Source organism: Ochotona princeps, chromosome 12 (genome assembly GCF_030435755.1).
Source record: "Ochotona princeps isolate mOchPri1 chromosome 12, mOchPri1.hap1, whole genome shotgun sequence".
NCBI lineage: Eukaryota > Metazoa > Chordata > Mammalia > Lagomorpha > Ochotonidae > Ochotona > Ochotona princeps.
This window is the reverse complement of record NC_080843.1, coordinates 54096125-54168213: the sequence shown is the minus strand read 5'-3', so window position 1 is coordinate 54168213 and position 72089 is coordinate 54096125. Positions and strand designations below refer to the sequence as shown.

The 72089-nt window shown below is 35.5% G+C and overlaps 1 protein-coding gene across 4 annotated transcripts; it reads right to left on the bottom strand.

Moving 5' to 3' along the window:
- Nucleotides 1-38529: 38529 nt before the first annotated feature.
- POSTN (periostin) lies at nt 38530-70562 on the bottom strand. Of its 4 annotated transcripts, XM_004577514.4 has the most exons (23): nt 70381-70562; nt 68816-68914; nt 65521-65585; nt 63987-64144; nt 62726-62890; nt 61760-61906; nt 61127-61268; nt 59752-59964; nt 59077-59211; nt 57930-58078; nt 56815-56951; nt 56276-56406; nt 54871-55001; nt 54665-54767; nt 54491-54558; nt 53692-53737; nt 49616-49696; nt 46659-46748; nt 45264-45353; nt 44666-44743; nt 44224-44307; nt 40271-40312; nt 38530-39290 (listed from the first exon to the last, which is right to left on the bottom strand). In XM_004577514.4, exons 1-23 carry the CDS (start codon nt 70512-70514, stop codon nt 39253-39255), a joined length of 2526 nt encoding a protein of 841 aa, XP_004577571.2. In that variant the 5' UTR covers nt 70515-70562; the 3' UTR covers nt 38530-39252. The 4 variants fall into 4 exon arrangements, with proteins under 4 accessions (XP_004577571.2, XP_004577572.3, XP_004577573.2 ...); XM_004577515.4 differs by lacking the exon at nt 49616-49696 and having other exon boundaries at nt 70381-70561; XM_004577516.4 differs by lacking the exon at nt 44224-44307 and having other exon boundaries at nt 38531-39290; nt 70381-70560.
- Nucleotides 70563-72089: the final 1527 nt, after the last annotated feature.

Sequence of the window (72089 nt, the reverse complement as noted above, 5' to 3'; positions counted from 1 at the left end):
GTCAAAGGAGAAATTTTAATGTTCACAGCTGCAAGCATTTCTACCCTTGTTAACTAAAGAACATGTGCCAATTGCATAAAACAAATTCCTTTAAAGGAATTCATTCCTCGAGGATTACTGTTTATCTTTTAAGGACAAAGGTATTGTTAATGGTTACACACGATTTTCTTATTACCTTGTCATTTTAAGTTCAGGCATTGAAAATGAAGAAAAATTTAAATTTGTTGTGGATCTTATTTTTTTTCTCAAAGTTCAAATTATCTTCCAACTTAAGTTAAAGCTATAGTTAACACAGAAGAAATTCTTGCTAACACTTGACTTTTAGGTAATCAAATATTTTACAAAAGAAATCCTGTCCATCACTGGACTCCCATGTAAAATATTTATGGTGATAATAAAAAATAGCAATAACTTATATAGAGTACAGCTTGCCTTTTCTTCGTCTATTTAGTATTAGGTATAACATGTTTAATATTTCTAATACTATAGACATGTTAAAAATTTTACTTAAAATTATGTATTTATTCTGATTCATTAAAATGGATTGCAATTAAGTAACATTGTGTTGGAAATTACAAAATCAAAATAAAAAAGGAATAAATTTAAAATTTTGATTTTAGATGAAATTTATTATTAATTCTATACATCTGTGGGGTATGTATTATATTAAAGTATATTTATCATGGATAATTACTAGAATCAGGGTGATCAATGTTTCTGCTTTGACAATTAAGCATTTTTTAGAGCCTTGGAATCTTTTTTCCTCTATTATCTTACAAAATATACGATAGGTTACTGTTGAACAGTTCTGTCAATCCAACATGTGTATTGTCAACCCAGTAAGCTATGCAACACCAGCTACTAATCTCTTCATTATAGTTCTGCTATGGTGCTCATTATACAAATTGCCACCTTTCTCAAAAAATTGGCTGACTATACACATCTAGGTCCTTCAATCTGTTCCACTGATCCACATGATGATTTTTAAAATTATATTTAGTTATTAGTTTTAGAGGTAGAATGATGTGCAGGCTTGCAAGCACACACAGAAACATATACTAAGGGATATCCCATCCTCTGCTTCGCTTCCTAAATGACTATCAAAGGCAAGAGCTGACCAAGCTGAATCCGGAAGATGGCAACTCCATCTGGGTTTCCTACATGTATGACAGGAGCTCAAGCACTCGAAACATCATCCACTACTTTTAGATGTGTTAGCAAGAAGCTGGTTTGGAAGTGGAATAGTGCAAGCATCACTCCGTTGTGCTATGTGGATAGCACAAGCAACTGTCATGACACCTTCAACCTACATGCCGATTTTTACGCCATCTCTAATTACTATAGTTCTATATTGTGCTTTTGAGTAAGGCAATGTGATGCCTTCTGCTTTATTTTTGTTATTCAAGAGCAGTGGCTATTCTAGTTCTTTTGTGAAGGCATGTGCCAAAACATTTGGGCCATCTTCTGCTTTCCCCCTGCCGTGAGCAGGGAGAGGGATTGCTGGAGCAGCTGGGACATTGATGCCCATGTGGGAAGCTGTCGTCGCAGGCAGCAGGTGTACTTGCTGCAATGCTGGCCCCAATGTTTATTTTTAACATTCTCTGATAAACAATAACTAACAAGGAACACCAAAAAACTTGTTTAAAAAAGAAGCCAACATCTTATGGTTTGTTTTTGTTATAACCTTTTTCTGTATTCCTGTAGAATAGTGGTCTTTCTACTTTTTCTTACTGAACATTATGATTAGTGGTGCAGTAACTTGTGATTATAAAGTACACTGATAGTATATTATTTAAAAAAAATTAAAGGTCGAGGGAAGGACAGAGGGAGATAAGTGTGACTATTTTCTTAGGATTGTTTCTGTGAAAAACATTAAATTAATAAAAGATTTTTTAAAAAATAAAAAATCTTTTTATTTTTGTAGCTAATATAGTGAAATTTCTATTTCACATTTGCTATAAAATCATTAAAATGTATATAAAATTAAAATGTGCATAAAATGTTATTTCTTTTACGTTGATTCTAATTTTGTGTCCTACAGTTTTACAAAATCGGTTTTTATCAATTCAAATTGTTTTCTGGTGGAATATTTAGATTTTTCCATGTGCAAATCATGTCTTCTGCACATCTTGGTATTTAGATTTCTTCATTCCCAATCTGGGCATTCTGTATTTTTTTGTCTTCCATATTTCATTTGCTAATACTCCCATTTCTATATTAGATACGAGTAGTGAAAATTGACATATTTATCTTTTTACAGATCTGACGTGAAATGCTTTCAGCTTTTCCCCATTCAGTGTGTTACTGTCTGCGGGTTTGTCATGATTGGCCTTTATTTTTGAGGCAGGTTTCTTCTATAGTTAATTTGTTGTTTTTTTAATCGGAAGGAATGTTTTATTTTAACAATTTACTTTTTGTGTCAATGAAGTGATTATATAGCTTTATTCTTTACTACATTGGTGTGAATTAATGTATTTCTTAATCTACAGTGCTGGGATTCAGTTTGTTTGACAATGGTGTATGATAAAAGACTACTGCAATGATTAAATACCATGCCATGGGTGTGGCTCATAAGCAGTATTTGAAACTTCTCTGGTATCATTATTGCTGCTTCTATGTGAGTTATATCATTGTAAAATATTCTTTGCCTGATTCCCACTTCTGTTGACGCTAATAAAACAGTGAAATAGAGGGTGAGTGAATGTGTAAGTATATTTAATTTGATTCAGTGAAAACACATGCTCATTGTAATAACTAAACAAATGCAAGTTTGATCTGTTAAAACTAGCATGAAGGCAAGAGAACAATTACTGATGTATAAAAAATGTCATTTGGGTGGGGCTGGTGTGAAGGAGTAGCACACTAATCCTCTATCAAGATGCTGGTATCCCATACAGGCTTGTGTCCTGCTTCTCTAGTTCAGATCCAGCTCCCTGCTTCTGACATAGGAAAGCAGCAGAGACTTCCTCATGTGGAAGACTGCAGTAAGTCCTTGGCTCTGGCCTCAGATCAGCTCAGCTTCTGCTGTGGTGATTGACGGAGTGAAACAGAGAATGGAGGATGTTTCTTCCTCTCTGTAACCCTCCCTTTTAACAAAGATGTCCATCAGAAGAGGAATGGGTTAAGAAAGCATGGCACATCTACCTTGTGGAATATTATACAGCTGTTAAAAAGAATGAAATTATACCACTTGCAACAAAATGGTCCCAACTGGAAACCATTATGCATGGTGAAGTAAGTAGTTCTAAAAGGACAAATACCTTATGTTCTTTCTGATACAAGGCAACTTTCACACAAAATGAAAAACAGCTAAACTTATACGTAAACAAGTACATGCACATTTTCTCATAGATGAACTGTATAATGGAGACTAGCATACCAGGAAGTGAAAATACATTGCAGTATGTATCCCTACTCTTGAGGAAAAAAAAAAGGACTCCCAATGAAAAGTTGAGAGTGTGATACTGGCTTTTCTGCCTTTACCCATACTTACAACGACATGATATACTTAAATAGTAGAATGCTAAATGTTTAACTGTTAATAAAGGACTATGCTATTGTGAGAATATGGGGGATATTATAGAGAGGGGGAAATGGTAAAAGAGGAAGGGAAATGGGAGGGGAAATTGCTATACCTACAAAATTGCATCTTGGAAAATAATAACAATAAAAATATAAAATAAAACTTAAAAAAATAAAAAAATTCATTTTTTTCTCAGGAGTGATTCATTTTGAAATCTGAATAATTATAAAAAGGTAAATAATTAATTAGAACAATGGTCTGCAGTTCTTTTGAAAATTAGCTTTACACTGTATAGGAATAGAAATATAAACTAACAAAAATGTAAAGGAGCCTACATACTTGCCAATTACTATAATTACTGACATATATATATATATATCATAATTCCAGATATATGTAAATAAAGTGAATATTAACATCGTCCCATTTTTAAAATTTTCTTTTGTATTTTAATTACTTCTCTCTGCTTTTAATATAAACTTAAATTAAAACAAAACCTTAAGAATTATTTTTTAAAAAGTAATTCTGTGTAGATGGAAAGCTCTGGGGATATGTTGTATCAGAAAGCTCTGGGGAAAAACAAAGGAATGTGAAGAAAAAAAATTTGTGGTCAGAGAAGATAAATTAGATACATGAATGTTTATATAAAAAGAATAAGCATATGAGTCGAGGAATGTTTTACTTTCAATAAAAATAAGAACTCTCTAGAAACTTCTGGCAAAAGACTTAACTTTGGAGAAAGAAAGTAGTGGGCTAAACAGTAGCAATGCACTTAGCATTTAAAAGAAAAAAAATTTGTGGAAATAGGGGGCCTTATTTTAAAATATCAATGACTTGTGGTAGGTATGACAGCTCAACTAGCTAATCCTCCACCTGCCAATGCTGACATCCCATACGGGTGCTGTTGGTGTCCCTGTTAATCCACTACTCAACCAGCTAGCTTCCAGCTTGTGCCCTGGGAAAGTTGTGGAGGACGGTGAAGAGCCTTGGAACACTGTGATCACATTGGGGATTTGATTTTTAAATAATCTCTTGATTCCTGGCTCCTGACTTCAGACAGGGTCAGCTATGGTCATGGCGGCCACTGGGGGAGCAAATTGGCAGATAGAAATCTCTCCTGTCTATCTTTTTCTCTGTAAATCTGCAAATTTTTAAAAATAAAAATTTTTATTTTTGATAAAAATATTAAAACTTTAAAAAATTCAAAGACTTCACTGAATGATGTGTTAGATTTTCTTTTTTCCATTAAGGTTTATGATTTGTTGTTCATTGTTCATATATCATCTGGGGTGCCTTCCATTTACACCTCCGACTAACGCTCCTGTCTTGTTCTCAGTTCGTTGTAGTTCTGCTGTCCCCAGACTAAGAAGGCTGAGACCATGGTGAGGCAGACATTCGGAAAACAGTGGTGCTGTGAGCAGCCCTTGGATGGAAAACCAGCAGCCTAAACTGGCATGCCTTTTGTGCTCAGCCACCTATTTTGGTCATCTTTGCCAAAAAGGGAATTTATTTTTGAGTCCTTAAGTACCTGTGTAACTTTTTGATTCTTAAAGCATCTGTTTGTTTTGTGCATTGTTAGAGATAGCAATTGGAGAGAACAGTGATACTGCTCTTGAGTGAGTTAAGATATCTGCACAATCACATTAATTATTATTAATTATCAGGGGATGCTGCATAGATGAATCAAGATGAGGTTGAGCTATAATCAAGAGGTGGAAAATATCCTTAGTACACACAATTATGATATACTATGTCCAGAATGTATATAGTTACAGTCACTATAAACCCCAAAGCACAGATAATAGTGAAGTATAGCAAATATATATAACTCTTCTTTGCTACAAAATACAGTTTTCAAAATTAAATTAGGCACTTGGCTCTAAATCCAGTTTCAGTCCCTGTCCTCTCAACTTGCATATTGCTACTGACTGGGGCATAGTGATTGTGTAGCTGTTGTTTATCTTCCATGTCCAAAGTAGATTAAATTGTCAAGATTGTCAAGTCACTGACTTCAGAAGCAAAATGATAGAGGCATATTTGGACATTGCTAAACTAAGAATATTCTTTTTAATAAAAATGGAGAAGATATCTAAAAAAGATTATGGTAACTAGTTAGCCACAATTGAATACATAAACTAGAATCCTGTTTAAGCATTTGTGAACTCAAATTAAAATTTCAAGAATGTCAAGCTAGTGTTTCCTTCCTATCATACATTTAGTTTTTTAAAAATTCTTTAGTTTTAAAAAAGATAAAACATATGGACTGCATCTCAGTCTGCTGTACAGATTTAGAAGGCTAATTGTTTTTAACACAGCAGAGATTTTTCCTCCATTATATTTTTCAGTGTTATTATGGTCCAATTATTTTACTTTCCTCATGATAACTATTCTATCAGAGTTACAGCTCTAACAGAGGTTTACTGAAATCTTTTATTCATTTTGTCCGTTATTGATTCTATGCAACTGGCCCACTCATTTGGAGTGTTTCCAATTTACCTTTGCTCTGTCAAATTTTCACATTAAAATACAAGCTTAGCTCAAATCAGATACTTAATATTGGTTGAATAAATTTAGTCATTTAAAATTTCAAATGATCCATTGACCTTTAAGAATGTATAGAAATTAAACAACATAACTAACTCTTACTGAAGATATTTGAATACTAATTCTGAGTACCTAAAACTATTCTAAGTCTCATTGTAGTTTTCTTTCCTCTTATAGATATAGGAAAAATCACTAGACCAAGTACCTTCCCAAATTAGAAGCAAAAAATAGCATTCAAGTAAGAAGATTCATGCTGAGGAATCTTCACTAAAGAAAAACCTTCACTAAAGAGAAGGAAAGCCAATGAAATTTAACATCCCTAGGACTTAGAGGGATAACTTACTTTAGACTTTTAATGTGTGAGAATTCATTTAGAAATATTCTGATTTTCCCTTCTTTTACTTTGACATTTTTTCATAATGATATCAGTGTGGAAGATAAAAGATAATTTAGTTGGATGTGAAGATAAAAAACTGTTAAGTTTTATAACTCAACAGTAGAATTCAGTTTCTTACCACTTAATCTTGATGCTAATGGTTTGTTTCTATGTTTGTAGTTTGCTATGTGTATGCTAACAAAAAATTTCTAACCTCACTTAGGAAAGAAAATTTCTTGTATTCTTCTTCAGAAAAAAAAACACTGGAAATATCAGTATGCCCTGACATATGAATCATTGCAGTCTGCAAGGTGAAATTTAGGGAAAAATTATTTACCCAACTCACATGAGACAATTTTGCCAGCTTAAAAATTATACCCCACACAGTGTCTGAATCAAAAAATATGGAAAGTACAAATTATGTTCAACAAGGATATTTTTAAAGGCATAAAGCTCTATTGTAGTATTAACTTTATTAAAAATGATATTTTACAGTTCAGGTACAAAGAAACTGAATATTTAATAATTTTCTTTGGGTTACTTAATAATTTAGTGAAACTTCTGTACTTTCATCTAAAGCCATAAAGGCGGTGACTGTGGATGCCTTGGAAAAGTTGGAGACTCTCCGTACTTTAATTTACTCTGCAATTAGGTTTGATTGCTGGATGTAAATGCTTGATAAAAGGACTGAGCCAAGAAGAAAGAATAAGCAGATGGAAAGCCCTGGTAACCAAGAAGAAATCTCAACACAAACATTGCAAGGCAGTAGGAATAACTGCATCACAATTTGTTACAGGGCCAGAAATCCTCCGAGAATCGTTAGTTCAGAATCCTTGAGAAGGAGATGTTTCCTCTGCTGACTGGTATGCATGACTCTAGTATAATCCTGAACACATGTGATCCATGTGGGTGGACCTGGGATTATGAAGGGCAACTGGTACCATGTGATAGAGCAAGCGTTTTCTCAACAGGAACTGAAGTTTTTATGATACAACCATGGGGTTTAGTTGTAAGTGTTGAACTGTACTACCAGGGTAAAAACTAACTCAAAGTTTGATGAATGAACTTTTTTAACTATTGAGGTACAGATTTATGAAATTCATGGAAATTTCATACTTGAAATGTAAAGTTGAGATTGCTAACACCTACTCCAAATGACTTTAAGCCAGACCTGGCTGTGAATCACATTTATGAGTTTGATTTCCTAAGTCCCTTGACAGTTTGTGTTACAATTTTGAACCATGTTGCATAGGATCTGGGATTCCCCCAACTCATCCAAAAAGCCCTCCCCCCATATTGAATTCCTCCATATTGTTGCAGTAGTACAGTTCATATTCAGTCATGATTCCTTCATTGCAGACATGAACCATGCATACAGTCCAGCATCTTATTGTCCAGATGAATTAAGGAGTTTCATCGGGAGACCATCCCTAGTCTGCCAAGTAGAGCTGGCAGAATATCATCCCCTGCAATGAAAAGCCACTACCAGCTTCAACAATTTACAACATCATGAAGTTAATTGACATGGTGTTGAGTGAGCAATATGTTAGAAAATGCAAGTTCTTAACCACATCCTGTGACTACTTCATTGACATTTCAATTTTAGTTTATACACAACCGTCTGCTATATACCTTAAAAGAGTTATAGGTTACTATTCAGCTGCTTCGTGTCTATTTTCATTTTTATATTTAGCAGCTTATAGTATTCAAGCATGATTTCTACTGAACTTCGCGAATTTTAGGCTAGTCCTAACAGGCTTATAATTCAAACATGCCAAATATTAACAATTGAGGAGCCGAATAGTTTTAGGAGGGGTGTGCAGAGAAATCTTAATACCTTAATGAGGAGTAACTAATCTTTGTGTCCTACCCCGTAAGGTATATGGGGGTCCAAGCTGACTGTTTCTTGTCTGTTCTAATCTTTCCTTACTGGTCTAATCTTTCCTTTTGGCGGGGCGGGGGGGAGGTGCTCCGGAGAGACCCTGATGGTCATTGCAAGAGAGGGTGGGGAGCCAAAGTTGGAACTAAGTAAGGAACGGAGAAAGCTCCTCTCCTACCTCCCGAAAGAGGTTTACTGTTCTTCTGTTTCTGCAGACCACTCAGGACTCCTGGCTGTTGTTCCGATGACATTAGATCCTGTGAGGAAGGATCTAAGCATCTTCCATCCCATGTTGGAGCTCCGATAGGGAATGGATGACCTCAGAGTTCACGGCCTATGAGGGCATTCCAATTCCCCGTGGTCTCCTTGGCCGTTGGGATGTAGTCCTTGGTGCCCATACTGAAAGTCCTTGGTGATGGACTTATGACTGTTTATGAGGAACTATGTTGTTGTAATGATATGGGAGAACTTCATGGGGGATGGGGAAGGACAGGGAATTGTATCATAAAAATGATGACAATAATAATAATAAACTGATGCGATTCCAAGAAAAAAATAAATAAGAATAGAAGTAAAAAGTTTAAAAAATTTTGAACCATGTTGAAGGAGAATGGAGTTTCAATGGTTTTCTTATTTTAGACAATTTGTAAATGTATGTTTCCTTCAATCAGATTAAATAACATAGGAACTAGGTGTATGTGCCTTAGATACTGGTACTTTCAATGACCTTTGTAACAGTCCTGCCTGGTTTGTGACCCTGCCACGTCAGCTAACTAGACTGTGAAAATTGTTTTCCACCATTCTAAAGCTAGGATTCAATTTTGCAAAGTTCACAGAGCTGTAATACTTGAGCTTTCTTAATGAAAGAAAATTAGGAACAGGGCCTTTAAAGATCTGAACAAATGAGCAGTCTGGAGCTTAAATTTCACTCACTTTGCAATAAATATGCCTCATTTTGGGATTTGGCACTTTCTCTTGATTTTTCATTTACAATGAAGTTGGAATGAATCTTTTAATGCACAGACATTCACTTCATTTTGAAGTTTTGAATAATTTGTTTGGCTTTCAAGAAAATACTGAACTGTGGCTGTTCTTTATACAACGCTATTTACTTCATTAATACAAAATGTATTTTCTGTCACTATTTCTATTACTCCAGGAGCAAAATAGGAACAATGTAACATTTTGAATGTATTTTAAATGAAATTGTTTGGAATATGTGAGAATAACACATAACTCAAAATAATAGATCAAAACATGTTCACAAATGGGGTATATGAATTAATGCCAATTTCAGCATAAGGGCTGCCTGTGTGATGGTGATTATAGCATAGTTACTGATTCCAGAGATGTTCAAATCTACAGCTACATGTATCTGAGAATTTATGGAATAATAATTCTCTTTGTGTTGCATTTGAAGTTTGATTTTTCTATTGAACATTTTAAATTTTGTTAAAATTTGAGGCTTCTTATATTTTAAAAATATTTATTTATTTATTTAAAGGCAGAGGGAGGGACTGAAAAAGAGAGACAGGCACTTCTCTTGAACTGGTTCACTCTAAAATGCCCACAACAGGCAAGGCTTTGTCAGACCATAATGCAGAAACCCAGAAGGCAGTCTCGATCAGCCACGTGTGGAAGGGACTTAAATACGTGAGCCACCATCTGTTGCTTTTTTCAATGAGCACTATTAGGAAATTAGAATTGGGAGAGAGTTCAGATTGGAACTCTGATATGGAATGTTGGTGCTCCAGTTTCTTGACCTCTCACCAAACACTAGTCCTGGGCATTTTGACATTTTAATAATTATATTTTTAGATTTATTAAATTGTAACTTACATCACATAGATGTCACTTATGTAGGTTTTGATTTAATGCTTTCTGGGCACTTAACAAGCTGGTGAAGCCATACCATAATCTAATTTTGAACCATTTTTCTTGCCCACCAAAAAAGAAGCCCTTATCCTCATTAGCAGTTGCTCTACATTCCTCAAACTCTCCTCAACTATATGAAAACTGTAACAATGGTTTTCACTTAAATGTCTTAATTTAATTTTGATGTATAGTTATTTAATTTTTACCTCTGCTTGTTTTATGGTATGTTGCTTCTTTTATTTATTTGTTTTTTGAGTATCTTTAGCTACTTGAGGATCTAATCTGTCCAGATGCTGTTTCGAATTGCAAGCTTTGTGTTTTCTCATTGTTTATTCTTCTGGCTGTCTTAGCATTTGCGTTCATCACATGTTTTGGTTTTGGGTGCATGTAGGACTATCACGTGCCACAGTCTGTTCTTCTCTTTTGCCTTTCTCTTTGAACCCAATCCTCACATCTCTGTTGGTTTTAAAACTTCCCTTAGAATTTTCCAGTTTACTCTCCCAGCTGGAAGCGATAACAGTGTTGCCGACTCGGTTGGGTTGGCTCTGTTCCTGGTTGTGAGGTCACCTCTGCTTGCTCTAATTTATGTGTATAGATGCATTTATTCGAGGGATAAGCTGAAAATGTGGCTTAACTCTTTCTGATGAAGAAGGACACTTCAATTCAGGCCCTAGTGTCAAGCTTCAGGTTTAATTCTGCTTTTCCAGAAAATCTAAATGTGCCAGTTTGTTTTCAGACCTGGAATTGAGCTCAGTGTCTTTAGCTGCAGCCCCGTTTGTCACTGTAAATTTCCATTTGATTTTTGGGTTTGGCTAATTTTAAAGTCTATGTAATTGCTTTTGCATGCTATTTATTATTGTCAAAGGTGTTGTGTCTCGTGTTGTGTGTATATATGTGTGCAGAGTGGTGCTTGAATCTGTAACTTGAAGCAAGAAATTAAAACACCATTGTACCCAAAAATGGAAGAGTAGAAGCTATCATAAAACTCTTGAGCTACAGGCATCTGTCTGATGGTCTGTGAAGTGTGTTAGAACTGTGATATCTTTGATATGCTTAAAGAACAATGCCTTTGGTCTTAAAGTCTAGATTTTGATTTTTCAGATTGTTGAAACATAAAGATCAAGTAAAACTTATTACAGAGTCTTTATTATACAGACACTATAATTCCATTTTGAAAAAGTGTATCAGTAGTACACATTAAAGAGTAAGAATACAGGGTTCAGAAGTTTAACTGAGAACTAGCTTATGTAATATGAGTATTTGAACATTTGGAAAAAGTAGTACTAATGAAATTATCAAGCTGAATAACAAGAAAAATGTGTAAGTTACGAAGTTACTTGCAAGCCTGCAGATGAGTATGTGACGGCACTTTCTCCAAATTGCCATGTGATTTCAAGGTTGCTTAATGTTTTACCCATTCTTCCTGAAAAATGAGTCTAAATTTCCTTAAGAAAAAGTACTTGCAGGTTTGAGAAACTGAAAAATAGATACATATGAGATATCAGGTTTTGGTGTCCAATCTATTTCATTAGTTCATAAGACTTTGAAATCTTTCATATTTGGAATACATATAAAACAATCCTATCCATCTACAGTACCCTGCCAAAAATGAACTGTTAGCATAATCCTGACCAAGTTATCATGTTACAGGGCCCAGTGTAAAAGAAGCTCCTGATTCCAGGCTTTAGACATCTAGCTGTTGATGTCATTTGGGTAATGAAGCAGTAGACGGAAGATCTTTCTGTATCTCCTTCTCTACGTAAAATCTGCCTTTCCAATAAAAATAAATACATCTAAGAAAAAAGTTTCCATGTTACTCTTTAACTTGTATATTTTGCTTCTCAGTTCCTAGATGTGAAAATTACTGAATACATAGCATTTCATACTTGACATACACTTGTATCTTTCAGAGGTCCAAGTCAACCTTGAGCTAGAGATGGGCTTTAGAATGTTTTGTGATTTTGGTTTTGAATTTTTTTGTTTTCTAGGTAAGTAGGATCAAGTACCAAAGACATGATAATTTGTTCATCAATATACAAAAGCTGAAACTCAAACATCTTTGAATAAACTTTCTGTAAGCATTCCCTCCCATTAACTCCACTGTTTCCAATGGCTGCCATATTCCTTTTTTAAAATTTAAAATTTTATTTTTAGCATTGTTTATACAGTTGTAACAATGTAGTTATAATGTTTATATAGTTATATGGGCCTCTGATTACCTGGGAAAGGCCAGGCATGGAGCAAGGTAGCTGGATCAAATATTTCAGTCCTTTTTCTTTTTCTTTTTTCTCCGGTGTACAGAGAGGGTAAAGGGGAAGGGACTGCTCTTTGCTGTCAAACTATCACCGAATGATCATTTGGTATGGTCATTTAGTGATGGCTTAGATACCCTGATTGGAGAAAGAATGTTTGAAGGGTGTTACCCAGAGTACCTGAACTGTTATTGGCTTTACTGAGTCCAGGGATGAAAAAAATCTTTCCAAGGTCTGTTGACTGACCCAGACCACCTTAGGGTATTCTGCAGACCAGATACTGTGTCAAACCTTGGCCAGAATTGTCCAACCTACTCCGCTTTCCATTCTCTAATGAGGCACTCAACCTCCTCTTCTAGCCTGAATAATTCTGCTGCCATATCTCCTGTGTGCATCTGGACATGCTGGGTATGTAAAACAAATATTAATGACTATAAAGTGAAACATACACTTTAAAACAATAGTAATAGGAAGCTTTAACCACCTATTTTCATCAATAGACAAATAAATTACACAAAAGGTCAACAAAGAAACAGGAGAACTTATGTATGCATTTGACCAATGGATCAAATTTATGTCAACAGAAGATTTTATTCCACAAATGCAAAATACACATTCTTTTCATCAACACTTTACTGGTTTTCAGAACAGACCATATGATAGGCCATAAAACAGAATCTACACAAATCTACCAAAATTGAAATCAAGTCATCTATGTTTTTTGACCAGCAATGGAATAAAATTGGAAATTAAGAAACTAAGGAGCTCTAGAACATATGTCAATACATGGAGACTGAATAATGTGTTAATTAATAAGTGTGTCATACAGAAAATTCAAAGGGAATTTTTAAAAAGCATAGAAACTAATGAAGAAAACAATATAACTTATCTGAATTTATAGGATACAACAAAATATTAAGAGGCGAGTTGACAGTAATTAATGAATACATCAAGAAATTGCAATGGCAGCAAATTAATGATCTAAAAATGCATCTCAAAAATCTGGAAAAGCAGACCAAATTAAGTCCCAAATTATTAGGAGGAAAGAAGTAATAAAATCTATGTAGGAAATAAACAAAAACTGAAAACAAACAAAAAAACTCTGCAAAAGTTAGTTGAAGACCTTGTCTTTTGAACAAAAATATGAAATTATTTTCTATCTTCATTTTTGAATGATATTGTTTCTGTCTAGGCAAATTCAGTTTTGTTTTCTGTCTTCTAGCTCACACAATTTCTCAGGCGAATGTTTTAGCAATTCTTGTCATTATTTATTTAAGCTAATTTTGTTTGTATGGTTTTAACTAATGTAAAGTTTTTTCATTGCTCTTGGTTTCCAACAATTGAATTGTATTCTAGCATGGATATTTTGTGTTTATTTCGCATTGTGGCTCATTGAGTTTATTTGAACTATATCTTCAGTGGTTTTGGAAAAATTAGGACAATTATGGGTACAATTGTTTATCAAAGTATTTTTTACCTTCTTTTTTACATTTCTGACATACACAAAAATCTTCAAAATATTTATAAGAAGGGAAAAATTACTGTATTTCATATATATATTTGCTTTAAAGAGAAAAATGCCTCCATCACTCTCTCCCTGTTTTTCTTGGTTTCCATATGTAAGAGAGACTACACAGTACTTGTCTTTCTGTGTCTGGTGTATTTCACTTAATATGACACTGTACAGTTACATCCATTTTATTGTAAATTACTGGGTTTTGTCTTTTTTATGACAAGACTTTGTGAATGGATACCACGTTGGTTTTAGTCTATTAATCTGATGTTGAACACTTTGACTCAACCTACAGCTTGGATTTGTGAGCAGTTAATGAGCAGTAACACGATAGGGCAATATCTCCTTAAAAGAATTGCTTGGGTTCTTTTGGATATATATCCAATGGAGGGCTTTCTGAGTCACATGATAACTGCATCTTTTTCTTAATTGCTGTTGCGAATATTTCCAATATTACATTGAATTTCAGTGGAGAAAGTGGACATCTTTGTCTTGTTCCAAATCTGAGGGGAAATGCTTTCTGATTTTTTCCACTCAGTATATTTGTTGCGGTTTTGTTCTAAATGGTCTTTACCATTTTGTGGCGCACTTTTCCTACACTTCATTTCTCGGGAGGTGATTGTTTTGTTTTGCATTGCGGCATGAAGAGATATTTAATGTTATCAACTCTTCTCTGCCTGTGCTGGGATGATTTCAGTACATGCAGAAATATCGTGGTTTTTGTTCTTTATTCTTTTTTTTTAAGATTTTATTATTATTGGAAAGCCAGATATACAGAGAGGAGGAGAGACAGAGAGGAAGATCGCCCCTGATGTTTCACTCACCGAGTGAGCCGCAACAGGCTGGTGCTGCGCCAATCCGAAGCCAAGATCCAGGAACTTCTTCCAGGTCTCCCACACGGGTGCAGGGTCCCAAAGCTTTGGGCGGTCCTCGACTGCTTTCCCAGGCCACAAGCAGGGAGGTGGATGGGAAGTGGTGCTGCCGGGATTAGAACCGGCGCCCATATGGGATCCCGGAGCTTTCAAGGCGAGGACTGTAGCCGCTAGGCCACAGCTGCCGGGCCCAGAGACCAATATTCTTGATAAGCATAGGTGCAAATGCTATTCTTAACAAACCTAATAAAATATTACATTAAAAAGATCATACATGATCAAATTGCATTTATTCCAATAATGCAAGAGTGGTTCAACACTACCAAGTCAATACAAATCACAAATTACATCAAAAGAATAAAGAACAGGGCTATGCTTATCAAGAATATTGGTCTCTGGGCCCGGCAGCTGTGGCCTAGCGGCTACAGTCCTCTCCTTGAAAGCTCCGGGATCCCATATGGACGCCGGTTCAAATCCCGGCAGCTCCACTTCCCATCCAGCTCCCTGCTTGTGGCCTGGGAAAGCAGTCGAGGACGGCCCAATGCATTGGGACACTGCACCCGTGTGGGAGACCCGGAAGAGGTTCCAGGTTCCCAGCATCGGATCGGCGCGCATCGGCCCGTTGCGGCTCACTTGGGGGTGAATCATTGGATGGAAGATCTTCCTCTCTGTCTCTCCTCCTCTCTGCATATCTGGCTGTAATAAAAAATGAATAAATCTTAAAAAAAAGAAGAATATTGGTCTGAAATTTCTCTTTTGTATTATCTTTGGTTTTGATATGTTAATTTGATTTCATAAAAAGAATTTGAAGGAATTTTATTTTTTTTCTGTATTTTGAATAGTTAATTTTTTTATGAATGTTTTATATATTTATTTGAAAATCCATCAGCATATGGACTTTTCTTTGAAGGGAGAACTTCAATTTCAACTTTATTCTCATTAGTCTACCATGTTTAGTATTCATTTGTGATATAATCTTGGTAAATTGTATGTGTTCAGGAATTTTCCATTTCTCTGAGCGTGTATAGTGGGTCATAGGAATTTTCTTTATAAAAGCATATATTTGTTTGAAAAACAGAATTACAAAGAGATATAAGGTCACACACATGCACAGAGAGATAGAGAGGAAGAGGGAGAGAGACTGAAAAACATAGATATCTTCCATCTGCTGGCTCATTTTCCCAAATAGACACAACAACCAGTTCAGGGTGATATAATTACAGTATAATTATAATCAAAATTTGTTACTCATACAGTGCTGACATCATCTTCATAATTAAGTTTTTCCAGTGTGCTCATTTAAAACTGTCAGTGGTATTTTCTGTCATCTTAGTAGAAAATAGCAATTTCTTCATATTATTTCAATATATATATATACATTTTTCCTTATTTTATTTTTAATATTAGGATACAGTTTCATAGACTCTGGGATTTCCCTTACACCTTCATAGATACATAGTTATTTTTTAAGAGAGTGCAAAAACCTGAGAAGAATTACCAGGGATAGGAACAAATACTTTTGAGCTGTAAGGTCAATCTTTATATTTTATACAGTGTTCATTAACTCTACAATACCATGTTTTTATCTCTTTCATGTGTGGAAGTTAACATATACAAAGAAAGCATAAAATATATAGATGTCATATTGTTTGGTTTATAGCTATAACTATTGTTCTCACTGATTTTTACCATTTATTTATTAACATGCCCCTTTTTCTTCACTTCGTGATTCTTATATTCCATGTTACATGCCAGTATTATCCCTGTTTTAAAGAAAAATGGCACATGTGTGTATGTATGTAGTGTTTGAAGGAAAGGTTAAAATGATCAAATATTTAAAAATAAATCAATATAATAACCTAGTTGGAAAACAGGGAAGCAGGATACTTTATACTTAAGACTACAAGAATCAAACTGAATCTGTAAATATGTCTTTGAAACATTTACACATTATTTCCTAATTAAATTTATTTTCATTTTGCCACGTTACCACTCAAGGTTACAAGCCTTTTATAGAGCAATTTTGTTTGATTTATTCTTTCGTGTTTTCCCAATACATGCTAATTAGTGCCTGTGATCAATGCTTCATGGTATAGATGTGATAGAATCAAGAATGTGCAAAGGCAGCGCACTATATTAATACAGGCAATTGGATTCACAACAGGTTTCTGTTTTATTCCCAAGTGATGTTAGGGTTAATCTCCTAGCTAGTTTTTAATCCAATTCCATGCATAGTGTGTTACAGGAACAAAGATGATAAGGTCCCATGGACTATGATCTATATCATTCAATGGTGAAAACTCCAACTTTCTAGTCTGTTGATGGCTGTTGTACTTTGTAAAAGATGATCAAGCTCAGGTATAATAAATCAAATGGTGTTTTGTTTACTATGTCTGAATTATTTATGTATAATCTAAAAAGATTCAATAAAAGATAAATTGCCTAATGGGAGCACACAATAAAAGGGTTGTTTCCAACTTGCTTGAGCATTTTTTTGACATTTATCTGATTTCTCATTTCATTCTTAGCTCTCTTTGTATCAATTCACAGCACCTTTAATTTTTATTTTATTTTTCATCTAGCACTGCTAACTCTCAGGCTCAACACATTTTCTTTCTGCTTCTGTCTTACTCTATTTTATGCAATAAATTCTTGACCTTCCTCCTGGTTGTTATGAGCGGTTGGAGAAAGTCACCAAGTTTTGGTAGTTTCTAGTGTACATATGAAAGGACTTCAAAAATTCATGGTACATGTAATTTTTAAAAACTCATAGGTCTGGTGTGGTGGTTTGTAGGCTAATCCTTGACCCTGTGGTGCTGGCACTTCATATGGCTCCCACTTCATGACCCAGCTGTTCCACTTCTGATCTAGCTCTCTGCTCATGGCCTGGAAAAGCAGCAGAGGATGGTCCATGTCCTTGAGACCCTGCACCCATGTGAGAGCCCCAGAAGAAGTTCATGCTCCTAGCTTCTGATCTGATCAGCTTTGGCAGTTGTGGCCATTTGGAGAGTGAACTAGCAGTTGAAAGGTCTTTTTCTATCTCTCCTTCTCACTCTGTAAAATCTCCTTTCCACATAAAAATAAAAATATTGTTTAAAAATATAAATTCATTTTATACAAAGAATTGAAAGTGTGCATAACTTTTTATAATTTGAATTTTCCATGAAAATTTCGAATAGCTCACAAAGGTTCTCCATGTTGGAAACTGAACTCTAAAGGCAGCCACATGTGGTGATGTTCTTCCATAACTGGCATGTAAGAATCTTAAATTGTGATGTTATGTATTTCATAAAATATAATTAAATATTGAGAACATTAGAAAATCACAATTATTGTGAGCCTCTCTTGGAAATAACGTAATTTGATTAAAAGTTTCAATATTCACATAATTTGGAGGAAAGATTTTCTATTTCTAAATGAGATATAGCGGTTAACGGCAGACTTGTTTTCATTAAAACAAATAAATGTATATCAATTATATCCACCATATTCCACAGACACTTTGGGAAGTTAGCATGAGAGAAAATGATGTTCCAGAGAGTACAGAACTTTCTGTGCTCAAGTTTTTCCAACCCCAACACCTCAACCCTGCTCTCCAGATCATTTGCTGATTTTGTGGGAAAGCTAATGACTGGGCTTTGCCTTGACCAAAAGTTTCTATTAGAAAGAGAGGAAGCTAAAACTAGCAATTATAGTTGGTTGTGTGCAGCTAGAATGGCAATATGGAAACTCTTATCCACGGGACATTTGCTGACTACTGGTCTCCGTGGAAGTAGGGGAATTAGAAGTAGCCTTCCAAAAAGGCCGAGTAAAATATCTAGCAATTTTATATGAATTGTAAAACCAGCTCTACCAACGGGCAGAATGGAGGACAGACTCCACTTTGAGTCTTTTGCCACAATTTGAAGCCAGATTGATAACAAATAGGGAGACTGGATTGAAAATCTTTGATATTCAGAACTCAGTCTTCTGTGGTTTCAACATCAAGATTGGTGAGAGAAACACTCGCCAGGTTCTCTAAAGCAAAGGAGGTAGGAATAGAAGAATATGGCTCAGAGCGGGATCTAAATAGTCTTTCATGCCATCCAGTTTATTGCCAGGCCTAGTTGATAAAATCAGTATCTAATCACTGCCACATGAAGGAAAAGGGTAACACATCGTCGGGAGTCTCCGAGACTCTTCTGTAGGCAGCTATTGGTGTTAGGCTAAGCATTTAAGCATGCTCATCACTGGAAAGAAATGACTATCAATGGAGAAAAAAAAAACCAGTAACTCACAGTAACAGACAATCACAACATGGTAGTTAGCATTTGAAGAGTTTGAAATACATGATTAACACATTCAAGAAAGCAGTTTTACAAAGTAAGTGAAAGTATTAAAAACGCATGATGGGGCCCGGCGCCGTAGCCTAGTGGCTAAAGTCCTCGCCTTGAACGCCCCGGGATTGATTCCATATGGGGGCCTGTTCTAATCCCAGCAGCTCCACTTCCCATCCAGCTCCCTGCTTGTGGCCTGGGAAAGCAGTCGAGGACGGCGCAAAGCCTTGGGACCCTGCACCCGTGTGGGAGACCTGGAAGAAGTTCCTGGATCTTGGCTTCGGATCGACACAGCACCATTGCAGTCACTTGGGGAGTGAAACATGGGATAGAAGATCTTCCTCTCTGTCTCTCCTCCTCTCTGTATATGTGACTTTATAATAAAAATAAAATAAATCTTTTTTTAGAAAGCATGATGGAGTTGCATAAGAATAAGTCAAATTGATATTCTACAATGGAAAAATATGTTAAAGATGATAACTTACATGGTTAAGTATACCAGAAAATAGAATGCTCAAGAAGATAAGCTGATTCCATCTGAATTGAAGCACAAAGCAAACAAACAAAAAAGTGATAGAAAACAGTCAACAGAACACAAGTATTATACATGCAGTCTTGTGATGGGCCTGTAATTGAAATTCAGAAAAAATAATACAGCAAAGTGTGAATAATATTGAAGGGTTAATGCTCAAGAATTTTCCAAACCACCAAGAGATATCTGTCTACATATTCAAAAGCTCGGAAAATGCAAAGGAAGCTAAATAAAAATAAAATTGCCTTTGACATGGGACAAGGGATTTGCTGAAAACCAGAACAAATCTTTTGTTAGATTCCATTACTTCAGTTTATTTTAAATTATGTATTTTTAAACTTTATTAATATGAGAACAATAGATTTCATTAATTTCATAGACACAATTCTAACAAGATAACCAGACTCCCTTCCCTCTCTGCTTTCATCAATTCTCCCTCCCTTCTTCTTTTTCATTTGATTTTTATAATAGCATACCTTCATTTTACTTTATAATTAGCAGTGTAAAGCAACACTAGCCATAATGTTCATTAAGTAATTACGTTCATAAAGTAAATATAAATGCATTGTTGCACAGGAATGCAAATAAGAGCTGAAAACAATCAATAAATCAAAAGAGTCTCATACATTTTTTTAAAAGATTTATTCAGTTTATTACAAAGCCAGATATACACAGAGGAGGAGAGACAGAGAGGAAGATCTTCCGTCCAATGATTCACTCCCCAAGTGAGCCGCAACGGCCGATGCGCGCCGATCCGAAGCCGGGAACCCGGAAACTCTTCCAGGTCTCCCACACGGGTGCAGGGTCCCAAAGCTTTGGGCCGTCCTCAACTGCTTTCCCAGGCCACAAGCAGGGAGCTGGATGGGAAGTGGAGCTGCTGGGATTAGAACCGGCGCCCAAATGGGATCCCGGGGCATTCAAGGCGAGGACTTTAGCCGCTAGGCCACGCCGCCGGGCCCTCTCATACATTTTTATATTGCACATTAACTATCATATGTCAGAGGTAACATGATTTTTTGTCTTTGTGGAACTGGCTTATTTCACAAGCATTAAGATCTGCAGTTGTATCCACTTTGTTGCAAAAGTCAGGATTTGGTTAATATCTCAAGGTGAAGTATCCCATCCAGTAGTATCCCATTGCGTGGGTCCCTGTGTACAATTGGAACCACAGAGTTTTGATAAGGAGAAGAAAAAAAGAGAGGGAGGTCTTCCGCGTGTTGGCTCATTCCCCAAATGGCTGCCATGACCAGAGCTGAGCTGAACTGAGCTGAAACCAGAGCGTGGTGTTACTGCTAGGTCTCTAACATAGTGCAGGGCCTAAAAACTTGAGCCATCCCCCTGCTGCCTTCCCAGGCCATAAGCCGGGAGCTGTGTCAGAAGTGGACCTGTGTTGATGTGGAATGATAGTGCTGTAGGTGCAGATTCAGTGTATTTTACCAAAGTGCTGGAGCCCCATTGTACATACATTTTAAAAGCAGTCATAACAAAAGATAATTTTTATCCTCAAAGAAACAAAAATGCTAAGTTTTGAACTGAAATAGTGTACACTAGAAAATAATACAGTGACATATTTAGTTGCTGAGAGGGAATAATTGCCAAAACAGAATTTCAAGCTATCAGGATATCTTTTGAAAATAAGGGTAAAATTAAAATGTTTCTAGACAAACAAAAGCGGAGAGAATATAACATTATTCAGCCTGGTCAGAAGAAATAGTAAAGTGGAATTTTTTTTCACATGGAAAAAAAGAAAGTTAAAAACTAGGAAGAGTTTTGGGGATGAAGAACAACATAGAATAAACACCCTGGTAAACGCAAATGGACATTGGTAGTACAAAAGAATTACTGTTACATGGAAATTACACATACAATTTAACTGCTTGACAACTATAATGCAAAAGGGAAAATGTAGCTTACAAGTTGGAAGACCTTTTCAAGATTGAGAAGTTGGCAACTGCCTTTGCCATTATCCCTGGGATAATGCTAAGCCTCTGTTATTATTTTCTGACATTCTGTCCCACGCCGATCTCACTTAATCCTGTGAAAACAGATCAACTTGTTTTCTATTCATAAAGATGGTGTTGGCTTTGTCATTTCAGCAGATTACAAAAATATCTGGTTTTCTTCAGAAATTGGACATGGAAAAGATGCATTTTTTTTTAAACTGAAATAACTTATGGCATGCCTGTATTTTGTAAACTCTTAGCAGATTGACCTCATTTTCAAGCCAGACGTTTCCCTAACTGGTGTTGGGCCTTGTGATGTACTTACCACACTCTTCACCTTTTGTTTTTCTCATCTGTGTATTAATTACCAACACACTGGTGACTGCTTATAGAGCCTTTCATATGTTCTCAGGTCTGGCTTGAGTAGGTTACTCTAAGACCCCTGAAGTTGGAGGCATTAATGTTGAACCCTGTGCAGGTGGCAATGAGTGATGCTTAGATTATCTTAAGCCTAGGGCAAGACCTCAAAATATAATTTTTTAAATGATGGCTCATGAAACTTTGTGGATATTACAAAACAATGTGGCCGATAATTTTTCCCCCAGAGAACTGGGAAAGAGATGAAACAGAGTCAAGATGTTGCTCTTGTATATTAAAAAATTAAAATTTGAAAACATTTTACATTTTGCCATTGCAGTGAGTCACATTTCTTCTACTTTTGTCTATTCTTGTTTCTTATACTTTAAATACTAAACACACAGAAAAGCAAATTCAGTTTTGAGTGTTTAATTACTCCAACAGTCCATTTTATTTTATCATGCTAAGTATTTTCCATGATTTTTAGCAGAAAAAATATCAGGCTGTTTAGAAACTTAATTTCAAAATTTGGGAGTTTATTTAAATTGTCCAAAGGACAATTACTGTATAATATTTTGGGAATGTAAATTTTATCTGAATGTCAACTACAGTTAAGCATGTGCCGTTTGTTTTTCTTGCTCAGGTTTTGTAATTTGATTGAATGTTTTTATTATAGTTTAATAAATGTTTGCTTTATTAAAAAAATAAAAAAATAAAATAAAATAAAATAAATTGTCCAAAGGAAGATCTTGTCATCCTCATATGACCATGGCCCTGAATAAAATAATATAATAAGCTTATAAAAAAGAAAGAAGGGAATACCACATATATGAAACAAGTATTTAAAATGTATATGTGATCGAAAGAAAATTATTTTATGAATTTATTTTGATAATTTTTGATTATTTTTCCTTTTGAACAATGGAAAAATGTTTCCCACATATGTTTTCTTCCCGCATATATGCAAATTACATTCCTGGAGGGGAACTTCACTTGTTGATTATGAAATGATGTAATCTAACTGGTGGTGACTGAGAGTTCTTTGTCTTGAACGTGACCAATAAGACACGACCTTTTTGGGAAAGGACAGACATTGTGTCCTTCAATTCATTCTTCATTTAGCTCAGAACAAGAAGTAAATATGTGGTTATGAGTAGACCGTGAGATGCAAGCAGGCTTAGGCAGGATGATGAAAGGCAAGGGCATGCAAGCGGAGTGGCTTCAAGGATAAGTCACGTCCTAAGTGGAAAGGCAGGAAGAATGAAAATCAATTTGCTTCATTCAAAACAGAAGAATAGATCTGGGGCTGTTGTATTAGCTTATCCGGCTAGTCCTCTAACTGCAGTATCAGTATCCTACATGGCCATTGGTTCATGTCCAAGCTGCTCCACTTCAAATCCATGTCTTTGCTTATGGCCTGGACAAGCAGCAGAGGACAGGCCAAGTCCTTAGACCCCTGCACCCATGTAGTAGACCCAGAGAGAATCCTGGCTCCGGAGCTTTTACATTGGTCAGGCCCAGCACTGCTTGTTGCAGCTATTTGAAGAATGAACCAGAGGATGGTGTCTTTGTCTCTGTTTTTTTCCTCTATGTATCTCCCTTTCTCTCTATTTCAAGTAAAATAAACAAATCTTAAAAAAAAAACTTAATGAAGATGTATGTATGAAGAGGTGAGATGCAGCAAGGACGATTGCGGGGTACAGTGGCACAGTTTGAGAGGAGAACTAGCATTCAATATTTTACTACAGGGCAGGGTTACCACAATTTTTATGAATAGCAGCTGCCCACGTTGCCTTGTACCTAGGCAGATATTATACTGCTGAGCATTCTGGACTTGATTAAACCTTTAGAGATTTTTTTCCCCCAGTAAGACCAAAAAGCACAGCCTAGGAAAACCTACAGGGATCATTTCACTTGGATTAGCTGAAGACTATGCAGTAATAATTTCCTTCCAAAAATATGCAGCTCATTTTGGGAAAATATGGTTATCATTAATGTTATTTTATATTGTTCTTCAGTCTTCTATCAGGTTCAAGGAGTGAATTTAAAATTACTGTTTCTACACGTATTGCTATTCTGCCAAAAGTTGACATCTGCAGTTCTTTGTGTGTGCTGTGTTAATCAAAGCAAAGTGTTCTTTTAATTAGATATGATTTCAGATCCATAAACAAAGCAATGAAGTAATCTTTTTTTTTTTTTCCTTTTTGCTTCCCAGGAATGGGTGTTCACTAAAATCAATAGTTCTGAAACAGATTGTTAGAATTGACATTCATTTGGGGAAACTTCTACAAATTGTAAATCTTTGCATTCTTCAATATTAATCTCTTCTACTTCCTTTCAAATATTTGATAACAGATGTTAAGAACAATTGCCAGGCATTGTGCTATGTTCTGGGCTGCAAGGTTTATGGACCATCAGCCTGGACAAATAGGATCTTCCAATTTCTTACTTTTAATAAGAACATCAATGTTATAAGATAATGAATCAACACCAATGTGAGCACAATGTATTTTATGGAGCCATATTTGAACAACCTGAAAAGCTAAGTAAAATATGTTAGAGAATATGACATTTATTTGAGGACTGAAATGTGACTGTTAAGTAAAAGAGTATTTTATGTATGACGGTGTATGTACTTAGCAAGTGTGGTTGAAGTTTGGAATTATTGCAAAGTACTTTCTGAGAAAATATAAATTCTAAAAAGTATGAAGGCAACAGTCAGATTGTACTGAGTGCATCATTATGACACACATTAATAAAGAGAAAATCTTCAGGGTGTAGGAACTGATTCTGAAGAACTAAATAAAGTTTAGCAAATTATGAGATCCTTTTGACAGTGGGAACACAATCATACTAGTAATTACGAAAAGTTACTGATAATAGAGTAGAAAGACAGGTGTAAAATTATGTTAGAAAACTTAATGAACATGCTAATGAATAAGAGATAATTTAAAAAATAGAGAATACGCCTTCAACTCAACCAGGTGAAATCAATTGAAAAATTATCTTTCAGAGGTGTTTTCAAGCTGTCTGCCTTCATGAGAAATTGTAAGGACAAATTGTACTGTAAAATACATTGCTTTAGATAATATTTATAATTTACTTTGTTCCTTCTTATGGAGTACTTGAACACACATACTGATGCATTTTCCTTAAGAGATTGTCTTCCTCAACCACTCAACCGTCTCCAAATACTGCCCGTTGTCTTCTTTCTAAAGACAAACTTATCAAAAAGCTATTTTATGTTTTTTAACTCTACTTTTTTCTATATGCTTTTCTCTCCTATTCTTAATACCATCCTTGCAAATGCTCACCATGTCCTCTAGCAAACGAGTAACATATTCGCTCTCTGTTCATTCTTGAATAACACAAGTGACCACTGTTCTTGAAACACTTGCCTTTCTTTGAAACTATGCGTTTGCTTTCTTTTCCATCCCTCTTACTACATTGTCTCAATCACCCTTACTTCCCCCACTTACTATTCTCCAATTCTGACATTCTTTAGGAAGCACATGCTTTCTTTTCTCTCTTGAATTTGTCTCCGAATAGTCACTTTCAAGTTCAAAAAGCACTCTTGTGATAATATGGGGATAAAGTATGGTTTTTTTTTCAGTCCTTTTAAATACCTCTATTGGAGCTCAAAAATTCCTACATTCAAAAATTTATTTTCTGTACCTACTTGAATGAGTAGAAAGATCCCAGGAGTTTATAAGGGCATTGATCTGAATATGAGGTCTCCACCCGAAAAATTAGTTTTTCTTAATGTAATCACATTGGGGATTTACATCTCAACACGTGATTTTGGAGGAGTAGGATTACACTCAAACCATAAAAGATAATATTATTACTATTATTATACTAAGCAGGCACCGTTTTTGGAATATCTCATATTACTTTTTAATATAATTTGGTAGTTCTTTGGAAATTTGCCTTTGGATGTGAAGTTAAATTTCATGTCTTTGGTGGGGAGTGTGAAAATGAATTCCAAGTACTTTCTACATTACAAAACATAAATTTCCTCCTTGGCATACTTCATTAAACTTAGTTTATAGCTGAAAGAATAAAAGCAATGACAATAATGAGTTTTTTAGATCATTCAGGCATAAATAAAGGATAAAGAAAAATTATTTTTTAAAATGCCTTAATGGTTTTAATAGTTAACGTATGTACATCATCATGTATCTTTTGTTTTTTAGAAATATTTTGTTATGTAAGCTATACATTTTTTGTTCTGTAAGAATAAGAAATTAGAATAAATGTTCTCATGACTAGTATTCACTTTCATGGACAAGAGAAGTTTTTGTTATTTCCTTTTTTAAAGGTTTATTTTATTGTTATTAGAAAGTCTGATATAGAAAGAGGAGGAGAGACAGAGAGGGAGATCTTTTTTCCGATTATTTACCCACCAAGCTGGTGTAACAGCCAAAATTGTGCCGATCTGAAGCCAGGAGCTTCTTCCGGGTCTCCCATGTGGGTGCAGCGTCCTAAGACTTTGGACCATTCGTGACTGCTTTTCCAGGCCACAAGCAGAGGCTGGATGGGAACTGGGGCTGACAGGATATGAATTGGCACCCATATGGGATCTGGGAGCACACAAGGCAAGGACTTTAGCTGCTAGGCTATCGTGCTGGGCCCGCTTGTTATTTCTTAAAGCAATGAAGACAAACACAACGGTGTTATGGTGAAAAGGCTACTACTATCTTGAAACATTGGGCACATACTAGCCACACAGCTTGGGAATCATCTGTAGAAATCTGTGACATATTTCATCCTTTCTAAATGAGAATTCTGAGCTGTTATTAACCTGTTCAGCATTTATGAACTCAGCTTTTTCTGATTCTATATATTGCAATGACATCGCAACATTAAATTATCATGTTACCCATCTAAAACCTGTTATCTCAACAGTGTAAAATCTCTTGATTATTCTCCCCACCACTACAATCTTTTTCCTTCCTCACAAGTTACCAACAGCAATTTGTTGTAAATTGACTTAGCTGTTTTATTGAAAAACTATGGTTCTTTGCAGAGATTACATGCCTTCTTTTTGCTTCTCTTTTTAAAAATTATTTATTTATTTTTATTGGGAAGTCAGATTTACAGAGAGAAGGGAAGGCAGGAAAAGATCTTCCATCTGCTGGTTCTCTCCCCAAGTGGCTGCAAAGGCCGCAGCTGAGCCAATCCAAAACAGGACCCTCTTTTGGCTATTCTGCACAGGGGATGGTCCCAAGGCCTTGGGCTGTGCTTGGCTCCTGTCCCAGACCACAAACATGGAGTTATACCTGGTGCCCATATCGGATCCTGGTGCACGCAAGGCGAGGACTTTAGCTACTAGACTACTGTGCTGGGCCCTAGTCTCCAACACTTCAAAACTGTGAGATATTTCAATATGTTAAGTGGCATATAAGCTTACATTTTTATAGTACTGAACATTCTATGATTTGCTTTGTGTTGTTTACAAGCTGATAAAATTGGACTAGCAGACTCATGTATATAAAATAAAAAAAAAAGTCAACAACCTGGCACCATAGCCTTGCAGCTAAAGTCTTCACCTTCATGCACCAGGATCCCATATGGACACCGGTTCCAATCCAGGCAGGCCCCGCTTCCCATCCAGTTCCTGGATTGTGGCCTGGGAAAGCAGTCTGGGATGACCCAAAGCCTTGGAACCCTGCACCTGCATGGGAGACGTGAAAGAAGCTCCTGGCTCCTGACTTCGGATTGGTGCAACTTCTGCCATTGTGGCTGCTTGGGGAGTGAATCAACAAACAGAAGATCTTTCTGCCTCACCTCCTGTCTGTATATCTGACTTATCAATAAAAATAAATTCACTCTTTTAAAAAAAAAGAAATGCCAAAACTAAGTGCCATAATCAAATTGATAATCTGATAGAACAGTGTTTTTTTCTTCTTTTTTTTTTTATTATTTTTAAAGACTAGCAGCACTCTGAATTCTTTGTCCATGAGTTTTGTGTACTTTGAATGTCAAAATTGCAATTATTTATTATGTTGAAGAATTAAAAAATTGCAGTATTTGAAGAGTAGGATTCAAATGTTTGTGAATTGCTAGTAGCATGTGTGTGTAGCTGAGCTACTAAGATCAGGTTCAGAATGGAGCCAGCGTTTTTGCCAAATGTAGTTGCCCATTAGTAACAATTTGCTTTGAGCCAAATAACTTCTCAAAAACACAAATCATAAAAACTGCAATATTTCTATGCAATATGTCTTTATGAAGGAAAGAAAAAAAGAAATACAGAGTTCCCAGAACCATGTTCAACATGATATTAAGTTTGCTCTTTGTTGCTTTATCAACCAAAGTTGAGCAGGAAGACTCAGTATAGGAAGCAATATTTTTGTGCATGGAATGGGCTCATGGAAGTTAGTGCATAAAGATTCTTAGCCAAGATGCAGAAACTGTGAAAAAAAGTTAAATAAAGCGTGTAAACTCTTAGACATTTCCCTGTGACTAATAACCAGCAACACATGTATATAATTGAATAACAGCTTGAGAAGATTCTGTGGCCCTTTCCCCTGAAAATGTGTTGTTTACTGTTGTATTGTTTAGAAACAGCTATTCAACATGGAAAGAACCTTGACTGAGTAAAAACTGAAAAAAACAAAAACCCATAATTCTGATTCAAGAGAAATAGTTACAAGTCATCTGATAACAGTTTTGAACACTTTTCAGTGGTTAGTTATGAAATATCATGTGTATGAAACACATTTCTTTGGCAGCCATGGAATACACTGATGAAAAGAAAAAAGATGTAGGAGGGATGGCATCCACACACATAGAGCTGTGTTTTCTGAGCGCACGAAGTCAGAGGAGATAAGATCTGCCACACTATGTGACAAACGCAGTGTCACCGAAGCATACTGGGAGGTCTGATTGAATAGGGAGGAATGGCTAACTGGGCACAACAAAGTGATGACTTGGCAGACTCTAACTGCACTTTCAACATGAAAAAGAAATAAATTCTTCAACATACACCAAGCCAACCCAGAGAATCAGGGATAACGGCCTAGATTGTTGTACTTTGATATCTGTGAGAACACAAAGTGAGCTAGATGAGCATCAGTTTGAAGAGCATTTACTATGCCTGAACACAGCTACAGGCTTTCTTTCACAGCTAAGGGAAAGTGTGTTCAGCGTTTACTAAGCAATGAAGTGACATGGTCAAAGCTGGGTTTTAGGCTAACTGTAAGTTGAATTTTTACAAATGAAGTAAAAAAAATGTACTAGGAGTGTTAAAACCTGTTTGGACAACAGTTACTTATAGTTCAAATGCATCATCATAAATATTAAGGTAACGGTAACAGAAGCAACAACCAGATTCAACGAAAATCAAAGACAGATTTTCAGCAAAGAGAACAAGTTGAGAAACTGGTTTCAGTTTTAGCAAAGTATAAAAGCCTTTATAGGTACACAAGGTTGATGATAGAACCACCCAAAAGCTACAGATAACATTAGAATTGCAGTAGTTTTAAAATAGCAAAAATAATCTTAATAATCAAAATAAAGCAAATTAAAATATGGTTGTCTATGAGATTTAGAAAATTTCTTATTGTATTTGTAAATGCTGTAAAAGGAACCTGAAGATAAAACTAGGAAATTTTAATGAGAAATCTATACAACATAGGATCAGCAATCTGAGCATTTAAAATACTATTAATTAGTATGGTTTCAGAAGAAACAGACATACTTGCTGTGATGAACTTCCTCAAGATTGTAGAGGCAATTCACATTTAGTTTTCCTATACACAGAAGTTGAGAAAACTCAAAAATTGAGATTAGAGGTTGGTGCAAAGCTTCAACAGGCTAATCCCCCACCCTGTGACACCTGCTATAGTTCATGTCCCAGCTACTCCACTTCTCATCTAACTCTCTGCTTTTGAACTGGGAAAGCAGCAGAGGATGGCCCAAGTGCTTCCTCCTGCCTCCCAGCTTTGAATCAGCTTAGCTCTGGTCATTCTGTCCATTTGAAAAGTGAAACAGTAGATGGAAGACTTCTGTCTCTTCTTCTTTCTGTAAATCTGCCTTTTAAAAAAAACATAAATAAATCTTCTAAAAATGATATTAATTGACATTTGTAAATGTACTGCTTTTTCTTTTCTAAATGCTTCAAGATTTGTTTATTAAAAAGCATGCATTTATTAGTACATACATATAAATGATTAAGTCAAGCTTGAAATGAATACATATTGGTATACAGGAAACCATCAGTGTTGTTATAAAGTTTCTGATCTCTGAAAACATATATATTAAGTAAAAAATGAAACTCAAAGGGTTTCATTGAGCCCTCATTCTTGATTGTTGCATGTTGGAGCACTCATTCGAGTCCTAGTTCTATCTTATTCACCTCCCTGAAAATGCGCTTGGGTCCTTTCTCCACATGGGGAAACGGAACCCAATTTTTGGCTCAATGAGGCTATTTAGGGAACAAACTAGCAGATGGAGGAATTCTCTTTTTGCACCTCTAACTTATGCTTCTTTGTAATTGTTTCTGGTAAGCACTAGGAGTACATGTGTGAATTAAATATTGATTCCTATCTCAGTAACAGAAGAAAGGACAATGTTTACATACAGCAAACAATGGAATGCATAGTTAATACAAATGAAAATATACTCTTTAGTTTGTATGTAAATCTCCCTAAAATATGGCAAGCTTTTATAAAAAAGATGGTATTATTCCACAATATTTAGGTATACATATTTATAATGAAGTGTGAAATTACAAACTTAATGTGAAAACTTTCTCAAGTACAGAAATGTTCTATAATTTGCCATCCACCAGGGATTGTTGCAGATTTTGTATCTGGAGCTAGATTTTCAGTGTTTTCCTCTGCATAGGCCATATAATCTCTGCCATAATCCTTCAGCCCAGCTCTTAAGTCATGGAAAGCGTGAAAATAAATGTGTTCTATATTCCTATAAATCACTTCTTAAAAAAACAGGCAGTGGTCCTGATTTGGGTTATAGGGACAATTTGTCTATAATTTATTCTGTATTGAATTGAATTATTTTTGGTTGGGAGTTTCACAAACATTATTATTACAGAAATTACCCATAAAACTAAAAATATAACTCGTAATTACAGCCAGGACTACACACTTTTTATTCAGCGGAATTCAGTGGGTTAATGAAGTTATTTTTTTAGTTTTTGAAAATACCTAGCTACAAACCCTGAGGCTTGTACAGGCTTGAGGAAATTACCTAAATAATTCAGGTTTTATAGTCTACCACCAGCCACTCAAAATATGTAATATGAAATTGCTTAATTTATTTTTATAGAGTTTCTTTAATATTTTTCTGGTTCCATAGTTTTTATAAAAATTTACCAAAGTTATGAAATGTATTGGTTTATTTCTGTATTGCTAAAAATTAGTTGTTTAGCAGCCTTATTTGCAAATGGTCACCTATGGTTTTCCACACGTCTTTTCTGAAAGCTAGGCTGGCCAGAAACTTCAGTATTTTCTCGTTATCGTGTAGAAATCTCATTAAGGAATGTCTTACAAAAGACCACATGGAAGTTAAAGCAGGTATCCTATTTTCAAGAAAAGTGAATGACGCTATCAATTTAAGAAAATTTCCAATATTTGTGAATTGAAAAGTAACCACTCATGACAATAATGTGATGCATATTTCTCTAAGTAAAAACTAGAAGTGGTGTTCACCACAGAGATTTGTAAAGCATTCTATTAACATACATATATATTTGCCCTGAATGGACACTATATAATGTATGCAAGTAACTGATCATCATGTGGCATCCTTCATACAGATGCAATACTTATCTCTCTGTTTAAAATGTAAGGGAAATAGTTTCAGGAATAGGATGGTCAAATCATATGGTGTAACTGTTTTTCAGATTTCTGAGCAATCTCGATACTGTCCCCCATCATGGCTGGACCAGCTTATATTCCTATAAATGAAATCAGCATACACATAGTTATATGTATTCCATTACTGTTGCAGCTCAATTCACAATAACCAAGATATGAAATCAACCCAGATGTTCATCATCTGATGATTGATTAAAGAAAATGTAGTATGTATACAGTGTGGAGTACTACTCAACAATAAAAAATGGGTAGACCCTGCTTTAACAACAAAATGAATGCAACTGGAAAGCATTTTGCTTAGTGAAAGCCAATCCCAAAAAGAAAGCAATGCATGGTTTCTCTGATATGTGGTAGATAATATGGAAAACAAAATACATAGGAATGAATTGGACATTTTCTAACTTGATGATCATTTTTAGCCTTTGTTTTCCTGTGGAACTCTGGTTTTTCAAATTTTCAATTGTTCAGTATTGCTGTTAACGGTGCATGAAGAGTTTGACATTACGTTTTTGGAAAAAAAATTAAAAAATTTTTAAAAATTAAAAAACTAAAAAATGATTATGTTCTTAGAATTGCACATCTAAAATCTGTCCTCTACACATTTGAAAAAGTAACACTGTCTGAAGGAAACACAAAACAATGAAAAAGGAATGATAACAATTTTCTGTTTAATAGTCTTCTGGTGAATTCCTGAGGAGAGCACATCTTGGATTTTGGTGTTGTTGTTGTTGCTGTTCTTGTTGTTAAGGACAGATCTGTGTTTATCCCATCAGCATTCCCCCATCTGGTTTTTCTGAGGATTAGCATTTTCAAGTTAGCTACTCCTATTTAAAGACATAGTTCACGATCATGAAATGAAATTAGCATAATTAAGTTATATGGCAGATTATTTTGTGCTTGTGGGAAAATGCAATAACAGGGACCAGACTTTCTTTCATGACTGAAACAACTTTTAATAATCCAAAAAACACTAAAAGATGTGTTTTTGAGATATTAAGCACAAAATGGGCAGTAGTGCCTGGGGAAGGGGGAATAGTGAAGTTGTCCTCATTTATATCCTGGGGTCTTTCCAGTATGCCCTGTGGGAAGACAGGATCCATGTACAGCTTGGAGAATGAAATGGAACTGGGTTCTCAGGAAGAACAAGATAGAATTTCCAGCACAGGGAACCTCTAAAGAAGGTCTCTGTAGGTACTCAGCAGATTACCTACCATACTTGATCATTATTTGCATGTGAGGAAAGGGTCAAGTTCAGAGAATGAACCACAAAAAGCTGAGAGAGAGCAGTCCCTCACTCTCAGAGAAGGCCTAGAAAGCACCTGATTGTGCCAGCCACACTGAAAAAGCCACTGGACCTTGGAAAACACACTCAGAGTCTTGTGTAAGTCCTTACCACTGGACTCTGCAGTTTTGATGATGTTTACTCAGTTAAAAAGGCTGCATGCCCATGTACACCACTGATTAGGGTGGGAAGGGGCAAGGAATGGGATAAAGTAGGTGAGACAACTGTTCCCAGTCCCCTTTATGCTTCCTATATCTGGGGAAAGTGGGGAGAAAAGGGGAGATGGCCGCTCCCAGTAGCCCAACTGCATCAGTATCTGGGAATGTGAGAGCCATCTGATGTCATCCCAGGGTCCCTGATGTGGAGCATGTTTCAAGAACACTGCTCAAGTGGCTTTTGATGGTTCAAAGATGCTATTTATTTCATTGCTCCAAAGTTGAGAAAATCTTTCCAAGGTCCATTGCTTGACATAGTCCACCTTAGAGTCTTCATTTGCCCAGGTATTCATTGTCAAAGCTTGGCCAGGAGAACTGTCCAATCGTTCTGCCTTCCATGGTACTAGATGTCCTCTGCAAGCTTCAATGAGCTGATTATCATGACCTGCATGTACATCTGGGGTCTCTGTCTGCTGCACAGTTTTCAATAACCAAATAGATCCAGTTTTGACACATGACTACCACAGGCCACAGTTCCTGTGATTTTCCCCATGGTTGGAGTTCTGAGTCCAGTGCTCAAGTTGGGGGTTTCTCCAAAAAACCTCACAAGAGGTGACCCCAGATCTGATTCCTGTGTGTGCCAGCCAGCGCAGAATCTGGCTAAGTTAGTTACCCTCATCAGACTACACACACACTGGTGGTTGCAATTGTCTGACCAGTTCTGTCCCTAGCCCCATCTCATATGCAATCCAATAGATGTTGCACTTCAGCCCATCTGTGCCCACTGGACATTGACCCTCATGCATACCAGTAGAACCACAGCCTAGTCAGAGTACCCTCCAATAACTCCCACCAGGCCCACACCCAGTTCTGGTTCCTTTAGATGATGATAGGTGCAGCAGATGGGGTGGCTCTTGTATACATCAATGGGCTTTGGAGCCTAGTTCAGCCTAACCAACCCCACTTTAATCCAGCTCACACTCATGCCAGTGGGTGCCCCTGCCTGTCCAGCCAGATAAACCCCCAGTCCTGGTTCTCATGCTCAACAGTGGGAACTGCAAACCATCAGAAGGTTGCCCACCGTTTCCCTTCTAAGCCCACTCCCAGGCCTGGATCTTGTACTTTCCAGGTAGTTCTAGATTGTAGACTAACAGGACTTTCCTACAGTCCCAGCACCTACTAGCTGATGCTGCAGCAAATCCTGACCAGTCTGCACTTACTCTGGTTGATGTATACACCAGTGGGTGTGATTGCTTAGCTTAACCTGGCTCTCCCCCAAACCCAGCTCACATGCAGTCCAATGGGTTTTTTGGCCCTGTCCAGCCTGGTATGCCCCCAGTCTCAACTCTCATGCTCACCAGTGGCAGAGCGGCCAATCAATGGAGTCACTGCAAAAACTCCTATCTGCCTCACTACTCCCCATGGGTTTTATGTGTGCTGATGGATGCTGAGGCCCAGTGTAGCATGTCTTGCCTGACCTCAGCGTTCACCAGCAGGTATTGCACTCTGGCTTGGTTCAGGGTGCTCCCAGTTTCAGCTCATGCTGGTTGGTGCTGCAGTCCAGCCAGCCCCAGGTTCCAGCTCTAATGTGAACTGACAGGTGTGGTGGCCCAATCTACCTGTCCTTTACCATGTCCTTGCTCTCAGAGTTGCCAGTGGGTATTGAGACTTGGTCCAGCCTGACCTACACTTAGACCTCACTCACATGTATGCCAGCGGCACTGTAATCTGGCTTGGTCTGGGCTACTCCACACCTTAGTTCTTGCACTCACCTTCAAGGATTGCATCTTGACAGAGGAGTTCCCCAAGCTCTTCCATCACATCTCCTCACAGTGGTAGATCTTACGCACTCCATTGGATTGTTGGCCTAGCCTTACTTGACCCACCTCTTGTCCTAGCAGGTACAGTGACCTTGCCCTAAAGCTCCATACCCATTCTGGTTGTTGCTGATGCATGTTACAGCTCAGCCCTGTTTGCTCCACCCTCAGACCCAGCTCTAATGTGGTTCAGTGGGTACAGAGACCTACTTCAGCTCATCCTAACCCACTTTGGCTATTGTGAGTATTAAGGGTGCTAAAGCCTAGCCTAGTCCGGCAGACCCCATACCCAGTCCACATCCATGCCATGTCCAGTCCAGTTTGCTGTCTCTACACCACTTATTGCACTCACTAGTGTGAATAAAAGCCCATCTGTGTTAACCCTTAGCTCCCTGACCAGACCCGTTCCCAGTCACAGATCTTTTTTTTTTTTTCTAAAGATTTATTTATTTTTATTGGAAAGCCGGATATACGGAGAGGAGAGACAGAGAGGAAGATTCTCCATTCGATAATTCACTCCCTGAGTGACTGCAATGGCTGGAGATGAACCAATCCAAAGCCCGGAGTCAGGAGCTTCTTCCAGGTCTCCCACATGGGTGCAGGGTCCTAAGGCTTTGGGCCATCCTCAACTGTATCCCCAGGCCACAGGCAGGGAGCTGGAAGGGAAGCAGGGCTGCCGGGATTAGAACCGGTGCCCATATGGGATGCCAGCATGTTCAAGGTGAGGTCCTTAACTGCTACACTATTGTGCCAGGCACCCCCAGCCTCAGATCTTACATTTGTTGATGTTTGCTCAGACCCAGCCTGTCGTAACCCATCACCCATTTTGGTGCTTGTCTTCAGTGTTCCAATCTGACCTTGTTTGGCATGGTCCTTGTCCCAAATTTAGCTGGTGGGGACTACAGCCTAACACTGCCAGCTTGCCCCATCCCTGACTTTCACGTAAAACAGTAGATCAGCAAATCAGATAGCCCAGCCCAACTCAGCATGACCCACACCTCATCCTGAATTCTTTGCTTCCCAGTGTACTATGGTTTGTCCCAACCCTGCCCAGTCTGAACTGCCCCCTCTTCCCCGGAGCCAACCCAAACACCTGCTGACAAGTGAAACAGCCCTGTCCAGCCTGACAAACACCCATTCCTGACTCACATGTTCACCAGTGGAAGCTGCAGGCTACCATGAGAGTTCCCCTAGTACTCCCCCACCACCCACCCAGACAACTCCCAGACTCAGGTCCTTTGTGTTTCAGCTGGTATTAGGTCTTTACCTTTCACAGTCTGCTAGTCATAATAGGCCTTTGTGTGCAGTGGTTGATGTTTCAGCCTGGCCCTCCCCACGCCCAATTCTTGGGTGCACCTGCAGGTGTTGTAGCCTGGACCAGACTGCCTTGTTGCCAACTCCAATAATCATGAGTCTTGTTAAGTTCCATGGTCACCACTCCCAGCCCTTAGGAAAACCAGCTTATGTGACAGTCCCACAGGTGTGAGCTCACAAATCTCTCACAAAATCTGCTCCCAGATCCAGTTCTCTCACATGCTGGTTAGTGTCATGGCCCAGCCTGACCGCTGCTGTGAAACTGGTGGGTACACTATGATTGAACCCTGACAGGCAGGACTCCAACCATGGCTTTCATGTGTGCTGCTAGACAGTGACTGATGCCAACAAGCCCAGTTTAGGACTTACATGTGGGAGAGTGTATTGGTCTGGCCCTGAAAGTTCCTCTAGTTTCCCTCCTCCAAAACATCTGGTTTCAGCCCTGAAAGTTCCTCTAGTTTCCCTCCTCCATCCGGTTTCAGCCCCCTCATTTCCTTGCAAGTACAGTAGCCTGGTTGGTGGAAATCCCCCAGAAATTACTCCTCACCTGTCACATTCTCTCTGAGCAATCCTCCCTCACATACATTCCCATACCCCTTTTCTGAGCAATCTACATCCCCCAATACCCCCAAGCATGCAGATGCCCAAGCCTGGTCATCTGGTGGTATGTTGTGCTACCCTGAGGCCTTGCATGCTTGCCCAGGTTCCACAAATGCCTGGGCATAGGTCCCTAGAACCTTCTACTGGTATCTGTCCCCTACATATCTTCATAAAAACAAACAAAATAAGAATAGAAATTATGTTGGCACATTGGTATAGTTAATACAAATTTTGCATTAACCAGACCCATATCACCTGCCAGCTATTGGCTGCTTTTCTCCCGGCTGCGCAACACTTGCCTGCATAAAATGCAACCTAGGCAGTTGCCTACTGCTAGAGAAAGTCAATAGTCTTTTTAAAAACCTTAAAGATCAATTTTATTGTTCCAGACTGTCATGGTCAAACCCAGCTTTGGAACATGCGGCTCATTAAATGCACCTTTAAGGGTGCTAAAAGAATAGTTTCATCTTCTGTCCAGTTGATATGATTAATTAGTAACATTCTGGGGAACTTTGAGTGATATGGTTAGTATTTGAAAAAACCTTCTCTATTGAACCTTTTGTGTATTCTACCAGCACAACCATCTATAGCCACCTCTCTTGAACTGTCTTGAAGGACTACAAAACACACCCTTCTAACTAAGATTCCCTCTACGTGTAATAAAGTAGATGATAAGGTATTTTCTTTCCTGGCTGTACCTTTAAATGGAGGACATAAATCTTGTCATTCACATAATCTAGGAAATATTCTAGAAAATCAAAGCTATCAAATGCTTGTTTAATAAATTGCACTCTCAGATTTTCATATCATTTCCTTATCCCAGCCAATCAGTCTTCAAATGAAGAATCTTTCAGGTATCCATGAAGCTTAAATTCTTTAATTTCTGAGTCTACTTTGATGTGGTGAGGCTACACATGTATGCTGTGTATGATGTTTTCAGTTTGGCCTTCCTTGGTTTTGCACTTTTCTAGTAAGTGCCTTCCAAGATAGAACTCTGCTACTCTATCACAGCTCAGTTTTCTTCAGTATGGATTCTGTATCTTGAGTGCTCTTATTTGGAAAATCTAAAGATGGAAATTGTTGAAAGCTCTATAGAAGAAGCCAATGTCAGTCATTCGCAGCAAAGGAGGGCAGGGTGGGGAGCATTACTGTGCTGCTAAATTTGCATTGTGAAATGGGCTCACCTTATATAAATAAAAGTTTCAAAATAAAAATAAGTATTTTATGTTCCTGTTTTGTCATGCAAAGACTCCTCTGTTGCCTCAAATCTTGATTATATGGCACCACTGTGACTTCCCTTATTTAATACCCAGATGCATGAATGCTGGTGTAACTCTGGTTATTCTTGTATAATAGCTCCTGGACTCTTGTGCATAATAGGTCACTCCCCGCCCCACCTTTTTTTTTTTTTTTTGAGGTCAGTAACTCAGATTCCTCTTTTGAATCTTTACAGCTTAACACAATCATAAGGTTACGTTAGGTACTCTGCTAATATTTAATGATTAATTCAGTGGTTCTTTGTACAACATAATAGAAAAAACAAAAACTACTCATTTCATTTAATTTCCTTTAATGAGTACTTGTTACAATAAAGGAGGTATAAAGTCTGTTCTCAAGTCCACTCCACTCTTTTTTAAACATTGAGTTTTCTGAATTATGCAATCGGAAGTAATTCTCTTTATACCTAAAAATGTTTGAGATAAAAATATGTATTGCATGAAGCATATGACAAAATTTTTAAGAGTATAAAACTAATCGTAAAAAATAACATAATTTACCTGTAAACCCACACTGCATTAGAATGTGCAAAGCCTTTTTTGTAAAAGATTGTTTTATTCTGAGCACCCATTTTTTAAGCCTGGTTTCCTTTGGAGAGGTAACTGCATGCAAGCATTTTATTTCTCAACTTCTACATTCAAGACTGAGTGTTCTCCATGAGATAACAGCTCTGCTCTGAGTTGTAATGAATCTGGTGACAACGATTTTCCTTGATGGATTCAAAAATTAGTGTCAATGTTCAATATCAGGTTACAATACCACATATTGCTGCATATTCAGTTCCTACCCCACAGAAGTCTAGTCCCACAGTTTCCCTTGTGCTTCTCATTCAGAAAAATATTATGTTCAAAATTGCGTCATGATTTTTTTTTGGTGCTGATTTTCTGGTTCCTGAACGCATCATGGCTTGGTTAATATTCTTTCAAGACCAGGTTAAAATGACTTAAAGTTGTATAAACTTGGTTATCTGGTCTTCAGGTTTTCACTGAGAACGACCTTCTCTTGATCGTCTTCTAGAACCTGATTAGAAACAAGAGAGAATGCATAGATTATAAAGGAGATAAAAATCTCAGACTTTACTATTAAAATGTTATATGTGAATTTATCAAGGCACATTATTTCTGATTATAACAACATTTACATTATGCTTTCTTATGAGAAGTTTATGGCAAAGAAACAGAATACTGTTATCAAACTGAAGATAACAATTTGCAATATAATGATTGTAAAAGACAATTTGGACAGATTCGGATGTTGACAAGAAATTCTCTGATGAATTCTTCAGATACAAAAAGTTTGTATATTGGAAGGCATTATACTCAATCATGTTATAATAGATTTATAAATTCAGAAAATTATTTTGACTGTTTCAGAAATTCCAAACCTGTAATTCTAAGATATGATTTACTCTGGATTCCATAAGGGAAACTTTTGGTCTTGTGTTATATCAGAATGTAATGTAGATAAATGGAGAAAATAGAAAGGGAAAAAGCAGAGTTACACAGAAAATTAGTCTGTATATGAAATATATGCATATATAATCTATAAAGTAATATAAAATATTTGCAGTTATACCCAAAGCTTCCTGAGTGCTTGCAGTAATGGTTTATTTATGCATCAGACTATATCATTGCATATAGTGATATTTTTCAATAGTAAAAGTCCCTTTGCAACCTACAAGTATGATTGGTTCTAGTTTTCAGGACTTTTTTTCTTTAGATGAAATTGAGTCTATATTAATGGCCCAACACTCAGTTAGTTTACATGACTATCGCTGCCTGCTATTAAATATTTGTTTTTCCTAGATTTCTGTAGAATGTAAAGCATAAAATAATCTTCTGTTTCTTGTTATCAAAATACTTTACCTCTAAAATGCATATTTTTTCTCCCCACAGATAGCAAAATTCCACAAATACATTGAAATGCTCTCCTGTTTTTAGATTTCACTTAGCATAATCAAATGTGCCTCTCATCCACATGACTAGAGTGAATACACTTACCTTGAACCCTTTTGTTGGTTTGCATCTTCCTCACAGGTGTGTCTACAATTAAATAGTTGAAGTTAGAAATATTTTTAAATAATGGCTGAATTCATGTAACAGAAAGCAGGCAAGCAGAAAATCCAGAATTTTAAATAAGCATCAGTTGAATGTGCAAGTATTTTTGGAGTAGTAAGTTTTATGAGAAATAAAAAGGAATTATTTCCCATATGCCATAGTGAATTTTCAGTAACACTTTTTGATTATCACTTTTGGAGCTCATGCAATGGGCCATTTCACATAGCCTGAACGACTTGCACGATTTTATCACCCTGTCTGTAAAAAGCCTATCTTCACCTTCCATATTTTAATATTGTATAAAGTATTAGACACAAGTATCTTCCTACAAACAACGCCTCTCTTTGCAGTCATACTTATGCGTTATGCATGTCTCTAAAACTGTCATTGTAGATCAGTTTATGGTGTTGAGTTATGCATGAGCATGACAAAATAGCACTGACCTGATGGCTCTAGAAAGGGAGTAAGAAATCAGGAGATAGGTAAAGTTCAATTCTGGTGCCTTTCTAAAAAAAAACCAACTTGCTAATTAGATTTCATATTAAGGGTTGCGAGTGTTTTATAACTGTGCAGCTTTGTGTTCCTATGGTTGCAAAATATTTATGCTCTTTATTTTTTTTTTACCCCACTACAAGACTGCATGGTGACCTTCAATTCTCATTTTTTGCTTAGGAGTTGGACATTTGGATCAAAGAGTAAATACGGTTCCCAGTGTGACTTCATGTTTCTGCTTGCTTTCCTTATTTTTCTCCAAATTGTTACTTAAAAAAGTATTTCTTTTCTCATCAAGAAGTAATATAGTTACTATAGTTACTGTAAGTTATTGTAGTTACTGTAAGTAACTACATGTGATTATTACAGGCTTGGCAGAGCAGGGAGTGGAAGGGAGGGGAAATGTTGATTAATGTGTACTAAGTTGTAATTGTGTAGGAGGAATAGATTTGGTATTCTATTATTGCATATTAGGATGATAGAGAAGAACATTGTATATTTTTTAAAAGCATTTTGAATTTTTCACCATAGAAAGCTGATCAATACTGAGGAGCAGATAAATTCAGCGGTGTCAGTATCGAAGTGAGAATTATGCAAAACACCATGTTTCAATATTTGTGGATATAATCAATATGTACATTTTCCTGTATCCATTAAAATTTTAAAAGTATAAACATGAAGAGACACAAATTCTGCTTATGGCTACATAATACAGTTTCAGCACATCTTTTTTTCTTTTAAATATAAGGATATGCCATTTGCCACACCAGATTAATTGTACAGCAAAAAGTAGACCTATAGGAACTCTTACTAGATTGGAAAATGTGGAAAGCTCTATGTAGGATAGGATAGTTTCAACTATGAAATTTTCTGAAGTTGAAATGTTTTCTTTAACTTCAAGTATATTTGGTAACAATATAATATGATTATAAAATATTACTAAGAAAACCCAGATTCAACCTTTGTTTAGTGAAAAATATCCACTGGTCTATATAATGTTTATAATGGATTTATTAAATCTGAAATAGTTTATTACATGAATGAAAAATAATCCTAGGAGAGTTTGAAAACTTACTCTTCAAACTTAACCATGTGAACTCAGTTTTCTTTTACAAAACATGACACTTCATTAGTGAGGTTTTTACTGCATTATTGCTATTTTGCTATGATAGCATCAAAATGCAATTATTCAAAGTGGTGGGGCTATATTGTGGTATAGCTGGCAAAGCAACCACATGTGATACTGCCCTGCTAATGGCCCAGGAAAGCAACCGAAGATGGCTCACTGCTTGGGCCTATGCATGCACAAGGAAGACCCAAAAGAAATTCCTCTCTCAAGATTTCAGCCTGGACCAGCCCTAACCCTTGTGGCCATTTTATACATTTTTAAGAACAGTTTTCAGTTAAGGCTCTGAAGTATTTCAGTGACAGGTCAAAGTATTAACGCTGAATGCACAACTTAGCCATGTTCATAGTTACATCTTAAGTTACTTGGTAATGCACTCCGTTTAACAACCCACAGGTTTACAATGTGAACAGGTCATATAGAGATCTTGAGATGAAAACCATAGTTAAGAAATAGATCTTGCACGATGTAATCTTTATTACATCAGCTTCTGTGTAATTTTGTATCTATTTGAATCTAGGCAAAGGCATACATGTGATTCACTGGTTATCTGATGGCTCTAAGTGGCTAGATTAAATAACTAGCTTGTCTAATTAATGTCCACATACAACTAGCCATTATCTTTCCTATGAGAAGAAAACATATAAATGTTTTGATTGAAATAGTATAAATGTTTTGGTTAAAGTAGTATGACATTCATTATGTAAATCGATGTCTTATACTAAATAGGAAGATCAGATTCACAAAACTATAGGTATCAAGCCCAAGGATCAGCAGAAATGAGAGTTCAGAAAAGATTCCATCAACTAAAAGTAGAATATCATTTTTTCCCTTCACTTATAGCAAGTGTGTTTGTCTCTTGTCTGAAAAGAATCCTTGGTATTCTATTGCAATATTTACACTGGAAACACTGTACTTACTGACATGGTTTTATTAAAGAGAAAGAAAGCATACTTACCTGAAGTTTAAACCTAAATGGAATAAAGCAATATAAAGAGGTGCAGCTACTAATTGATTATTTTCTAAAAAGCACTGTCAGCTGCTTACTATGGCAAGGACTAAAAAAAAAAGAATTCAAGTTAATCTTCATAATGCGCTTGCCTCTTCCCTCAAATCTCTAGATGATTTTCTAACAGAGAACTAAGCTCTTGGGGACAGAAGATGAATTATGCATGAAGTCTTACAAGTATCCTCAGTCACATTATGGCTTTGGATATGTTATATGGTTTCTGTGTTCTGAAAAATGTTCTTGTGTGTTTTTTCAGGTATGTTTATTTCCATTGATGGCAAATACAATCATTCATTGAATAAAATAAGTTTCATTACATTGGCAAGTCTGTAAACTTAAGGATGTTTTCTATTTTACAATAGGAAACAATAATTGTTGAAGTTATATAAGGTTTCAAGAGAAACTTTCATTTGGGGAAAATGATACAATTTTAAAAATTATAACTAGCAAATCATTTGTTTTATAATTCTATGGTATAGTTCTTCACAAATTTTAGTGTTTCCTGAAGAACGTATTTTTTCAATAAATAAGTATTTCTTCAAAAAATTAGCTTAACAGTTTTTTGTCACAAACATCAAACATTTTATTCTGTTTTATTGCCACTTTCAACTTATTTGGGTAATTATAACTTGGAGTTGTGCGAGATTCTGAATTCTTTTTTTTCCATCCTTTTGTTTTAAATTAGGTTCATTTGATGCCATAAACTGAAAACATTCCATACTTTAAAGTTTATGATTAATTTTAAATTTGCAAATACAAGAATAGTTTATCACTTCAAATTGTTAGAAGAAATATATTTTCATTCCCAAGAATAAAGTTTTGGAAGAAAAAGTTACTAAATGCACTGCTTTTTTGCTATATCTATGCACTTACAAAATCCATAAACATGCCTGCATTGCTGTAATGGGGGCAGTGAATAAATTTTAAAGAAATATAAAAATTTTGTCAATTTTGGGTAGCAATTGAAATAAGTACATGTCCTGTTTTAGTACTTAAAATACCTTTATAATTATCTGCATTAAAAATGAAAAAAAATATTCATTGCCCCAAGCTTTAGATTATAGAACTTTTTAAAGACTTTTAAAACTAGAAATCATTTCTTTGTAGCTATCACTAAAATTATAAAACCAATTGATTTATCTAGACAATGCCTGTTATGGTCTTAGTTTAACCTAATCAAAATTAAAACCTGCCTGCTCAGTCTTTAAAAAGTTGAAGAACACTGTTACCAGAACCTGTTACAGGGGTTAGTGTAGTCCTTTTACTAACCTCCCTGAAGCAGTCTTTTAATGTCTTCGTCTTCAAATAAATGACCATCACCACCTTCAATGAATTTGGTGACCTTGGTGACCTCTGAGAGGATACATGTTTATAGCAGATATTTGTTTATATAATGAAAAGATAGGAGACTTGATATGCTAGATAATGGCTTCTGCCCAATTGTGAGTTCCAGACCAACATTCAGTCTCTTTTTAAAGCTTAATGTTTTTAATATGTTAATTTTTTTTTTTACAAAACAGTTGCATAACCTCTCAGGAAGCAACCAACATGACTGCCATTGATGCTTAATTCCATATTTTTGGAATTTTTCTGATGTTGATGTGGAACTTCAACATAGGAATCACAGAGTAAAAAACATGAAGATTGTTTTAGATTTTGATACAAGGCAGTTTAGGTAAGGCCATATTTTTATTTCACTAGGCAGGCTGACCTTCTTGCAATAACTTCTTGAGAGTCTCCTCTGTTTCTCCACCACCAGTAGAAATCCTAGTGTACTTTATCTCAGGCCCTAAAGGAAAGAAAATTTTAAAAAATCTAAAGGATGAGTGGCAAGTTTCTCCTGTGGAAGGCCAGAGAGTAATTATTCATGGACTGGCTTGTCACAGTTCAACACTGTGCTGTAGCGAAAGCAATCATAATTGTTATATAAATGAATGGACATGAATGCGTCCAAATCAACCATTATTTCTATGAATAGGCAGCATAAAATATACTTGCTATTTATTTAAATGTATACTTATAGAATAGCTGAATTTAGAATGCTAATTAAGATAATTCATACATGGGGGATCAATAACACAGGTTTACCAAAATCATCAATTGTTCTATAGAAACTTGCATTTGTTTTGTTGTATAGATGTAGAGAATATGGTTAATGGAAACTCAAAGGAAGAAATAATTTCTCCTTTACAGCTTAATAACTCAATAATAAATAGTAAAGCAAACATACTATATTATGCAAGATCTATTTCTATACACAGGGCAAACACATAGTTTGGCTATGAATTTCCAAGAGTGGAAGTATTTACCTGTAATGATTCGTTCTTCCCGGGTCTCTTTTTCAGTGATCTCCACAGGCACTCCATCAATGATCTTGGTGTATTTTTTAATAATTGGTTCTGAAAGGAAAGAGGAAAGAAAGCACTTCATCCATCTATTTTTCATTCATGTTGTTTTTTATTTTTTATTATTATTTACTTACATCAAAGGGAACATATTTCTTTTAAAGTTTTCAGGACATTATAATGCTTCACACTCTCCCTCCTCCTTCCTTTCTTATTTTCTTTTCATTTTTGTGGTGACATACTTTCAATAAGCTTTATAACAATAAGTTTAATACTCTACTAAACAACAGATTCAACAATTATTTTTTCAGGAGTTTGTACAAAAGTATGTACAAGAGTTATCAACAGTGATTAAATCCCAAAACACTAATTTTACTCAGATATATTATCTTTATGCACTATATATTAATTACTGCAAAATGGAGAAAACATAATTGTCTTTTTAAGGCTTATATGGTGTCTAAACTTTCATTAACTACACATATTAACGATTAAGTATATTGCTCAAAACATGCCAGTTAGCTCAATTATAATCACTATTGGAACATATTTCAAATAAAATCAGATCAATGGAATTCTAAAAGGCAATTTTCCCAGGTTAGGGAAGAGTGTTGGCTGACATACCAATTCCCCATTATTGGAATAGAAACCCTATAACAAAACCTAGCAATTATTTAACAGAGCCTTGCATGATTTTGTAAAGATTTATTTATTTATTTACTTATTCATTTATTTATTGGAAAGGCAGATTTACAGAGAGAAGGGGAAAGATCTTCCATCCATTGGTTCATTCCCCAAGTGGCTGCAGTGGCCAGAGCTGATCCCATCCAAAGCCAGGAGTCAAGAGTTTCTTCCAGGTCTCCCCCATGGGTGCAAGATCCCAAGACTTTGGGTTGTCCTTTACTGCTTTTCTCAGGCTTGATGGGAAGTGGAGTAGCTAGGACGTGATCCGGCACCCATATGGGATATCAGTGCATGCAAGATGAGGACTTTAGGTACTAGGCTAACATGCCACGTCCCACATTTTTTTTCTGTGTCTGGACTCAGTGTGCCCTTGTGCACTGATACTTCTGTTATTCTTGTATTTCACAATCCTCAAGTGCCTTTGCAGAAGAAATGGTAGCTTTTACCATATTTGATGAGTAAATGATCAAATTAATTCCAGGTGGATCCACTAAGAGGCAAGCAACCTTTTATCTCTACCAGTAAGAACTGAGAGCTGAGAAAAAGATTCCTGTAATTTATGAAAAATAAAACCCAAGAGAAAATATGCATCTGATGTTCAATATTTATAAACCAAGGTTCTTTCAAAGCAGTTGTTGATGCTCACCAGACACCAAGGAATTCACATGAACTCACCTCCGTGGATCACCTCAGTTACAGTTTCGCCTTCTTTCGTCAGGCTGAACTCAGGATCCTCCTCAATATTGATTTTGGTTATCTTGGGTCCTGAGACATTATGTTAGGAGACAAATTATTGTGTTATACCTGTACTTTAGATATACCAGAAGAGGAAATTATTTTTAACAATTGCTATTATTTAAATATCCAAGTGGCTTTAGCCTTTAGGAAATCAGTTTTAAACATTTCACATAGTGCAATATGGATGAAAGCAAATGACTCAGCTTGCTGGTGTGTAAGTGCAATATTTTTCATCTACATTAGGGCTTAGTGATATATAGACTCATCTCCTCACTAGTGGTTAAGTGTGATCAGACCAAATATTATGTCAGCAATGTCTTGTGAATAATATTGTGTCCACAAATTTTAGTTGCTCTAATGTTAATCAGTGCATACCATTATTTGTTGCACTGATATTGTCTATTATTCTTTCCTAATATGACACTTCAGTTTTGAATCACTAGATACCTTTAATTTGTTAATATAATAAAGCATAGGATGGAAAGTTAAACAAATTTCAACTTTGTACCTACCTTTAAGATGCTCTTTAAGATGGCTCCATGGAAATTTGCATATTAGTACTTACCTTTCATATGTAAATGATGCAAAAATTAACTAATTAATGATTAGTCCTTCAAATGCAAAAGTTAAATAAGTTGCATTTGACTTGCAAAATGATTTTGCTCATAGAGAAAATCATTTTGAATGTTAGAAAGCTGATTGCTATATGAGTTAATCAAGACCATTTTATATAGGAGTAAATAAAATAAGATTCAGTACATTTAACTCATACTGTGTTATGCTTCTACAGTTGAATAAATACATTTGTTTATTTTAGGAGAAACACTTGTCTGTTAAAATTTTAATATTCACCATTACCCAGAATTAAAACTATGTAGAATAATAAAAACATGAGTACAATGCTCTCAAATCACAAATGTTTCACATCATAAAGTTTGGTCTATGACGACAAGGGATATTCAGTGTGAAGTGGAAGGTCTGGTTTTTAATGTAAAGTGATTTTGAAAAGAAAGTGTGCTTAAAGAATTTAAGAACAAGATAATAAAGCAAATCAATATCTCATTACATAAGCCAAATTGAAGATGGAAGAAAATCCTCAAAAAAAATAAGGACTGTGAAGGCAAGTAATTTTTGAAGCATCTCATTCCAGTTTCTAGGACATCCAGGAGGTATAAAACACAAGAGATGCTCAATAATTACCTGTTAATTTTCAGTTGATTTATTCTTAAATGAAAATTTGTTCAGAATTTTTTAAAGTAACATCTTAATTTGTGTCTTCAAGTTAATTATTTAGTAAGGATTTAAATGTAATAAATCCATACAAGTTCAAACAATCAGACATTGCTAGCAGCCCTTTTAGAAGCTAAAAAATTGTGACGGGCTGCCAAAGCAAATATTTGGCGTCTTTGTTAGGGTCCATGGAATAAAGTTTCAGAATTTTAGAACTGAAGAGTTATAATGTCACTTTCAACTTACATCTATGTCCTTTTTATAAGAAAAACTAAGAAATGAGGATTCACTATGGTTGTAAGTGAAGGAGGATTTTAGGAATCTTTGCTGAGAAAGATTGAAAAGATGAAAATTGGAAGAGAAAGAAACTTTTGAAAATAAGAAAAATAGCACAGGTAAAAGATTTCAGATATAAAAGATACAGAGGTTGTGATGCAAAATTTTAGGGAGTTGAATTTCTAAAATCTATGATGATTCAAAAATTCATTGCATTGCCAGAGATTATTTGGTTATTTTCATCCAGATGATCACTAAACATTTGTATAAAACATTTTCTAAAAATCCATTTCTTCTGAAAGTCTTCATAAACATAAAAATGATCAAATGATTATAAGTATAGATTTTACAAGAAAAGCTAGCACCAATTTACCTAGTAACTCAATTCTATTCTCAAGAATGAGAGAGGAAATCAGCCTGGACTCACGCTGCTTCAAAAATGTCTAAGTTTTAACTTAGGACTAAGAGAAACAGACTTAAATGGTCAATGAATTGACAACTCAGTCAACAGAATAAAAAGAAATATTGAATAAAAGATAATAGTAATAGTGTTCTTGAGATTCAAAGAAAGATGATCTACTTCTACTAGGAGGATTGCTTCTAAAGAAAATTGCTAGGTCTTTTTCTATGGGAAACTTCACATTAAATGCTTAACTACAGAGATCTTCACAATACATGAAATAAAGATTCCTACAAGAAGTTTGAACCTGTCTGCCATATAAATTGAAGTTAGAAAGAAAGCTTGTTGCTTATTTAATATTCTAATGTCTAAGAAGAATACATACATGTTGATAAACATAAAATCTATGTATATATGTATGTATGTATAATGTGTGTTTATGAAAGGAGGATATATTCAGAATATCCAGGGTATTCTCATAGTGACATATTTCCTTTTCTATTTCATGTTTTCTGGTTATAAAACATATCTTGTCTGGTGAAGAGATACTATCTTCTCTTGAATTGGTAAATGAAAAATGCCTACACGTATTTGTGTGAATTTCTGTAATGGTAGAAAACAAATCACATAGGGATTTGGAAATAAAGTTAAAATTTTTGTCTATTTTCTGCAGGATATTACTTTTAAAAGGGGGAAGAAAAGCCCAGTATTTTCTTGCTTAGTCAATATCTGGGTACTAGTGCTAATACAAAATCAATTAGATTAAAATTGATTCAGGTACAAGCAAATGTACTGAAAGTATTAGGAATGCACCATCAACTTTGCGATGTAATTTGTACTCCACATTCTGCAATTACATGAGCATGCCAATGGACAGAAATATTTAGCGTGTTAGTTTTTAAAAGAATGTAGATATACTCATAGAAATCAGTACATTATATGGATTTCTTTCAAAATGGAAGGAGCCTTGCATAACATTGAGTTTTACCTTCAGTTTTGATAATAGGCTGAAGACTGCCTTGAATCACCTTAATTTTTGGTTCCACAATTTTGGTTATAATTTTAGTTGCTGTAAGTATAGAAAGTGGAACATGAATGATGTTTACATAAAAATAACCTATACAAGGTTGTCCTTTTTATTTTGTCTTTCTAAGGCTGCAAAGTATCAAATATGATAAATGTTCAAGCAGTCAGATCCGGAACTATTCATGGTACATAATTATCATCTTCTTGTGTTGGGTGTTGAATTCTGAAGTCCAATGACTTGGATTTACTCCTGTGAGATATGCAGTCACTGAGACATTCTATCTAGAAATTTGTCATTTTGAACTTCACTGCTAAAACTGTTTATCTTCTTTTGTACTTCTTGAAAATATTGGCTGCATAGCAACAGAAGACAAACATTAAATTCATGCAATTCATAATATCATAAATTGCATTGTTGAATTCTCTCAATGAAAACAAAAGAAATACCCCTTAAATGTTGTTCATGCATCTGAAAATGGTAATGTAGAAAGGAAAGTATGAAAAAATAGTTCAGAATACTTAAAAGTAAGAGATTTGAACCAACCAGCCATGAGCTCTATGCAACAAATATGGTATGCTTTGGCATTTAAATCATAGATTAAGATTTTTATAATTTCAAATTTCACAATCATTTTAAAATTTCAAGGTATGCATTTTCAAAAGGTTCATTTGCAACTGGGGATAGGGGTCCAGTGAAGCCCGTTTCACCTGGCCGAGCTCCCTGGGCCCACCTACGTGGTGGGTTCTGTGTCCATGAGTCCTGGGGATGAAAGGCCCTGTGGAATTCTGGGTGGGTGGCCCAGGATGCAAATGGCTCTGGGACAACCTTACTGGCCTCCCAGGGGCTCTCTGGTGGAGATTTGGTATGTAGATTTGCAGGGGTCTGATGATGGCATAGGTGGGGTGTGCAAGGGTCTGGGGTGTCAAGTCCAGAATTGGTAGTCTGACCCTGGAGTTCATGTCAGAGCTGGGCCTCGTCAGTGGAAATGATGGAGCAGTGGATGGCTGACCCAGATGATGTGGCAGCCCATTGGAGCTTGCAGAGGATGTCTGGTAACAGCAGAGGAAGGAGGAAAGAACAGACTGGACAACTATCCCAGCTAAAAAATGACAACAAGTATCTGAGTGAACACTCTAAGTTCAACTATGTCAAATAATGGACATTGGAAGGGGTTCCTCACCCTTGGATAGGTGAGACTGACAGCATTTAAAGACTAGCAAAACCACTTAGGCAGAACCCTCAAAGTATGTACCATACTGGGGACTCAGGGTTGATATCAGGTGAACATATCCCATCACTGGGTACTGGGCTTGTTGGGAGGCTGGGTATGGCTTCTCTCCTTATGTTCTCTCTTCCAGATACAGGAAGAAGAAATAGAAAATTAGGAAACAATGATTATATTCATTTTTCCCTGTTATTTATTCCCATTCTGATCAACTGTTTAAATACCATTAAAAATTATATAATCCAATTTTAAAAAGAAATAAAAACTTAAATTAATAACAAAAAAAAGGATTTATTTGCTTGAAAGGCAGAGTAACAGAGAGGGAGAGTGAAGGAAAGACAGAGGGAAGCATCTTTCATCAGCTGGGTCACCTTCCCAAATGGCCACAAAGGCTGGGGTTGATCCCCTTTGAAGATAGGGACCAGGAGCTTCCTCTGGGTCTGACATATGAGTAGAGGAGACTAAGCACAGAGGATTTCCACTGTGATTCCAGACACATTAGCAGAGAGCAAGACTGGAAGTGGAGCAGCTGGGATTGATAACAGCACCCATAAGGGAAGCCAGTGCCACAGGTGGCAGCTTTACTTGATATCACACGACAGTGGACTCCAAAGGCATGCATTTTAAGTGTATATCATTTATCCCAGTAAGATAATAATGCTGAGTTTACTTAAAATGCTCACAGAGGATAGCTAGTTGACTTTGGTTGAAAATGTGCCTCTGGATTCACACAGCCAGAAATACTGATTTTTCGCTGTTTGTAATTGCAAGTTTGAAATAATAGTGCCATTAGATAACTGGTTTCATTAAAGCTTATTCTGCAGTCCTAACGGATGTTGTCATATGTCACAGGTGAGATGTAAGCACAGTGTAGCTTCCTGTCACAGTCTAACCTCATATTTCTAAGGTGAGCTGAATGAACTTTGTGGTCATTGTGGGCAGGGCCTGAATGGAGTCTGTTTTATAGTCACATTTAATTTTATGTCTTGAGATCTCAAACTATGCAGCTCTGCTTCATTGATTCCACAGGCGTCCTGTTACAAAGGAACCATCCTGTGACCGTCAAATACACAAGAGAATTCCATTGTATCTTATTGAGTTAATATTTTTGCTGAAAGGGTTTAGGGAGCTCAGAGTCCAGGTTGTTTCGTTGATCTGTGGTAATATTTCAGCTTTTCTGAAGATACATAGTTTCAACAGGTCATGCTGTAAGGTTTTACTGATCTTAATATAGTTATACACACACACACACATATATATATATATTTTACCACAAATGTATTATTTGACAACTTAAACCGAAGTGTATAGCTTCCCATGCAATTTAGAATATACTATACTTTGGGGACAACACTATTGTGCAATGAAATAATTTTTAAAGGCAAATGAACAAAAGGACATGAAAACAAAAAATATTTGTTGTACTAAGTCTCTACCTATATTTTGATAATGCTTTTAAATAATAGTATGTGCACCTTGGCAGGAATAAAAAAAATTCAACACAGACATGAAAATCAGAGGTCTTTCAAGGATGAGTCATTTTTATAATTTTATAAAATATGGTTTGTGTTCTGTAAATGAGAATACAATGTAAGTAAAGGAAATAAGGAAATTCCATAATATCTTGTCTCATTGCAAACAAACTATTGTACTACCCTATATTTTAAATGGTGAAAACTACATGGGTAAAGTAGCAAAGGGAAAGAAATCCTGTGCAGATATACGTTTTGGGTAGAGAAAAATGACATAACATGTCTGATGAATAGAGCCCATGTGCATTTTTAAGTTTGGTATAACATATATTCTTAATATAATGGTATTCTTTCAGGCTGGTATTGATACCATATTGAATCGTAAATATACCAATTAATTCCTCAAAACAGTGTTGAATTGACCTGATACTGGAATTGTATATTATTATTACATAATTTGAATCAATGAAAGTAGCAGTCATTTTGTTTTGCTCCTTATGTAGACTCTACTGGTTTTCCATATCTATTATAAACAGAAAGAAATTTTTTAAAGTTAAATAACATGTCCATGATACAAAATAGAATAATTTTCTAGCCAATATCAATGTGAGTATTGAAGTCATATTTCACCTACTGACATATTTGGGGGTATTCAGTTATAGAGCCAAAACAAAATGAAAAGAATTTCTGCTTTGAAAGAAAGAAATGAAAGAAGGAAGATAGAGTATAAACCTCACTGAGAAAAGTAGTCTGTGTGTCACATTTATGAAAGTGAAATACACTTCACCATTCTTAAGGGACTTAATTTTGATAATCTGGTAATGTTAGGGATACAATGACCTTGTAACATAGAAACTTTAGGCGGACCAGCTGACAAAATTTTGAATCCTTTGTTCAGTTTTGGAAATAGTTTCTGAGTTATTGTCTTGAAAACATTGGAATTGCAGAGCACGTGCTTCAGACCCTGTCCTGAGACAGCTCAGGCCTTGTGAGCAGTGTGTCCAGTCCGTTGGAACAGCAGTGACTCCAAAGTACCCTTTACTACATCTCTTCGCATTTCCTTCCCGTTGGGCTCCCTTTGGGCACCAATGCTACTGTTACACTCTTCCCCACCTCCCGATAGTATTATTCTTATTTTTTTTTTTTTGCCAATAAGTAAGGAAGGCATTCATTGAAATCTGGCCAAGTCTCAGAGGTGTCAAGTCCATTTTCGAGTACAATGAGGTTTGTCATTCTAAATACCAGATTATCAAATTTGCAAATACAAAGAAAGTTATCATTTTATTTCTACTTTTTGCATCTTGCCACTTACATGGGGTAAGTATTTGTCATGTACTTACTATAGACAGTCATGGGGATTTCTTTGAAGGTGCTGCCACGAACAAACTGAAAGTAAAGATTTTTATTTAGTAACATGACATATAGTTGTTTTATTAACAAAAGCTTAGCACTAGTGCAATGCTTACTAAAGAAGGAGTAGTGTAATTCTTTTTATTGAAACAATGTAATTCTTACTAAGCTTAATATAAATGAAGTCTTCACATGTATCGTCTTCCAATTATTTGTTATCAGATAAGATGGCATAAAAATCATTGGGTTTGTTATTGGGAAATTTGAAAATTGTGCAGTAAATAATCCAAAGTTTAACCAACACCATTAAATTTATTCCTGGTTTTTTGCATCTTTGATTCTAAAAAAATTTAAGTATTTTTAATTAATTACAGTATTCCTTTGATTTTAATGTGATTAGTAACTAGTTATGATTGAATTATTTATCTTTACATTACAGTTAATAGCAAAAGATATTTGATGATTTAACAATTTTAGTTATTTAAATGTAGATCTTATCTTTCCAACTAGACCAGAAACTTACTGAATAAAAGCCATTTTTAATTTAACTTAATGTTTTCCATAACACTCAAAATACTATTAGATCTTGAGTAGTTTTGATGAGGTGTTTGTTTTTCAAAAACATGAAGACATTTGTCACTTTTTTTGCAGGTGGGCCAATGTTACAAAACCAAGATAGAATAAACCCAATTTTGTGTATATTTATTAATGTGCATCTATTTCTAGTCTTTTTTCTTATACCTGCAATGTCTGTTCAATATATTACAAATATCTAATAACAATTTGTACCTTAATTTGGATGTATTTGATCAGTTTGTTAAGTATCTCCAGCAGCCGATCATTTCCAATGGGTATGTCTATGAAAAGAATCATTAAATGATGATCAGTAAGAAAATGTGAAATAAATACACATCAGTTTCATTGAAAAAAAATAACCTATTAATGATTCTAGTCAATACTGACCTGCTGGGTACAGGAGTTTATCCACAACATGAATGACCCCATTTGTTGTCATGATGTCAGATTCTTTGGATTTTAATTCATTCACCAGAAGTGTATCATTAACCTGACAAAATAGGGGGATGACAATGAGATTTTTATGGAAGAGTGGACTTCAAGATAGCTTAATAATAGATGAACATTTTCATAAATCCATTCTAGACACTTACTCCTTTCAGATAGATTTTGCTTCCTTGTGTGGTCTTTAGAATATTAGTAACACCAGGCTCAAAGCCCTTTCCGATGAAAACTCCTGGAGTCAGGTGATAGAGGATGATGTTCTGCAGAGCATTTTTGTCCCCTAAGGAAAAGACACATATTCACTCAAGTATACATCTTATTGTCTGACATTTTCATAGTAAAAGGACTAAGGAATCAACAATTTTTGCCATTATTTTTCCATACCAGAGTTTCTTATTTCATTATCCTCTAAAGCTGATATCAGTGCTATGTCAGAACATACCAATAAGTCATGTCACCCAAGTTATTACTCAACTTGCTGGGAGCAAACAAATTATTTTTGAAATTGAACCTGATGTTTCCTATGCCACTGAAAACACTACTGTTATCAAGTAGACACCAAATAAATATTTCCATAGTTTATTTTCTCATAATATCATTGAAGCAAATGAGATCTAATCTCCAGGTTGTTTCAGGAGATTTTTTGCTTCAAATTTTTGAAATGATCAGAGGATTTTTGATAAATTCATTATTAACAAATGTTTGACCTCTAACAGAAGCAGCATAAATAAATATTATACTCAACCACCTGGCTGTAAGCTGTTAAAAGATATTAAAGAGTGATCCTATGAATGTTTGAAATAGAATTAAAAGAAGCCCCAGCTATCCATAAAAATGAAAGACATTTTTTAAAAGATTTATTTCATTAATTTCATGGATAAGTGACAGAGAGAGGGAGAGACAGAGAAGGAAGTTCACTCCCCAAATGTCTCCAATGGCCAGGGCTGGGCCAGGTCAATGTGAGGAGCCTGAAAATCCTTTTGGGTCTCCAGCAGTGACAGAGGACTCAAGTACATTGGTCATCATTTTCTGCTTTCTTGGGCATGTTAACAGGAAGCTGGATCTTAAGTGGAGTAGCCAGCTGTGCAAAGAGTAGTCCCATATCGGATGCCAGTGTTACAGGCAGCCAGTTTAATGTGCTATACTATGATGTTGTCTCAGAGAAGGTACTTTTAAAAATTATTTATTTATTTTAATTTTCTCTGAAAGGTACAGAGGGATGCAGAAAAATGAAAAGAGAAAACTTCAATCCATTGATTGACTCTTTACATGCCTGCAATAAGTGCGAGTGGGCTATGTGGAAACCGCATGAATGTCAGAGAACCCAATACTTAAGTCATTGCCCACTACCTTGCAAAATGTACATTAGTAGGAAGCCTGGTTGCAAAGGAAAAAGCAGGTGATGTGAAATGAGATAATGGAATGCCTTGCAATGCCAAACAGCCCATGAGGACACTTTGTAGACATCTGGGACACTTTGTAGACATCTGGGCAGCAATTGAGGAGCAATTTCTGAAGGGAAGGGCCAACTGTCTAAGATTCAGTTCTACTCACGGATCAGAATTTCTTTTTCTTCATTAGTAAGTTCCTTAAAGGCATCATTGGTTGGGGCAAATAATGTCCAATCTCCAGGTTGTGTCAGAAGATCTTTCAAGTCTGCAGCCTCAAGTAGGCTGAGGAATGTGCTGTACAGAAAGGAATACATTTATTATGTCAGATTTAGCTTTAGATATTTCACTGTCAATAGAGAGGAGGGGAGAGGAGGTAAGAGGGGATGGGAGTGGAGGGAAGGGAAGGGGGGAGGAGGGGAGGGAAGAAAGGGGTAATGGGACGGCAGAGGAGGACAGGAGAGGAGAGAAGAGAATCCATGTATTGTAGAAACATGTTTCATATGTTTTTCATTTCATATGCAGTTTCCCTGTAACAAAATTTGATCATAGAGAAGTAATTTAAATACACAATGCATTCCTTCAATTTCTTAATACAAAGAAATTTAGACATTCTTATAGCAAAATAGGATCATTTTAATTCCATTTAATCATTTAATCATTTTCATCACATTTCTTTTGTGAAGGTGCAAATGATGAGCTTACCTAAAGCGCTTGTCCTGTCTCAGTTTTTCATGGAGAGATTTCTCTGCTGGTTTGATGATCTCCCGGAAGATGTGAATAGCACCATTTCTTCCTTGCTTGCTTCCTCTCACCATGCATGAATTTTCAATGCAGACACCCTAAGAAAGCAAAGGAGGACACTTGATGTTACCTTCTTTGCTGAATTTCTTGGGCAGATTAACCAGGGGAATTGTTTCGGATTGGCTTTTCCAAAGGGACTTCCAACCTCTGGGGCCAGAATAAAGAGTTTCTGTCTTCTGTTGTCAATAGATTGCACAATCTGGCCAGTTTTTTTTATGCATCTAAGTCTTGTATTACTAGTCAAGCTACTCAAGCCAGAAATTAGACAGTTTTGCCAAAACTTAATAAGAAATTAATGGAATTCCACTGCTGTCTTTTTCATCCATGCTGTCTAAGATTTATTTTCTTACACCTTCCTTAGGGCTATATTAATTATAATGCTTCTTGACTTGATTCCCTCTTGTGATCTCGATAAGTACTCAATATATCTTCTTTATTGCAACTAGTTGATATAGTAAAATTTCTAGTTTTTGTAACAAATATATGTACGTCTATAAAGCCAATCTATTTTATGATTTCAGTGCATGATTTGGAACTGTATTGTGATGAGCAACTACTGTGTCCCTTCAGCTGTACCACGCTTGTCCCTTGCACAGAAATGCAATACTAGTGCTAGCTGTACAGTAATTTTGATAAGCGGTATTTCTAAAATTACTTTAGAACCATTTGGCACAGCAGAAAAAAAAAATCTCAAAGCATGTTGAAAACCTATCCTATTCCAAAGAAGTTTTCATATTTTCTAAAATTCAAATTAATGAGTAACTAATGTTTTAGGACATAATAGAACACATTTATAATGTAAGATATGCAAATCATCTGAATTACAATTACGCAGAAGTTTTGTTTTCCTCACATTGTGTTCACTCAAGCTATCAAGTTCGCTGAACTTCCTGTGAGTATTATCTATTAAAAATACATTCATGAATCCTGAAAGTGTGCTGTTACATCATTCTTTGACACTCCTATCCATCGGACATTAAGGCCAGGATGCATCTGAGCAGACTCTGATCACTTACAGTACGGTATACGAAGACTCTGAGCTTTTTGCCTCCTATGGTCTCCAGTATTTGTCCATTGTAAAGCTCATTTAGGCCAACTTTTACTTTCAATATGTGATTCTGCAGAATTAATTTAAGAAGGCGCTGATCCATGCTCAGAGTATCATCTGTAAACAAATTCATTAAGAAAGATCTTTATGTAGAAAATATTAAAATATCTTTTACTAGATGAAAATCATTTAAAAGGATGATCTCTGATACTATGAATGCCATGAACCCTGTATTCTTAAAGCACGAGTCAAAGAAATGCTGAATTCTAACAATTCAATGCACCAGTTAGAAACTGTTACATATTGCACCAAATCATTATAATTATTCCATGGGATTTGGGGTCTGTGATGATTACTGTGACAAGATTCAGTGTCATGTGGTGAATCAGTTTTCGATTCATCCATTCATCTTTATTGAAAGAATCTGAGCACATATCTTCTAAAAGATTAACTACTGCCAAAACATACGGATGTTTTTACAATAAAAAGGAAAATATATTTATAGAAATTAACATTTTTCTGATTACTGATTTCCTGCATCACAGTTTAATACTCAGGAAACTATAAACTGTGTGACACTTGTTAAAATTTTAATTTTTTCCTACTAATGTAAATATTTATTTATGAAATTATTTTTCTAGACAAGACAGTGGGCTAACTTAAATAACTATGTAATAACTTCTAGATGAAATACTGTGTAGAATACATAATATGGGAGAGCATAAATAGCCTTTTTTCTCTTTATAATTTTAGATGTATAGTGTTGAATTTTGGAGATAAAAATGCACATATCTATTCCTAAATTTGATTGAAGGGTTGCCAAATAAATATTCAGATGCATTTTTCTTAAGATCTGTTACTGTATCCTAATATGCACTGGAAGTGTTATCACTCTTCATCATAAAGTCTCTCTCTGTGCAGAATATAATCCATTTAAAAATACTTTAATATGAAAAACATTTTATTGGAGACAATATACTGTAATATATTCTATGTGTATCCAGTGTAAGATTTAATGAATACCTTATAAAACATCACTTTTTAAGACTGCAGATGATAATGATGAAGGCAAAGGTATTTGGGGGAGTATGGGAAGGACAGTGTCCAGTACCTACCAGAAAATGCATTATTCACAGGTGCCAGCAAAGTGTATTCTCCATCTGGTTTTAAAGAAGATGCCAAGCCTAGTTGAGCCACGAGGTCTGTAAAAGTGGTTTGCTGCTTTCCACCCAGCTCCAAAACTTGTTTGGCTGTAAAAGAAACCATTCCCATTGCAACACTGTCACCACTGCAATAATCATCACAAAATTAGCAAATCAGTTCTCGTCTGTTTTTAAACATGTGAAATGCTGAAATGCCAATGTAATAAGACACCTAGCAATATTCAGTGAGTGTATTCAAGCTTACAATTTGTGGGTCTGATAATCACAATGAATTTCCGAGTGAAAATATCTTTCCATTTTTCTACTATACTTTTCTTTAATACTCTACTATTCGCTTTTCATCTCTCTGTCATCTTGTGGTGCCACAGTACTCTCAGTTATTCGAAGCTGACAAGCTGGTTCCATTTTCTTTAAATCTCTGGCATTTGGAGAGATTTTTACAAATATTGGATGTTACAAACCTTGGGAATCCAAACTTCCCTGGATGGGGCATCCCGGGGCATCCATGATTTAGTTCTTAGCAATCTCACTTTTCATTTCGCATCTGTGTGTCTCATGCCCCTCTTAGACTACACATCAAGAGTCAAGCATATCAAGTAAAACAAATAAAGTGAAGCTACTACTCACCAGAATCAGGAATTAAGACCTCATCAATCAAGTGGATCACGCCATTATTTGTCACAATATCTTTCTTGTTCACCATTTTGATGCCGTTTATTGTGATGCTGTCTCCCTCACAGCCTATCTCGATTGTGTTTCCTTCTGCGGTCTCAAAGACAGCTCCTCCAGTAATGGCTTCAGAACACTGGAGCGTATTTAGAATGTGGTACTTCATGAGAGCTGGAATCAAAAGGATTGGGCTTTGAGAACTACAGCAATAATGTGGCCATTCAGAGATGTGTTTTTTGTGTGTTTTCCTATTTCTTCTTAAGAAACAGAATACATAATTGCAAATCATTAGAATTGGCCAAAAATTATAAAATTGTAGCCAATTGAAGGTTCTTTTTTCAAGCACACAATGGAAAGAGGTTGGCCTGGGAGGAAGTAAAAGATGAGCCTCAGGAAACGATTTTTGTAGTACTAGATGATGTGGAAAGATTAAGCTTCGGCTATTCTATGAAAGTAATTTCTAATGTAAACACAAGAATACGTTTTTTCAGGTCATCCTGTGGAGTTCTTTGTGAGTTCCAGAACAACACAGAGATGTCCTATGTTAGCTGTTCGTCCTGACATGTCTCTGCATAAACTGTGAGGCTGGCAGACAGGAAGAATAAGACCCTCAATATCCAAGAAAACAGACAAAATAAAAACGATTGCTTGAAAGCATGTGGGAGGAATTGTGACTTAAATATGTTAAATGTAAATACCTACATTGTCAAAATGTCTAATCTTAAATGAGTTAAATGTATTTTTGGACAGGCTGAGCACATGAAAGGCAAAGTCTGTCTCACAATAGAATGAGTCTTGAAAGAAACAATATTCTATGTATCAGTAAGTCGTGGCTCTGGAAAGTGCAGATTTTCTCCATTGTATATTTGAGCATAATTTTAGAATGATAAGTACTGCAAAATATAAACATTTATATGCAATATTAGAATTTGCAATGCAGTATTTCTTTCTAAATACCCTCAAATCCTGCTTAATGTTTCCGCTTATTTCATTGACAATAGCACAAAAATATTTGATCTTTAATGTATTTCATTGTTTTTCAATTTCTTCCTCATCTAAATTATGCAAAGTGAACAAATTCCACATATTTCACAAATCAAATTTAGGAGCATAGTGACACTTGACCCAAATGTCCCTACATAAATCTTTGTATTTCTTCATTTGAAGATCATGTTCTTCCTACCATCTAAACAACTTTCTGTAGCTTAACTTCAAATGGAAGCTTTCCTTGCTTTTACTTATCAAAACCACTAGTCTTGGTAAGAGTCTCTTTTTCTTTTTGGTTTCATCTTGAACTTCTGGGAGACTTTTGAGACAGGAAATATTTTCCTACCTTCAGAAGCCACTTTGTCCCCCATGATCCTTTCCAGTACACCTCGTGGGAGTTTCTCAAAAGCCTCATTGGTGGGAGCAAAGAGTGTGAAGTGGCCATCTCTTCCGAGGGTCTCCAGAATATCAGATGTGATGGCAGCTGCCTGAAAACAAGTGAGTTTTTCATTGTCTTGTATTTGCAAATCAGAAGCAAAATGACAACTTAGCCTGGGTTTGCATGAGGGAGCTGCTTTCTTCACTTTGACAGTGATTCATATTAGGCATTTAAAACATTTTTGGCACTGCCAAATTCCAGCTTTCCTCACACCAGCTTTGAAATTGGTAACACTTGGTTAAATTGGTTAATGGCTTTATCACTTTGGTAACAGCCAGCTGTACATATAGTAAAGGAGAAAGATGTATTCCAAATGTTTGGACTATATCACAGTCACATAATAAGCATTCTTCATCTATCATGTCAATTAGTTCCCATGAGAACATGATATATCATTTATACAATAGAACAATTTCATTTCAGGAAGTACATTTGCTACATTTCTGCGAGATTTGTTTAATGACATTTTTATTGCTCTTGGATTTTTACAGGGAAGAGGAGCTATTTCAATGATACGAGACAATCTGCTCTTGTACTTACTCTAAAAGATGAAAGGTCATCTTCTGCTTCAATGAAGTCTTGAATTGAGGTTCCAATTTGTGTAAGGACGCGGTCAATGACATGTACAACACCATTTGTTGCAATCTGATTTCCATGGATGACTCGAGCACAGTTAACCGTAACAACCTGTAAGCATTTAGGAAAATCAAGTGATGTGATCAGGACTATCTATAGGCCACCAAAAACTCCAATCCATTTCCAGTCTTTGGTTTCTTCTACTATGTACGAGACCATACATGGTCAGTATAAATGCTATGAATGAAGACCTATATATTTCTATATATACAAAAAAAGAAAATACTACAGAATCTAAGTCCAGTTATGTGTAACATGCCAGGGAATATAAAACAAAGTTTTTTCCTTCACTTGAATTATTATTCTTAGTCTTTTTTTATACAGTCATACACCATTTCTAATGTTAGTAAATGAATTACACAAGGGGTGGGGGTTAATAAGTGTTAAAATGATTTCTGAGTGAGAAAAACATAGTTATATAATCTGCCTATTACAGTGACTTACTAATATTGGGTCACCCAGACCCTTTTGTCTCTAGGAATCCTACTGAAAGACTCCTATGTTCATTTTGATATCTTCCTCCAAATAATCTTACTCAAGTGCACAGGAGCCCCAATCAGTATAGGCAGAATAATGATAAAACCACTCATTCTCCTGTTATTTTTTGCTATGTAAAAAAATTACCTAATGCACACCAATTACTGAAGTTTCTTTTTTGAGAGCACCCAAACCCAATTGCCAATGTAATTTATCTTTTACAATAACTCTGGTTGAAAACAGTAACTGGAGTGCAGATTTACGTAATTTGAGGAGTGATAATTGCATGTAAGTTATTCTCATCAATATTTTATTATTCCCTGAGAATATTATTAAAGGTACAAAGAAAAATACTAGTAAGAAACATGCATTTTTTTCATTAATAAAACTTACCCCATTGGGATAATGGTTAATGAAAAGCCCCAAATTGTTATACATTGAAGGAATAACCATGCCGCTCTTTAAGTCCTTGGTCAACATTCTCTTATTCACCATGTGGCTGTGTAAAGCATTCAGCAGCTCCACATTTACATTGCTCTCCAGGCCTCTACGGATATCCTAGGGAAAATGAAATAGTGCTAAGTTTATTCTATTATGGTTCATTATTGAAATTTCTATGATAATCACATTTCTAACTTTCATTTTTTTCCTTAATGTATTATCAGGTGGTCATAAAATTGACTCGAATACCTTGAAAAGGTATTATTCCAAATGGTTAAGGCATTTTATACGTTTAGTTGCTCAGTTTAGGATTCTGAATCCAATAGCTTGTTTTGATATTTTCAGAGGCAAAATAATTTTTTAAATGAAAATATTGACAAGGGGACATTCTTGATGTGAATTAAACATAAGGGATTATGACTTTATATGATATGTTAAATGGTGTAAACAGCAAGCAAACAAAAAGAGCTTTGTAACACAAATTTTAACAAGAGTATTATGTTATTCGTTCACAAACTGTAGAATCCAAACCATCTTGTATCACTTAATCTATCTAGTACCATACATTATATTATGTTGCACTCGATGGTACAAGAAATACAATAATAAGTAAGACAAAGATTTAACTTTTAAAATTTGTTATCTCAGAGCAGTAGCAAAATTGAATGTTGTAGGACCTACAAGAGAAGGAAAAACAAAAATATCCTCAGAGGTCAAATCAGGTAGATTAAATTTACTGTTAAAATAGGTTAGACATACAACTGGAAGGATAGGTGAAGTTTAGATTGGTAAGGGTGGGATGACCTCTGCTCATCATTATTATTCTTATTCAATTTATTTTTCCTCTTTAATACATATTTTTTCTTTATTAATACATAGATAACCATTTAATTAATTTCATACATACAAGGATAGAATGATACTTTCCTCCACTCTTTGCTCTTTTTTTTCTACCTCCTCATTAATTTTTTGAAGTAACATATTTTCAATTTGCTTCATAATGGTTTGTTTCTTTAAAAAAAAAACACCTGGGCATTATTACAGTTATGAATATATATAGCTAAACTTCCTTCAACAATTCATCTACTTATGTCTCCTTTTATATTTCTATAGAACAACATAAACTATATATGAATACCAATGTTTGTAATTCAATTGATAGGAAATTACAATAGCATAAAAATATGTATATTAAATAAAAGTCATGAATTACAGTATCCAAGTTTGCCCAAGCCTCATTACTGGGTGCAAAGTAAGTGAATGATCCTTTTCCTTCAATTTCTTCCCTCAGTTTTGAGAGATTAGAATAACGCTGTGTTTCAGTGGCTCCCACAATGCCCAGTGTTCCATAAACGTGGTCAATAGGCATAACTGAAATAATAAAAAAAGAATAAGTGTTTAAGATAATACTTCTGTGAAAAAGGTAAGCATTAAGTTTGCACTACACTCTGCAGTATATTTAACTGGTGTTATTAGTAATTAAAACTCATGACTCATCAGTTTAAGAGAAAGCTATCTGTTCAGCACAAAATTATAAAATACCATCAGAAATGCTATTTCATACATCCTTTGTATTGAGAGAGAACGAATTTTGAACTTCCATGCTGTAAATATCTTTTAATTTAGTTCCCATTTTGCTGTATCAGCAGTTCAATTACCATGATCAAAATATATCTCTATTTCATTCAAGAAGAAAAAATGTTTTTCAATTAACATTGCAATGGAGAAAGGTAGTCATTTCTATCATATAGGTTTGAAACTCATTAAGTAGTATACTATATAAACCTCTAATTTTGTAGATTTGGATTCCTGAAATGAATACACAGATGCTTTTGTTAATCACAGTTGCAGTAGGATATACTTCATATGGTTGAACGCCCCAAGATATTTCTCCTTAATGTTGGAAGAAAGATTCCTGTGAATGGCAAGTTCCAACGATTCATCCATTATTATGCAGTAAACTTATTTTCCTAACATCTTTTGACGTAAAAATGGTGTAACTTGGATAATATCAAGCGAGATATTATTGCTACCTTTGAGAATATCTCAAGACAAGATAACATGATTAATAAATTATATTTCTAGGTTTTTAAAAGAACTTACATGTGGTGATAGAATCAAATCAAAAATGTTGAATTGAACAAGAGTCCACGTAAGTCCTAATTCCAAACTGAAAAAAAAAATGTCTTGCAGAGAGAACTGCATGAGAGTGTTCATGCATTCATGCTAAAAAAAGCTACAATTTGCAAGCAGCTAAATTACTTGCTATCAGATCCTGTAGGAGGTAATCATTTGACATGGTCATCAATGACATTATTCAGTCTTCCTAAATGCTCGGTCTCATGGATTGTGCTTGCAATGTTGCTGAGATCACTTGCAGGGAAAATGTCAGATTTCAGACTCTACATTAACAACAGCTTTACAGTATATGTCACATTAAACGGCTAGTGAGGTTACTCGGACAAGAGAACTTTGTGTTGGGAAAGAGGGAGTAGCTGGAGGAAAGGGGTGATGATTGACAATGAATGCCTCTCATTTCAAAGAAGAATTAGGTAGACTGCTTTTCTTCTGTATTGTCAGAGTTATAGGAAGCCAAATTTTAATGTATGATGGTGCTGAGGACTCTCACTTCACACACACACACACACACACACACACACACACACGACTTCTTTATAAGCTCTCCCAACTATTTTTCCTCACACAAAATAATTTAATCATTTAATTTAGAATATGGGCATTTTTACCTGCTGGACAGCCTTTCATTCCTTCCATTCTCATATAACCAGGACAACATTCATATAAAACAGTCCTGAACAATTGGAAGAAAAGAAGTATCAGCACAGCACAGTCTAAACAGAAGTTCCAACACACTCTCTGCAATACACATTGCTTGTTGACATGATGTGGTGACACTCTAGAAAGGAGGCTTCTCTGCTCTGGCACCAAGATATCTGTGTATCTGAGTTCCTTCTACAGCCTTGTGCTACCTTAGAAAAGGTTCAGGATCTTGACCCACAAGGATGAAATTTGGATCTTAGTTTCAGTACAAGGGAGCCATGTGACTTTGAACAACAGATTTAGTGGATTTGAGTCCTCATCTTTGCATTTGTTTAATATGGATACAAAACTATAATAGCTTACTCAATGGATAATTGAGATTCTGAAATAAATACTAAAATCTTTCTGTAAACTATCAGAAACTTAAAATGTTGGTTAAATACAGGCTACCAGAAGAAGAAAATATGTTAATACATTTAATCAACAAGTGGTATCTCATTACTAACTAAAGCAAGTAATAAAATTTTATAGTTAAACATTGAGTAGAGTTATTAATTTTATTGTACTAAACAATGCTTTACTTTTCTTTTTTATTTATTAATGTTGTAGAACTGCCTTTTTGTACTTAATAGTTATGTGCCTAAGTATATAGTTGTATTTTTTTTTCAGTTTTTAAATTTTTTGTAATTTAATTTGATTTTCTCCTTAATCACTGGCTTAATGTTCCTCTAAATAGAGAGTTCTGCAAGCAAAAGTAGAAAGACTTTTGTTCTGTGTGAATATAGATGAGGACTTTAAAACATAAGCAAGTCAGAAATGTCTGACTGTCATTTGTCTATTAGTTGTCTGTCAGTTGATGACTGGATGAAGGAAATATGAGACATGAACAGATTGGAATACTATTCAGCCATAAACCAGAATGAGATTCTATCATTTGCAGTAAAATGAATGTGCAACCTAAGATCATAATGGTTATTTAACTAAACCAAACTCCAAAAGACAAGTACCACTATGTTTTCTTTGTTTTTTGGTAACTAATATGTTGAATACAACATCAACAACATAAATAACAACAAATAATATTAATCAGCAAAATTTAACATTAAAACCATCTACATATTTTAATTGTACAGTTCAAAACATAATTTAAACAAGTAGTCAAGAGAACATGACCTTATTTATAGTTTACAATGTGTTACTCTTAATGATAGTATCGCTGAAGGCAACAAATAATAAATTGAAAAAAATATTTCCCAAACTGTCTTTTCTGATGTACCATATTTTGAGAGAAAATAGTAATCAAAAATTTATTTATCAGAAACAGAAAAGTTAGTATCTAAAATTTAAAAATGGCACTAAAATTTAATGGAATATCAACAGAAAATGTCACTGATGTTTTTTGAGGGGAGTCTATAAAATATCCTTTCACTGGACCAAGACATTTTATTGCGGGTAGTGTATAAAATTTAGGAAGCTTCGTGCTTTTTCACTGGAGCTTCCCAATTTATTTCTCCCAAATTCCCAAAGCAACTGGTTGACCAGGAGACAAATACTTTTATCAACTAACAGATGAAGTCCTAAATGTGGCAGAAACAAAGAGCTGGCAAGTCATACGTTTTTGTATCAGTATTATTGGTTATAACTTATTTCTAAATATCATTTGAACTTAGTGTACAGATGTAGACGAAATGAAGCTACTTCTGGGAAAATAAGCTAATATAACTGAACAAAAAAGATACACTTCTGGTAAAAATCCAAACTTCATAGCTGAGCTCTCTTTAGTGAAAAGAAAGCAAACATCTTGTAAACATCACTTTGTCTATCATATTTAGATTCTAATGTAATATTTAGATGGCAATGTAGGGCTGATTCTCCACATTTGCAAAAGGATGCAAGAGAGATGCCATAATTTCAGAGAGCATGTCCTTTCTTATCTACTTGGCATTTAGCCCAAATATGCCTTGTGATAGCCAAGAAAATAAAGAATAAAGATAGAAGAACCCAGAGTCTTAGTGTTTCCAACTGGATCCTGGCTTGCAGTACAGTGGGCACAGTGCCCACACTGACTTGCCTTACAGTTATGTGAATGACTCAGACGTAAAAAAAAAATCTGAAAACCAGTAGGCAAGATGTCTAGGGACAAAAAAATAGTAAATTTATGTGATTAATTCTGTGGGGGACACAGTTTAGTACAGGTTGTAGTCCTGGTAGAAACTATGTTTGGAAATATAGACAATCTCATGCCTTAAAGATAAACCCACACTCATTCCTTTTCCCATCAATGCAGTAGTATTTAAATTTGAAACAGTTTTAATTTTAGAAACAGTTAATATTATGAATTATAATTACTTTAGCAATTTCAGATTCATTATTTCATTTTATCTTGTCAGGAATCCAATAGCATGTATTTAACTCTTTTATCAAGGCAAGATTATAGAAGATTATAATTTCATATTGACTATTTGTATCAGCATTATTAGGTTAGAAATAAATTTTTAAGCAATTTTCACTTATTTGGGGTAATAGAAACTCACTCTGATGTACAAAGCAGATTCTTTTTCATAGATACTGACTCTCAAGATTTCCTTAATTGCAAGCTGAGTGAGATTGATAGGAAAACCCAAGTAGTGAAATACATAACCAAGCCAAGGGGTCATCCTTTTGGGCTATTGAAATCTCAGAAATGGTAATGGGCTGCCATGATCATGTTCATGGACCACATGGGACCCATAGTTTGACCTAGGAATCAGTGGGCTGAAACTCATGTTTTTTCAAACTTTAAATTTTGATGAGAATTTTGAGTTAAACTGGAGTACCTGAGGAATTTCTAGGTTATTTGAGGAACCATTAATTTTTACTTGAAAGCCAGCATGTTTCATGTCAGTTTATTCTTCTGGCTTGTTTTTATTGTTATTATTATTAAAGATGAAGAAACAGGTACAGAATTTAACCGATCACCTGTAATAAAATAATGTAAGCCAGAAATAGAAATGACATACTGTATCATACTGACTTCACATCATTTGACGAAATTGTCATGTGATCTGCCTTCTCTCAGTCTCTACAACATGCAGATTCCAGATGAAATCTGAATTTCATCTGCACAAGTGCAGATGCTAGAAGAATCCCTTTATTCCGGTTACTGACTCTTCCTTTAAAACTAATCACAATCCTACAGAGTTATTTTCAAGTAGAATAATGATTACCCAACTTCAGATGTATATCATAGAAACTGGCACATTATGAGAAAGATGAACTCACGTTTTCTTCCCACAAATGGCACCTTGGTACCAGTTCTTGCAAGAGCTGAAGTATTTCTTTTTGGTGCCTAGAATCTGCTGAAGGGCACAAACGTTTGGCCTGGAAGATGGAGGGAAGGAAAAAGTTAGTGTCCTATTGAAGTCACCATTTTACGATTAAAGGTCAGACGATTTTTAAAATAAAAGGATTTGAAAAGCAGACACTTGATTTTCACAGTCTTGCACAAGCCTGACTTATGATCCAATCAGACTGTCATTGTAAAGTTAAACATTGGCAAAACAGAGCAAATTACATTTCTAAAAGTAGAATGCCAGTGTTTTAAAAACCTAGTCTATCTAGTCAAATTTTTCAAACAGAATTAAATTTATAATAATTGCCTTTTCATATTTTAATTACATTGTATTGCAATTATTACCATCATGATTAATATTTTCCATGATACAGTTTTGTAGGTATGGGGATTTCTCCCTCCCCATCTCCTTCCTCCCTCCCCATTTTCTCAGAACATCGTTTTTCCCATATCATCACAGAAGTATAGTCCTTTAACAGCAGTTATATGTTTAACTGTCTGCAATTTAAGTGTTTCCTGCATTGTAGGTGTATGCAAAGGTAGATCATCCAGTGGATAATATTTTGACTCTTACCAAACCAATCATGTGCTCATCTGAGGGAATAGACTGGTTTGAAGTTCCTCTGATATGAGAGATCAGAAGGCAGATGATGAGTTATGTTATGTGCAAAGATACTCTAATGTTCTAAGTGATTGTGGAAGTAAATAAGAGCTGCAATTCACTTTTAAATAATGATTACACTAAAGAAAATGCAGTTCTCTGAGTGGGAGGGTAAGTCACAACACACACTGTCACAATGTTGGATGGTTTTCTTCTGAAATAGATGCATGTGTGGCCCAGGGGGAGAGGGGGCTTTACGAAGTCATGAAAACCCCTCTGGCTTTAAAATTCACTCCAGAAACAAATAAGAATGGTTGGTCAAGCTATTAATTAGATCTGATAATTATTTAAAATGCTAAGATGCAGAGGCAGTTTTCCTGTGAAGTTCTTTTTTTTCTTCAAATCCTAAACAATCCATAATTTAAAAGTTACTTACTCTACAAAAAAAATTCTAAGAACAAGTTATCTTGCCCACTAATTAACTTTAATACACTATTTAAATAAGGTTTGTTCTAACATCATGTGAGATCCTTTACAGCCATTTACTGTGTTTACAATAGCCTCTAAGAATAGATTCTTTACTTTGGAAAACCACATTACTAGGTCGTTGGAAGTAAATAAGGACAGAGATGAAATAAATAAAAAATACATACCCTGTTAAATCCTGTAGCAAATTAAAATTTTCAAAAACAAAAAACCTTTCATAGAAAGCATGGCAGCATTTTTTTAAAAGCACACATACATAAGGTTCTATTCATTTCAGCCTGCTCTTAATACCTTGCAACAAGTAGAGGGGAATGAAAACTCAAGTTGCATTTAAGGAAATGTTTGTGCACTTACATATATAGTAAGCTAAAGGGGAAAAAACTTTATAAAATAAAACCACTGACTTACCCCTGATCCCGACCCCTGATACGGCTGTGAGCCAAGACTTTGTCATAATACCCGTTGGCGTTTGCAGGGTTAACAACAAACAGCAGGAGGACAGCAAATATGGGTAAGAAAGGAATCATCTTTAGTCTCTCCATAGCAGTTAGTTCCCGAAGAGAACTGGCAGTGGAGTTTGGAGAGCCAGAGCTTATATGCATGTCAGAGTTGTGGGCGGGAATATCGCATCAACCTGGGAACAGAACTCTCTTCCAAAAAAAACATCAGCAAGTTTAGGTCGCCAGCTCAAACTGTATGTGTTAGTTCTGCTTGCTCGGTGCACTGAAATTCCTCCTCTCCTCTTGTGTTTTTAATCATATGAAAACTGATTCATTGAATATTTCTATTTCAATCTTATTCTTTCACACTTCAGAGTCCTATCAAAATAGGGAGATAGCTCCTGTTTATTTTTCTATAAAAATATCAGAGAGTAAGTAAAAGTAGCAACAATCACCTTCAAGCAGGTCTACAGAAGATAATAACACTTTGCACTTCCCTGTTTTGGGATCATCTTCTCCATAGAATATTGGGCATCTCTAGAAAGCACATCAACTCATAGGCACAGAACAAAGTAGTCTGTATTGAAGGCAAATATTACTAATTAGGATAATTAAGTAGGACCATGATTATTACATAGCATCCTACTTGGGAAGCATAATCCTGGCATGTTTTGTGCAAAGTGCTCCCTTGCAGTGGAACAGCGGTGCTTGTTTCTCACTGACAGCTTAAAAAGTCCTGCTTGGGCTCTGCATGTTGTCAGATTGAAAGGGCTTTTAGGAGAGGGCTGGATTACACCAAAGAGAATTCCAAATATGAGAAGTTATGTGTAAGCTTTCATTGACATGTTTCTGGTGTCAAAATAGCTTTTGTAACTTGATGTTAGTTAGTTAAGAAAGCATCCAGTGAAATAACAAACAATGAGACACGACGCAAAGGCTGCTTTTTAGTTTGAAAATCTTAATACCGAAGTATAGAAAGCAAACAGGTGATTCAAAAAAAGAGCTAAATAGAAGATAGCGGAATACCATAAAATGTAAACTACATTCCTTGTATATTCTTTTTTGGGACAAAGAACACTGATGTTTTACATTTCTCTAAAGGAAATTATTCTAATACAATTCGTATGTGTCTGGTTTGGTTGTCTATTATAATTTCCCATCCCTACTATACTGCACAAATGGCAGTTGGTAGGTGCTTGTTTAGCACAATGGAAGTTTTGATTTAGCTAAATGCCATTAAACAGGTATATTGTGAGCTACATTACCATGTACTCATATAAAAGTTGTCAGTCCTGGATTTACTATATGCTATATATGGACTGGATAGCTTGTAAAACATGACGATGTAATTTTAGAATTACAGAAGATAAAATGAAACACAATATCCACTTCCACCAACAGCATCTCACTATAGTCATTTTGGTTGCCACTGGAGGGCTCGCTGCTACTGATGCCACCTTCTGATTTTCATGCAGCAGCAACTATTTCCAGGAATTCCTGAAGCTGAAATTTCCTTCAATCCCATGGGATTTTATCGGAGGGGAAAGTAAGGAGATATAAAAAGAATAGGATTCAGACATAGAGAATATTTATCAAGAGTTAAAAAAAAAAAGAGTCTTTAAATACAATTCACATGATGACAGACCTGACTGTGAGTGCAGGCATGAAGATATAAAT

Excerpts from the sequence above, each read along its gene's own strand:
- POSTN (XM_004577514.4), bottom strand. The coding sequence starts at position 70,514 with ATGGAGAGACTAAAGATGATTCCTTTCTTACCCATATTTGCTGTCCTC. Across the intron at positions 68,915-70,380 it reads ATCAGGGGTCGGGATCAGGG|GCCAAACGTTTGTGCCCTTC; the intron begins GTAAGTCAGTGG and ends TCCATCTTCCAG. Across the intron at positions 55,002-56,275 it reads AGAAAAAGAAATTCTGATCC|GGGACAAAAATGCTCTGCAG; the intron begins GTGAGTAGAACT and ends TCTTTTCCTTAG.